Here is a 72,089-nt window from a genome sequence, read left to right as displayed (position 1 = left end):
CTCTATGCACTCGTCTCCTCTACGCACTCATCCCCTGCACGCACTCATCACCTGCAAGCACACATCCCCTCTACGCATTCATCCCCTCTACGCATTCATCCCCTCTATGCATTCATCCGCTCTACGCACTCAACCCCTCTACGCACTCAACCCCTCTACGCACTCAACCCCTCTACGCACTCATTGCCTCTACGTAGTTGTCCCCTCTATGCACTCATCCCCTCAACGCTCTCACCCCCTCAACGCTCTCACCCCCTGCACGCACTCATCTCCTGCATGCACTCATCCCCTCTAAGCACTCATCCCCTCTAAGCACTCATCCGCTCCCCGCACTCATCCGCTACCCTGCACTCATCCACTCGCCGCACTCATCCGCTCCCCGCACTCGTCCGCTCCCCGCACTCATCCGCTCCCCACACTCATATGCTCCCCGCACTCGTCTGCTCCCTGCACTCATCCGCTCCCTTCACACATCCGTTTTATGCACTCGTGCTTTTCATGTATTCAACAGCAATATCCTGTTCTATACCTTCATATTCTCTGTACACTATTCCTCTCTCTATATACTCACCTGCTTTTCACACATTCAACAGCAATATCCTGTTCTATACCTTCATATGCTCTGTACACTCATCCTCTCTCTATATACTCACCCACTCTATACATGAATCCGCTCTGTACACTCATCCGCTCTATAGGCTCATCCGCTCTATACATTCATCCGCTCTATAGGCTCATCCGCTCTATACACTCATCCGCTATATACACTCATCTGTTCTATACATTCGCCAGGTCTGTACATTCGTCTGCTGCAGCGATCTACACCCTCTCTGCACTTCCGTACTCATCCGCTATCCACACTCATGCGCTCTACATACTCATACTCATCCGCACTACATACTCATCCGGTTTACACTCATTGGTTCCGCATATTCATCTGTTTTACCCTCTCCTGCGTTCTACTCGCTTCTCTGTATTTACAAATTCATCCGCGTTACACGCTTGTCCACTTTACACACTCCTCCGCTCAACATGTTCATCCATTCAGATTACTTCCTCAACTACTCCAACTTACAATGGGAGACCAAAGATGGCATATATTTAGGTCTACAATCAACCCATAAGAGAAGCAAACATTGTGGAGGTCCTTTCTTCGGCAAGCAAGGAGACATTCTATAGCCACCTCAGGTATAGTTGATTTATCAAAGTGTGACACCATATATTTCAAAAATGTCCTAATCATGGAGCGGTTAAGCTTCCATTCGCTTAGATCATAGGAGCCTGCCAAGTATTAACGCTTCTATGTTAGTATTGCCTACTAAGGCCGACTCTTAACTGAGTCGTCCCCGACTGTTCACAAATAACTTGTGGCAAGTCAATAAATAACTGACCTCCTTTACCTTAAATGTACCCCAGAAACTCTTTAGTGCCTAGATGTATCACCTAGCGCACCAGCGTGCTGGCATCAATTGTACAGTCTCCATGCAGCAGATGTCATAAACCCTCTACGTAAAAGCTAGTCTCCCAACTGTACTCTGAGACAGTTTTCATTGACAGAGGCAGTGCGCTAGATGAGATTTGTATGCAGAATTATTTTACTTACTACTTGGGAGTAAAAGGGCATTTTACGGACTAAAGAAGTTTCCATTCTTAAGTAAAAATACATTTGTTATTTTAAAACCAATACTTCTGCTGTAATCCATACTTTCTTTGAATTTAGTGATTCCGGTAATTTAATAGATAGGTAGCTCATCACAATCCTTTTAATCAAACCCGAAACTCTTTGTTAGCCCATCCACGTTTAGAAAGAAATGGATCACTTAGCTGCTGCGGAACAGACCTAAAGATGTTTTGTAACCGATCCCTATCAGGATCAATAGAGAAAACAGATCCACATTTCCCACATTAGAAGGGGATTAACTTGTGGGCTCCAGGTGTATTAGGAGGGTGGAGCCTCACACAGAGGGAGTTTCCTGTTTGGGGAAAGCAACAAGCTGGCTAGAGGTGAGACGGAAGCACAAGAATCAGACGTCTGTTGAAGAGCTGGCCCAGAGAGTGCTGTCCGGAGGGGGTGCTTGACCTAACTAATATTGGACTAAGTTGGAGAACTGGACAAGAGAACCCAAGTTATGCCATTTGTACTCTGCACAGCTCTTGCAGTCACTTTAACAACAACATCTTTCTTGATATTTTGGATGTATATATGTGGTTGTCTACCTAGATTACATGGTGATCTATTCTTCAACTCTTGAAACACATGTGCTACACATAAAATCGGCCCTGCGCAGGGTATATAACAATTCTTGGTACAAACACTGGAGAAGTATGTTTTCCATGCATCCACTGTCAAGTTCTTGGGCTTTGTATTACAGCCAGATAGGTTATGAGTGGAACCAGGCGAAGAAGCGACAGTTCAAAATTGGCTAGAATTGAAAGACCTTAAGGCCCTGCACTGTTTCTTAGCCTGTGCCAATTTTTACAGACAGTTTATTTTGGGAATCAACCACAATTTCCTCTCTGTTAAACTGCCTAACCAGACAGTGGGGGTCATTACGAGTTTGGAGGTAGCCATGGCGCTCTTGGCTGCCTCCAAACCCGGGTCCTGGTCCGGTCTCACTGAATGGGGACCTACCGGGTCATTCCGACCTTGGAGGACCCAGTAAGTCTCCATTCAGTAAACCATTCCCCATTCCCATTGAGTCCCCATAGGGCTCAATGCGAATGGGGAAGGCGCTAATAACGGGCCCGCAAATTGCGGGCCCGTAATTAGCTCCAAGGTCCCTTAACGGTTCCCGTAAAGAACGGCTGGTCAGAGCAGCCGTTATTTTTTTTATTATTATTTATTTATTTGTTACTGCTGGTAAACCAACTTTTCAAATATTCCATTGATTTTCAACCTTGGCAGGGCGGTAAATCCCCATTTTCCCATTTTCCCTTCCCCATTCCCATTTTGCCCCATAGGGCATAATGGGAGTGGGGAAGGCGTTAATTACGCCACCGTAAATTACGGTGGCGTAATTAACATCAAGGTCCCTTAGCGCCATGGATTAAGCAGGTGTTAAAACATCCATGGCGCTAAGGGACCTCGGAATCAGGCGGTAAGGGTCGGCGCTGTTTACGCCGCCGTAAAACCCTTACCGCCTGAGTCGTAATGAGGCCCATAGTCTCTCTCAACTTGCATGTCAAATGTTGATTACTCTTCACATTTATCAAATTCGGGTTTCAGGAAATATTATATTTAAAAATTGCAAAATTGCAATCTGTATAGTTATTCTCGGGTTAGAAACAGAAGATTCCATATTTGAGCATGATCTAGATTACTCTGAACACACCATTTTTTCCCAAAACATTTAACTCTTGTGTCATTTAATGCAGTGCACTCAATTACAAGATGTTCCTGCTGGGACCCGCTAAGGTACCTCGGAATATGGCGGTAAGGGTTTACCGGCACCGGCATCCATACCGGTGCCGGTAAACCCTTACCGCCCAACTCGGAATGACCCCAGTGTGTGAATTGCCATTGTTCTACATAAGAGCAAAAGGTATTCAATATCCAGAAGACCATGGACTTAATTACAAATGTGTCAAAAAGGCAACAACATCGCGGGTAGTGCAACCGGCGCCGTTGTTACCTCTCCGCCACATTACGAGTTCTGCTTGCCAGTGTCGGACTGCACGCATGGTCTGACCAGGCATGCAGACCGGCACCCGCGAGCAGAACTCGTGATTGCACCGGCACCATTATTAATAAGGGCACGGCTACCGCCAAACATATAATGAGGCCCCATGTTCTGTACTGCTCCGATTCTCTGGCATGCCCACCAATGCCTTTGCTTCATTGTCAAAGCCAACACTTCAGCTGTTGTCGTGGGCACCTTTCTTTCACAGTGTCATCAAGACTCCATCGTCTCCACCTGGTTTCCTACTATTCCTGTTAAGTTTAACCAGCGCAATTGCAACCACACCCTCATTCAAACAGAGCTTTTATCTAACCAAGCACCCTTTCTGCAAGAGAGTCATTATGTGAAAGATGCCACAGACTTGTTAATAGTATATACCAATCATATAAATCTGTTAATACTTAGCTCTTTGAAATCTACCCATGCACAATAAGCCAGTTGACACCTATTCAGCATTTACATTTGAGGTGACTGTCTAATCTGGGTGATAAATATGAAAAACAATGGTGATATAGATCATGAGTGGCTTGGGGACACGAAAAGAATAACAGATTGAAAGTTGACCTCGGACTTGGAAAATCTGTTTTACCTAATCTCGGGATAAAAAATCTTCTGCTCCAGAACCAGATGGCCTGGCGATGTGTGTCCTTTAAAATAATCCCAAAATTTGGGTAGGGGTCTTAGACGCTATGTTTAGGACAATACCCAGGGAGAAAGCCATCCCAGAGTCTTGGTTAACAGCAATTTTAGTTCCTATATTTAAAAAGGGTTCGCGTCCAAGCACTTCTAACTACAGGCCGATTTCCCTTCTGGATTGCCCAGCTAAGACCTTCACAGGTCTTGTTTTAAGAGACCTGCGAAATTGGGCAAAACAGAATGGAATGATGGACGTTTTTCAAACAGGGTTCTGTCAAGGGGTTGGGACAGAGATGAATGGCTTCATGTTGGAACTGCTAAAGAAGGGGGCAATTAAAAATAACAAACCACTTCTCAATTACTTTTGACACCATCCCGAGGAACAAGCTATGGGCCAAACTGGAAAAGTCTGGTTATCCTCCTGCATTGCTGGTGATCCTGATTGCATTTCACACAGGCACTTCAATGAGTGTTTGATTGGATAGAAGGGGCAGATTATCGGCTCTGATAATTTCGGCTAGAGGCCTGAAACAAGGCTGCTTACTGGCTGGACGAAGCATTCTCAGATATCAAATTCTTTCCCCCAAAATTAAACGCTACAATGATCAACTATTTATTATATGCTGATGACCTACCGGGTTGCAGCATCCGTTGAAGGCCTTGGAGGTTTACTCCAAAAAGAATAATCTAATGATTAGCATTCCCAAATCCAAAATCCTGGTAATGCAAAAGGGCCGAGGTAAGGCAGGAGGACAATTCAATTGGGCCATCACTGAGAAACCGTTAGAGAAAGTGGACTACTTTGTATATTTGGGGTTTTCAATATTCCCAAAAGAAAATAGAGGCCAGCGGCTAGTAGTAAAGAAACAAAAGATTATTGCACTGGTCACACAGGCTGCTGTCCTGAACAATTTGGGCATTTTATTTTCGATAATCCCTGTAGGAGAAGGTGGTCCCTGTGGTGTCATTTGGTGCAGAGACGACATTCTTCTCCCTGGCTGGCCAATGGGGTAAACTTGAAGGAGCATTCTGGAGGAACATTTTAAAGGTACCAATTAGTGTTCCAGTACCGGTAATAAGGTATGAACTGGACCTAGTCTCTCTGAAAGCTCTGGTTAAGTGGAAAAATCTAAACTTCCTATGAAAAATCTACCTGACGGAAAGAAGGGTCAAGTTGGGTGCTGCTAAAGTGTGGGTTAGAAAGTAAGTCCACGGCTGCTCTTGCAGAATGGCACCTTCAGCGCCTAGAAATATTAAGCGCCATGGATTCCTCGGTGGGGTACTTGTTAATGAACCCGTTGAAAGTGAAAAGGGAGTCTGGGAGATTGACTGGATTGACACGATTGATTGTGTTAGGAAGTACCATCTATTCAAGGGAATACTGTTAGTTGTGAGATCCTATAATATATTACCTCACTATCTGAGGAAATGCCTGGGGGAATATTGGTGGGCACAATGTTTGCTATTTTGGCTGAACTTGTTCCCCACTAATGAAATCTTGGGAGGCGGTGTATGATGCAACTTGAGGAGTCGTAGATTTTGCAAAATGTAAAACTCGATAGAAACCATACAACATTTGACGGGTTACTGCACTGAACTGAGCATCCAACACCAGACTCCCTTTTCTCATCTTTTAAAGGACTATAAGGAGATTCAATCAGGGTGGCTATGGCAATGCATTTTTACAGATACATCTTTTAAATGGTCATTGGCTGCATTATGTTTCTTAAAAGATGTTTTAGACTGGCCACCAGGGGGCGCCCGGACGATGAGCACCCTCGGGTCCTAAAAGCGCTTTGAGCCCCCGCTTTTGACCCCCCCGTGGAGAGGCAACTGCTGCTCGTGCCACCCGAAGTGGCCCCCCACCCGCTGAGCGAAGTTTGGGTAAAAAACGGACGTCCCATCCCGGAGTAAAGTCCATCGAACAGCAAGGCCCCTCCCCGCCGCATACGCAGCACCCGGAAAGCAGGACGTGACTACGCGCCACATCGAGGAACCCGGCTCCCTCTACGAGCCGACTGCGAACGGCGCAGGCCCTGCTGCGAACCCTCGGCGGCCGCAGCCCCTCCGCCTGTCCCGCTTCGCCTGCGGAGCGAACGACCAACTGGGGCAGGCTAGTGTGTCCGCACTACCCGCGCAGCTACCCGAGCAGCTCCGGGCAACGGGCGAAAGGAAACTGTGGAGAGGGTAAGTGACCCCCCCCCTCGGAGCACGCAGCGGTGCTTCGCCTGGCTCGGGGCCCTCCCTATCCCCCCGGCACTCTCCTCATCAAGGGCCCGGGGCCAGAGATAGCATTTGGGGTGCAGACAGAAACCGCCCCCAACCATAACCGGGCCCCTGCGACAGGAAGCATGTGGCCTCAAGAGGGCCCCCACATCAAGGCCAGACACGCGGGCCACTATATATATTGAACGCGGCCTACGCCTTTGGCCCAGCTGCTCCGAAGGACAAGCGCAGTGCCCTGGGAGACTTAGACGCCACAGCCAGCCACGGAAATCGGGGCAAAGGACTTGCGCCCGAAGTGAGGACAGTGCAGAGGGGTGGGCCCACCATCTATGGGGTGTGTGCCCTCCTCTGCACAACCACCAGTCTTTTGCCCCCTCCGGGGCCTGCAACTCAATCTAAATCAAAGCTACTGGTCAGGAAATCTCCCCCACGCCATCTTGCCTGGGCCTACACCCAAGACCTCGCCGAAAGCGGAGCACCCCTCCCATTGGATAGGCTCCCCCGCACTGAGAGCTGGGCCCCCGTGCGCTGCAGGGCGTGTGCCCTTCTCAGAGCCAACGTCCATAACGATGCCCGCCTCCACTGGACCTCAACACGGTTAAACGGGTGCCCCCCAATGAACCAAGGAGCAGCACGCACCCTGCCCCACCTCAACTGCCCAGACTCCTCTACCAGAGGGTACCCTCCAACCTTGAACCATATTCAGTCGGGTGGCTGTGGAACCAGGGACAAGCCCCGATTTCCACTCTCTGGCTGTACCCTTAGTGGGATCTCCTGCCCAAACACCGCCAAACTCAACGTATGAACGCCAAGGAGAGACTGGCGGCATACCAGTTCTCACCTTCGCAACACAGCTATTGCGCACCCGGAGTCGCCACTATGTCAGCACCGGGCCCCGAGGCAGCCTCCACCAAAGCGGACGTCGCCGATATCCTCAACGAAATGCGGAGTATGAGAGCTGACATTGGCGGCAAAATCGATAAAATAACTCAAAGGATGGACAAGATGGAGGACAGGCTTGAAGAAGTTGAGCACAACCAGACCTCGCTGAACACCCTAGAGACCCAAATGGACTTGCAACTCGCCGGACTCGAAGCTAGGGAAGAGGAATTTCGCCTAAAAATCGATGACTTGGAAAACAGAGAGCGGCGCATTAACATACGCATCTTCGGAATTCCGAAGAATGAAGGCGAGACCGAGTCAGACCTGAAAAGAACATTGCATAGCATAATGAAGTCGCTTTTCAATGATGAATCAATTGATGAACCCAAAATTGAACGTGTGCACAGGGCTGGGGGAAAACCAGGAGGCCCGCGATCGGTGCCCGCCCGATTCCATTACTACGCAGACAAGGCCAGGGTCTTGGACAAGGCCAGAAACACTCCGCAAGTCGCCTTGGGCCCGGTACATGTCTCCATGTATCAAGACCTATCCTCCCTCACACTAGCAATGCGGAGAAAGTGCCACCCACTCACAAAAATGCTGAAAGAAAAAGGGGTCCGATACCGTTGGGGTTATCCCTTCTCGCTTTCCTGTGAATGGGAAAGCAATGCCATCAAACTAGTCTCAGAAAAGGATATTAGGTGCTGCATATTTGACCTACTGGGTACCCAAGAGGAGGAACCATCACAGAGCGGAAACAGGCCAGAGGCAAAGGAACAGCACACCAAAGGTCCACGGAGAAAGAAGATTCAGTGCGCCAGGAAATATAGACGGATGAACGCCTCCCCGGACACTGAACATTGAACCCACTTTGTTCTTTTACCTGTTTCTCTTTTCATGGGTGCGCCTGACGACGGACATTAGGCTAACTAGAGACCCCTGAGAATGTCAGATGGACACCCATTGGGTAGCAACGGGGGAGGGTGGAATCGTTGTCCTCACAGCGCCTCACCTGATGCGGAAGAGGTGCTCACAAAGCAACCTGGGATGAGGGTACACCTAGATGATGTGACCCGATGCGCTTTAGTGGGCCCTAAAGAAGATGGAGAAAGCCGAGGTCTGTGTGAGGCCCGTGAAAAGGGTAGCACGTAGGAGGTGGTGTGAACCAATATGAAAATGAAGGAGGGCCCTTACAAAGTTTTACCGGGAGCCGAATATCGGGCGCAAATGACTGAGATCCTATTGTTGAAATGCAGTTCAGTTCGTTAAAATGTTTACATATGCAGGGGGGGAGTTGTGGGCACATGGTTATGTTTTATAATTATGTGTTTGGGACCGTTTGAGGTGCGGTTCCCGTTGGTGGTCTGAAGACGATTGGGTGAACATAACCCAGCCGGATCGGACGCTATATGGTTTGGGGGGGAGGGGGTGGGCTAGTGCGACTCGAAAGGTCAGGTGGAACCGATGAATACGAAAATGAGAAGAAGAGAAAGGCACACTTAATACTGTTGAAGGCTGAGCGACAAGGATGTTCAGCGGCCCCCATAAGGCCACATAGGAACCGGCTTACTTGTGTAGGAATAGGCATATGGCAGGCGCTTAGAACAGAGACATTGAGGCAGGCGCACTTATTGGGCTACCTCACACATTGCAATGGCAGCAACACCTAGACATCACAAGCTACGCATATGCACACTCAATGTAAAAGGCTTGAATTCCCCCACTAAATGCTCGCTGGTAGCGAGGGAATTTAAGAGGTCGAACACTGATATTATGTTCTTACAAGAGACGAAATATCAGAAGGGTAGCGAGAAGGGGATCCCCAGTGGCCTGGTGGGGCATACATATTGGAGTTCGGTTGTCCTCAAAAAAGCTGGGGTGGGGATCCTGGTCTGGAAGAATCTCCACATGAAGATCCTAAATTCCTGGACTGACACGGAGGCTAGGGCCATTTTAATAGTGGGATCCATTCAAAACACACTCATAACCCTTGCCACAATTTATGCACCCAACCAAGGCCAAAAAAGATTCCTCCTTAAAACGACCAAATGGCTGTTTAATAAATCGCAAGGTCATACTATTCTTGGGGGCGACTTCAACACATGGATGAGCAGTGCCATGGATAGGCAAACCGCACACAATGTCTCCCAACCTCCCCGGTTGCAGGAACATGCAGAAATTAAAACGATGCTTGCCCTGTACTGCCTCTCGGACAGTTGGCGTCACTTACATCCAATGGACAAAGGATTTACCTTTCGATCCATCCCTCATGACACACTCACAAGAATAGACTAGCTGTTCCTCTCGGAAGACCCAATGAGAATACTCCACACCGCAGACATACATCCCATTGCATGGTCTGACCATGACATGGTTGTGGCGGAATTAGACTGGGATGGCCTTGCCCATCGCAACACTAAGTGGCGGTGCAACGAAACGTTGTGGTCGGATGTGGTTTTCAGGGAAGAATTGGAAAATGAAATCAAACAATTCTTCATGACCAATGATACGGGTGAAGTTTCGAAAGTGAATGTCTGGGAAGCGGCAAAGGCCACTTGGCGTGGGATCCTAATCAGGGAGGGGCGAGGAAAAAGAGGGAACGCACCTTGCTGGAGGCTAACGTTAGAAAGAAATTAAGCGAGGCAGAGAGTCTAGCCCAGACATCTCCTCAACATAGAGCTGCACACCTTGCGGAAGCTAAGGCATTACGGGAGGAGCTAAAAGCCCTTGAGATGAGCAAGGTGACCCAGACCTTACAATACCTGAAACAAAAGTACTATGAAAAAGGAGACAAGGCCGATGCCCTCCTTGCGGCAAGGCTCCGTGCGCAAATGGCAGAAAGATGGGTAGACGTGATAGAGAGGACAGATGGCACTCTCGTGGATACAACAGAATCCTCCCCAGAGGGCAGACGAGAGGCATTTGCCTTTTTTATGAAGATTTATATACCTTTGACCCTCCTCCCCCACCGGGGAGTGTAGATGCCTATCTCAAAGAGGCAGATCTCCCGGCGCTTACACGCCGGAGGCGGAAGCTCTTGACACTCCGGTCACTGAGGAGGAGGTGGATGATGCCATTAAACGTCTTAAGTCAGGAAAGGCGCCTGGGGACGACGGCTTCACCCCTGGCTTCTACAAAACGTTCACTTCGTTCCTTACCCCCTTCCTGGTGACCCTAGTCAACCACATCTTTGAAACAGGGCAGGCACCCCTGTCCTTTGCTCAGGCCCTCCTAACGGTCATCCCAAAAGAAGGCAGAGACCCCAAATACTGTGGGTCATATCGCCCCATATCACTCCTTAACATAGATGCCAAGATATATGCGAGAGTGATAGCGGCCAGATTAGAAACGCATTTACCGAAATTAATACATACGGACCAGGTCGGCTTTGTTATGGGGAGACAGGGAGCTGACATGATGAGGAAGACTTACACTTGATACAGGCGGCACAGGGTAGGATTGACGACCCCACCCTCCTGTCGCCTAATGCCGAAAAGGCCTTCGACAGAGTCGATTGGGAGTTCCTGGAAAGAGTTCTAGTCTGCATAGGTCTTGGCCCCAAACTATGCCGCGCCATTAAGGCAATATATTCAGCTCCCCAGACCTCTATAGCGGTGAACGGTGGCTACTCAAGGTGGTTCCCATTAGAGAGCGGCACCAGGCAAGGCTGCCCATTATCTGCTATACTGTTTGTGTTGTCTCTCGAACCACTGGCACAGAAGCTTAGACTTGACAAAAGGGTGGGAGGAATTAAAGTAGGGGATCAGGAATACAAGCTAGGCCTATATGCTGACGATATCCTCCTGCATACAATGAACCCCTTGAGCTCGATACCTGCGGCCATGGAAATAATTGAGGAATATGGTCAAATGGTGGGCCTGAAAATCAACACAGAGAAATCGGTCCTCCTCCCGCTAGACAAGAGTAGGGACTCAAGAGGTTGAGCGATTTGCACCCCTAGGGATGGAGGTTAGTATCACTACATTGCGATATCTGGGCATCAATGTGACTCGTAACCTGGGTGACCTATTTGAAGCCAACTTCCCCCCGATACTAAGCACAATACAAAAAGACATTGAACGGTGGACAAGGCTCACCATCTCGTGGATGGGCCGACTGAACACCATTAAAATGGTAATCCTACCAAAGTTACTTTACCTATTTCAGATGCTCCCCATCCAACTCCCCAGAGATTTCTTTGTAACCACCAAAAAAGTCCTACATACCTTCCTATGGCAAAACAAAAAACCCAGGGTCGCTGCTGCCTTACTTCACCTCCCGAAAGATGATGGCGGGGTGGGTCTCCCAGACATAGAGCAGCACAACTGCGAGTACTAATCCCAAAGGTCAGACAACAAAAAGACCCTCAATGGATAGTCTTACACAACTACTATCTCCGTCCTTTTATTGTGCGAGAATGGTTATGGTACCTGGGCCCCATTTACGAAGTAGCATCAAAACCCACCCCATCCTCGGGGCCATATGGAAGCCAAACAAAGTAATGAAAGGAGTCAGAACATGGCCCTCCCCCCTGGCGCATCTATGGGCCCCGGGCATCCGGGATGACATTCCCGATCCAGGCAGTTTTGAATCATGGTACGAGGCAGGGCTTGAAAGGGCAGGCCAATTACGGAGGAATAACGCCTTCATCACTATCCAAGAGCTGGAAGAAGCTCTCGGCATAGGTCAGCTCTCAGTTTTCCAATACCTAAGACTAAAAGGTGTTATGACCCGGGAGGTCTGGAGGGAGGCCCTACAGAGAGATCTCACACTGTTCGAAAAAATTCTAGACACATACATAGGCTCCAAGGGACTCATCAGTGCAATGTATGCAGCACTAGTTGGAGTCAACACAACCCCCTCAATCACTTTGAAACATAAGTGGGAAAAAGACTTTGGGAGACATCTCACCTCAGAAACATGGCTCAAGATTTGTAGAAGGACCTCGAAAACCTCTATCTCCTGTCAGTACAAATTGCATGGGATCAAGCTTTTGTATAGGTGGCAGTACGACCCACTCCGGCTAGCCAGGATGTATCAGGATGTGAGTCCTTTCTGCTGGCGGGGCTGTGGCCAGAAAGCGGACTACTGACACATGTGGTGGGGATGTAGGGTGGTCCAGGAATATTGGGACGAAGTGCTTAGTTGGATAAAAGACATTGAAGGAGAGGAAAGGGAGAAGCACCCACTCTTGATCCTATTTGGTTTGGCCGAAACAGAAGAACAAACAACCAAATTGCCCATAATGACACATGGACTCTTGGTTGCTGCGAGGGCCTGCCTTACAACTGTGTGGAAAATAATTAATTTACCAACTAAATCTGAGTGGATCAACGTCTCCCGTAATATCTTCAATATGGACAAGCTAACAGCAGCCATTCATGGTGACCGCACTTCCATTGACAATGAATGGTCCGAGTTCCGAGCCAAATATATTGCACAAAGTTGAGTGTGCAACATGATACAGCTAAAGCGCCATTGCAATGATCTGCCTACTGCTCTAATGTTAATTCTGAAATGTCTTATGCAAGTGCCACTTTTCAAAAAATTCTTTTGCCTATGAACTCCTTCGCCGGACTGTAAAATTTACTTTAGACCAGCTGTCACTTCAAGGGCTGCTGGATGGGGGGAGGGGGGAAGGGGTCAAGTTGTGGTTAGTCGTTAAATATGTGCAACTCTAAAGCAGCCGAGTTATTCTGTATTCTTTGTAATGAAAACTGCATTCTCTAGGTTTGAAAAACAATAAAACCAATTTTCAAAAAAAAAAAAAGATGTTTTATCTCCATTGACAAGAACGCTAAGTGAGGATTAGACCCTCAGATGCCAACCCAGGAGAAGATTAGAAGGAGCTATTGAGCTATGATAATTAATTGGTACACTCGTTTTTTTCATTTGTGTAATGTGAAATTAATTGTAATTTAAGCTTGAAATATGGTGTATTGTGAAGGTTGAGTTGAAGTCAAATTGTTTTAATATGCTTTTTATACTGATGTTTTATCGTGTGTTTATGTGAAAAGTTCCTTGTGAACTATAACACATTAAATGAAAAATAAAAAAATATGAAAAACAATGCTCTTTCCTACTTACATGCTCTGACATGACCTATTTCCCGACTGAGGGCTGATACCAACTCGTCAGTTCATTTGCTTTTGTACCTCTCTGCTCTCTGTGACAGAGTCCTCTGCCTCGCCCTGCCAACATCAAGTGGAGTGACCAAGGGGGCCAGGTACCTTCCTAAACTATAGCATAATGGGCTCTGGAATTGTAGGAGGGCTATCCTCTGGTCACCTCAATTTACTCCCTGTCTCTGGGCAGGGGACAGTCGCGTGAGGATACCTGGTGGTGGGGTCCCTTTGAAATGGGCAGTACCCACACCTGGTAAGTGGCCAGCATATGCGACAAGACATTTCAGGTTTTCCTCAACTCTGCTGCACAGCATTTGTACAGACATTGGGGCCTCTGTAGCCAGTCTTTCTTTAGTTTAAGGGAGTCACAGAATTGTGGTTCCGCAAAAACCAGCAGTGCCTGCATGCTTGGCTCCCTTTAAGTGGGTGCAGGAATCTCATCGGAACCTGTAAAAGGAAAGTGAGGGCCCTGAATTAGGAAAAGAAACTCAACTGTCAACCAATTATCCTTTGAATATGGTCTTTACTCTTATACACTTAGGAAAAGAAAGTCTCAGGGCATCCACCATGAGAGTATGATTAGGACATGAAAGCCAGAGAGAGGAACGTCTGACAGGAGGTACGTGTCAGCCCCAAATCCCACATCAGAACTGGAAACATCCTCAGGGGTGGGGCCCACCAGCCACTCCCTTTGCCAGCTGCCTTAGGAGACTAGCCTGAGTTCACTTCCTCCAGAGAGAGGCTTGCAGAGAGGGCCAGATTGTGTCAGGCGGAAAGAGAGAGGGTCATGCATGCGGCGCTAATCAAATGTTCTGTATCATGGCTGCAAGGTATGCCAGAGGGCAGATCGAGAAAGCCAATCTCAATCTCAACTAACACACCTGATTTTCCTTTCACCAGAGAGAGGCTAGGAGGTGGGGACAAAGCCCTCCAAAAGCATCCAAGCTCAGTGTGGCAGTGAGTGTGTTTGGGGAAGGAGATGGGGAGAGGAGCATAAGGATAGAGAGCACACACAGTGAAGACAGGAGTGTGAAGCCAGAGGGAGGACATGAGTCTTTTTGGGGAAAGGTAGAAAGGAGACCAGATGGGCTTGGACTCAGAGGAAGGTCCAGGAGGCTGTAGAAGAGGTCCACAAGGTGGGGCAACACTGGATCTTGGGGACTGCAGAAAAGTCAGAGGAGAGCATCAAGAGAAACAACCAACACCCACAGAGCTGCTGTGTGATGGCCAAAGAGAGTGAAATTAAACTGAAAGGATGTACTGACCCCATAAGAGTGAAGAAGGCAGTAGAGATTGAGAGGCAGTTAAGGGTGACATTAATGAGAAGGAGGTTTGGGCCCAGATGTGGAAGAAAGTTCCCAATGGGTGAAGTAGATGAGGGGTAAATAGAGCTGTTTGGAAATGAGAGCGGAGGGAAGGAAGATGAGTGCCAGATAAGTGGGTGAAGGAGGTACCCAGAGCGGTGAATAAGATGATAAAGATATAGAGCTGATTATCAGTGGGAATTGGAATAATAAAGGTGGGGCCTTAAGGTGTAGACGAGTCAAAAATGGGAGTGATGTGAGTGAAATGGGGGGCAAAAGGGGTAAAGACATTAAAAGAAACAGGAGTCAACACTATTGACAGTGAGGAGAGCAAGGCATGAAGGGGTAACAAAGATGAACTTCAGAGTGGCCAGAAAGAGGGAAGTAACTGAAAGGGTGACGAAGGTGAAAGACATAGCAAAAACCTTTAAAACACCGATGACGAGAAGTGTGGTGCCCGAAGGCGTGAAGAAGGCAGTAGTCAGGAGGTTGATGACACCCAAACAGGTGAAGGAAATGTTGCAGAAAACAATCGCGAAATGTAAGTTTCATATATGGTTAGTTTGGTAAATTCTGAATATCAGCACGGAAGGGTGAACACAGAAACAGAAAGTAAACACCCCATTCCCATTCAGTCCATGACTGTATTACCTTGCTCCTTCATCCACAACCTTTATAGGTTTTCAGTACATTGACTCCAAGAGAATGAGAGTAAGATTCCATGACTTCACTAAGGATTATTTCAGTCCTCCCAATTAGCACAATGGTCTTATATTTGGAGACAGGCAAGCCTAGCCTCCCAAGGTCACTTCGTCAGTCTTAAATAGATAACCAGGTCAGATGTGCACCCTAAATACAATTAAGATTTAAAAGCTTGATCATCATTTGTTTGATTTAACTTTTGGTTTTGCACCATGGTATACTTTTAGTAGTGTAAGCATATTTCTAATTAACTTTGCTAAATCAGCATAAGTCAGTAAATATGGAATTACTTGCCATGTTTCATCTCTCGATTCTGACTGCAAGAATGTAATTCAAAATGGAGTCTTTCTCTAAGCTTCACAAGGCCTACCGCTGAATATAAAGGTGGTCTTTCCCAAAACAGTATTCTTCCAATTAGATTCACTTATGATTACATTTCTAATCATCATTCTTTGACGCTTACATTTGGATATAGCTGCACCTTTCTTTTACATATTCCTATCTTTGAGGCCAATTACCACTAGCCTCACAACTTTAATCACTTAGAATAATCAATTCAAGAAAACCAGGTTCATTCTGAAACATCTCTCTAGTGCCTTCATCAACATAATCTGCTCTTCAACTCTCTAAGTATTCAAGGTATTTATTTATTAGCAAATGCAAGCAATATATTCCCAAAAGGATAGGCAAAGTGAATGGAATCCCATGGATTACAGAACCTCCTAGTCACCCAATGGAATTGGTTATCCAGGACGAAAGGGACCATCCTGTATATATATTCTCTCTATGTAATGTAGCCACAGGTTTTCTAATTTGAGGAACAATTACTTCATTATTGGAGAAAAATGTGCAGCATTTTGATCCAATTAAGGCACAGATGCCTCATTGCGAGGCCAGGATCATATTCAGGGCCATCCTATTTTGTAGTTTCATAGTATGCATAGTCACTTGCCCATGAGTTATAAGTGAGAGGGACACCTCCTCTAGGTGAAGGGACAAATTAAGAGTGTTATCATGTTTGAGCATAAATCCTATCCCAATCATGAAATAACCCATTCGGTAAAGGTTTTACATCCAGATTCTCTCTTATCTCTTGGAAGTGATGGCAAGTTGGGAAAGTACCTAATAGCAGTTAACACATACCACATGAAACAACTTCCATTCCAATCCATAGGTAACCAGCTAAAGGCTGAGACGCAACATATAAAGTAGGTCCCATGCTAGGTGGCATAACTGGTAAAAGAAAATCATTTATCAAAACAGAAGAAAACATTGTTTAGAATGACATTATTGTTGCTGGATAGAAAATATGTGCATTTACTAATCCCCACAAACAGAGAAGCATGATAAATGTAGTAGAGAAGTCCTGCAGCAGGAGAAGATAGCTGAATTGGAGCAGTTCCATGTGAAGCTGATCAAGAGGAGGAACATTTGGAAATCCTAAAAAAAAAAATCAATGTCTAATGACCAGAACAAGGCTTAAGGTTATAAGATCTGCTAACTAATCTCAAATCACTGCAGATATAACCCCTATTAAAAAGAACTGGCCTCATAGCAAAGCCAGACTCTATACAGTGCAGAAGATGGGTGCAGATCCAGCAGTTGGACAGATTCTGGAAGCAGACATATTGCAATGTGGCATGTCAAAAAACATGTTTTCTTTCAATCCAACGATGAGCATTAGGGTACTGTAATTCGTGACAAGTAGTATTAAAGGAGAGTTCCGGGACTTTTTTTTTATTGTCCCTACGGGTCGGCCATGTGTTTGTAAGCATAAATCGGTAGATCGTAGGAAACTTTCCTATGGACCTTACCCGACTTTTCGCCCATTATCGCACTCGAAATCAGCCTCCATTTTGTGATAATCCTATCATTCCGCCGCATCGACCTGGCTCACCTGCCTTTGCGGCACTAAATCAAATCCCCCGCCCCTGAAACAGACTTTATCAAAACATTCATATTCCCCGCCTATATCCGTGACGTGACTGAGCTGCGTAGGCAAACGCGCCCAGGCGTCTTCTACGCGACTCCACACAGACCCCGGAAATCAACACAGATCAGCTCACAATACAGCGCCACAATTCGGAATATGAAACTGTACTTTGAAATCAAACCGCAAGATTGTAAATGTGGTAAAGTACATTTATTTGACATCAAATGTTTAGAGAATATTCAGCGATTTACATTTTTATTTGCTCACGTTCCAAAAAGTTCGTATTGAGGAACGCGATGGTCCTTTGCTGTACACAGGGTCTTAGAGCATCTCACAATACAGCGCCACAATTCGGAATGTGAAACCGTGGTTTAAAAGCAAACGGCAAGATTGTACATTTGGCAAAGTACGTTTATTGGACATCAAATGTTTAGAGAATATTCAGCGATTTGCATTTTTCTTTGCTCTCGATCCAAATTAGTTCGTCTTGAGGGAAGCGATGTTCGTGTGCAGTACACAGGGTGTTGGTTTACGATAAAAATAAGCTCTTCGGTCGCACTGATAATCGCATGGCTGTTCCAACAACCAGGCACTAGGCCACCACAACGGTAGGTATGTTGCATCTAACCGTTAGTACCGCGTAAGGGCATACTTGTACTTGGCGATCGTCCCATAAAATGGTCAGGGTGGTAACGTTGTTCACGCGGAGAAGCAACTGGCGGCTGTAGAACCCGTCCGCAGGTGTCTGGTACTCGTGACACAGACAGTAGTGAATGATGTACCTAAAAACATAAAAAATGAAATTAGTCTCACCATCAGATCCTTATTAAAATTATTCATTTCATAGCGAGGACAGCGCTACTGGGTGTACACAAGTGTTTAAAGGCGTGGCGAGGCATGGAGGGGGGGGGAGTGGAGTACAAGGTAAGTAGCATAAAATAATAAATAAATAGGGCCAGCTGGTGGCAAGTGCAAGGTAAGTGCAGAACAAGTGCTGGGAAGGGGGGGCTGTAGGATACTGAGACAGTCCCCCAGTGCAGGGGTTGACAGGGAGGCAGTGCAGGTGGAGAGTGGAAGGGCCCAGGACCGAGGTCGCAGACAGTGGACCAGTTGTAGCAGGGGAGAGGGAGAGAGAAAGCAGAAGCAAAGAGGAAGGTTTTGAGGTGCTTCAGTAAAAGCAGATGTTTCTCCTCAAGATAGTGCGCGGTAGAAAACAATATGCCACATAGAACGAACAAGTACAACTGAACCCGTCTTTAAAGCCACTGTATAGTAATGAAATTGCGGTATAAACTCATCAAAAGTTACTTACATTATATTTGCATTTTCCATTGTGTCTCTGTGTAGGGCAGACCCGAAACACCACTCCTTCTTTGCCGACGTTACTTCTTCTAATTAACGTGGCTCATCGTTTCGTTTCTGAATTTTTATTCATTATCTTTTCTTAGTCTTTCAGGATGGTCCCGGCCTGTCAAGGTCAAATCACAATAGAACCTTATATTGGGTCGTGGGCCGTTCCGCCACCCGAGCAAAACATCAAAGCAGCTGACCTTCACTTTGAGCGAGCACACATTTCTAGTTAGCTGCAGTTAGTTTTAGGGACATCTTGTCTGCGTGCCTTTTTTTTTATTGTCCCTATGGGTCGGCCATGTTTTTGCAATACGGAAACATTCTATAATTTTTGTAAAAATGATTTATATTACTGTTTGGTTTAATTGCAATGGGCCTGCAACATGAGGAGACTCGAGAGAACAGACAATCAAATTACAATCATTTAAACCGTGATGTGTATTTCTCAATGAGCTCTGCTTTAGGTGGACATGGAACAGAGGCAATGTTGGGTGGCAATGCAGTTGTCCCCTGCATAGGTTCGTTCACCACTCCATGTATGTGCCTATCGAGGACATCTACGATAAGTCTCTCAATAAACTCATATTGCATATCCTCAAACACTGGTTTGATCACCCATTGTTTACTTCTTTTAGTGAAGGCCTTATTGTAGCGAAGCGTCCCTAAAGTTCCGGTCGTCCTACTTTGTTGACGGCCAACATTATGGTTATGTGCCAAGACCGCTAGAAGAGTCCGATTTTTCATGCCTTCCATGCCAAAATGCAATCTTTTGGGCCTGTACTTTAGGCACATATTGTGGAACACCTCCAAATCTCCTGTGTGGCAGAATTCCGTGAGTCCCCTCAAATCTCTTGTTATAGTTTTATCAAATACAATCTTTTCAATGGCCTTGTGAGTGGGTGATGAAGGAATCAACCACTTCTTCTTCCGTGCCTCCTCTGTGGACAAATGGCCATGTTCACATTTGTGGAAATGCTCATTTGTCGACCATCGATGTACGTTGCTACAGTGCAACATTACTGACCGCCATTTTTCCAGTAGAATTTCCAACGACCCTTCACATGTTTTTGAGCTCCACCAAAGATGGTTGCTGATTGACTTGGACCACTGTGAAATACCTTGCATATCTTTTTTTTTTCCTGCAGCCGACAATTTTTTATTGATTGTTTTTGCAAGATGCCATACGTCAAATTGGTGATTTATATTTTTGTACTCTTCTCTCATTGTCTTGGCAATTGAAACGTGTCTGTCCGTGGCTATCAGGTCGATCACCATTCCCCGCGATTGTAGTTCTTGCAATGATGCTACAAAGCCAACTTTCTCCATGGCCACTGAGGATGTACTTTGTGACACCTGCACGACCACCGAACTCACAATTTTCTTACTTTCCATGTCCTGAAAGTGGTAGGTGCAGTACTTGGCTGAAAATCCTGGGCTGTCGCACTGTCCATCACCGGCTAGCCTGAAGCGTTTGCCCGCGAATGTACTTTCCATTGACATTTTTTCCATTCTCCAAGCTTCGCTGATGGCTGGAAATAGATAATCGGTTTGGTATTTGTAGAACTGACTTTTCGCAATGAAATGGATTCCCACAAACTGAAAGAAATACTGTAACTTTTTAAAACTTGAACCACTAAAAAGTGCGGCCGCTGCACAAAGTAGATTGCCTGCTGGCAGTTGCCCCAGCATGGGTTGTGCAGACCATGCGAACGGATGATATTGTGTACAGGTGGCATGTATTTTAAGGTTAGTGCCTCGAATTGCACGAGTCACATTAATCAATGGCTCCCCACATACTTCCCCACCAACCCAATGCCCACATTTCATCATCATAATAATATCCATCAAACAGCTATCGAATACAATGAATTTGGCCTCTTTCCTTATACTGTCACTCTGCATCCCAGCTGGTTCGGCCTGTAACGTTGAGGACATGTCACTCGCATGAAAGGTACAATCTCTGATATCGTCTTCCGCTATGCTGAGTGATATTGATGGTGTTTCATTGTCGTCCACGTCATTCTCTTCCATTGCAACATCTGTTCCTTGTCCGGAGATGGGAGAAAAAAACAATGTCTTCAACTTTCGCGCGCTCTTATTTTTTGCGGGTGTGGATTCTGTGAATTGATCTCCGACTGCATCCAAACTACCAGGAGGACATTCACTATCAATGGCTGGTGGTGGTATAGCTCCGTTGTCAATCACTTCATATTCTTCCCATTGGCACGATGCATCTCCAGTCTCAAGTCCCTGCCAAAAGGTTTGACAAGCAACATCTCTCGTTCGCTTCACTGTCTGTGTAGATCTAGTTCTTACACCCACTCGCAACTAGAGGACAGATTAGAAAAGGGATGTTCAGTTTAAACACAACTTACAGTATTGAACTATTGACAGTGAAAGACAACATAATATAGTGAACAGGACACTAACCTTCTTTTGCTTTCTTTTCTTTGAAACTTTCTTGCCTCGAACTTCAACATCTGGACGCTGTTGCTCCGACTCGTGTGTGCATGTCTCCACTTCCTCTCGCGCTGCAACGACTATATTTTCATGATAAGCACATCCATCACTCACTGAGGCTCCATCGACTCCCTGAAACATAGAACTTTCATTAGTATGTATAATAATATTGAAAACACAAAATGTACTTGGGGACCAATACCCATACGTACATCTCAATAGCAAAACACGAATTAACGCATTGTGTAGAACATTCAAACGACAATAGTTCACGCATTGTTGATCTAGTTAGATTGAACTGTCAAGATCCATACCTCGGGCTCCGCATAGACTTCCATTGATGATATTATTGAAGATGACGCTTCAGCAACTCCCTGAAACACAGTAATTGCATTAGTATGCTTTTCTATTTTGTTAAAAAGAACATAAACTTTGAGCAGGCGTCAACGGCTCATCTAAATAGACCTGCACAAATGATCAGTTGTCTAAAATAAATAATGGATATGTAAATATGATTCGATTTGCTCGATCGTTGGAAGTGTCACCACCCAGAGATCTGCATCAACTACTAGGGGTGATGTTCTTGTAGAAGAAGCTCCGTCATCTCCCTGAAACATAGTACTTGCGTTAATAAAGAAGGAAGTATAGCGGATGTAATCACGTCATATGATTTCGCTTGATCGAACTGTCAGTATCCATACCTCGAAATGCATAAGAACATCAAGGGACGATGTAACTGCGGTGCACACTTCTGCAAGCTGTTGCGCCGACCCGTAACTGCATGCTCCCCCTTCTACTTGGACTAATGCTCCATCGACTCCCTGAAACATAGGACTTTCATTAGTAATGAACACAATATTGAAAAAAGAAGACAAATAGGAGGGCGACGACAGAAGGACATATCAATGGCTAAAAACGAAAGAAACATTGTGTGTAACAATCACGCTACAAGAATGCAAGATCTGATGATCTCCATCGATGGAACTGTCCGGAAACGTACCTCGAGCATCTGAGTGACATCTACGGTTGTCGTCAATGCGTTGGACTCCTCAGCATCTCCCTGAAAGACAGTACTTGCATTATTTTGGATAACAATAATTATAACTGAAAACAAAGACTAGAGGACGAGTACAAGGGTGTACCATTAGGTAAAATAATTACACGATCAATTAAAACTATTGATTTACATGCCTAAAACAAGTCAGTGTCAGAATAGCTAAGTAAGATTACCCGATAGGCGCTTGAAGTGGCTGATGACTGCAATAACGACACGGATGGAGAATCTTCCGCCTTCATATTGAGTGGATACATAAATGGGGAAATTATTGTTAGCTAATGCTACACACTACCGCAAGGCCGAGAGATAAATACGTAAACTTGACTCACCAGTGGAGGGATGTGGACGAATAGAGTGGGAATAGCGGATGAGAGCAATTTTCGCCTCGCTCGCGGTGTTTTCTTCTTTATTAGCAATGATGTGGAGTACATGTCTGGGCTAAAGTGCCTGCTGCAGATGCGGTATCGATCACCCCTCTTGTCCGCAAAGACTTCTAGGACTCTACTTTCTAGCTCAGAGGCTGGATATCCGCAATATCGGACCCATTCTCTTATCTGATCTATTGTCTTAGGGAAAACATGCATTATAGTACCTTCAGATTTGTTATGGGTCTTCGAAGGGCAACCGCCAATGGAACAGGCAGGCATTATGGAAAGTTCTGAAAAGTAAAGATCAACAATTCTCTATGAATACCAATGTGTTAAAACAGTAAATGACACATAAAAGGTTCAATGCAAGGTCCGTTTGGGTTCTTGGAACTATACACGTTATTCACATGCGGATAAGTATTTCAATAACTTTCAAAAAATAGAAAAAGTAATTTGACTAAACTCAGAACATGTGACTAGTTCCTTGCATGTACTGTCGTGAACGAAAAGAAAACATGGATGCAATTTGATGACTACTAGCAAATAGATATAAATTAAAAAATTGGACGCAAAATGATTATGGTACATGGACTTACCTTGACGAACAAACAGTTAGATGCAGGGATCAGAGTAGTTTCTTGTCGTAGAACAGGGAGCAGTTCACAGGTTGCAAACTGAGGAGTTTCCTCGAAGTGGTCACGGAAGTTCACAGAGACGAAGAGCAGATAACCAGCACCTTCACGGGTTGACTAGCAAAGCGCAAAGAAGTGCTCATTAGAAATATGAAGTGGGTTATAAAGAATTCGAAACAGGGGTGTGTTTGTGAATGAATGACGTGTATATGTCGTGGCATTATGCGGTTTGCAGGGGGCCGTCCAGCGTGAGGGGGGATGCTTGGCAGGAGACACGGGGTCTGGAGGTAGACATGGGAACAACAAACCCATGCTCTATAGACCACTTTGAAGTGTACATGGTCTTTGGCACCTCTTGGCCTTTATCGCTCCCTGACAGCTCCACTTGCCAGCAGCGCAAGTACCCCGGTGCAAACTGCCTTTGATAGGGCGGGGGGTGGATCGGGGCGGTGGTCGTGCAGACAAGACACAGGAAGACTCGTGAATGGAGACACACTTATGTGGATTGCAGGGGGCCGTCCAGCGTGAGGGGGATGCTTGGCAGGAGACACGGGGTCTGGAGGTAGACATGGGAACAACAAACCCATGCTCTATAGACCACTTTGAAGTGTACATGGTCTTTGGCACCTCTTGGCCTTTATCGCTCCCTGACAGCTCCACTTGCCAGCAGCGCAAGTACCCCGGTGCAAACTGCCTTTGATAGGGCGGGGGGTGGATCGGGGCGGTGGTCGTGCAGACAAGACACAGGAAGACTCGTGAATGGAGACACACTTATGTGGATTGCAGGGGGCCGTCCAGCGTGAGGGGGATGCTTGGCAGGAGACACGGGGTCTGGAGGTAGACATGGGAACAACAAACCCATGCTCTATAGACCACTTTGAAGTGTACATGGTCTTTGGCACCTCTTGGCCTTTATCGCTCCCTGACAGCTCCACTTGCCAGCAGCTCAAGTACCCCGGTGCGAACTGCCTTTGATAAGGCGGGGGGTGGATCGGGGCGGTGGTCGTGCAGACAAGACCCGTTTGCCGCAGGGCCTCACCAAGGAGAGGCCATCTAACTGAATGTAAGAGGATGGCTGCAGGATCTACTACATGGAAGGCAGGGGGGTGAGTTTATAAATACCTCACCCTCCCAGGAGAATATACACTAGATTCATTTAAAAAATCAAAACAACCATTGTTAAAATATATGTTGGGCTTTATTTTAGATTTTAATTAAACATAAATAATAAACATTACACATTGTAAAGTTGAGGTTGCAGCACATCGAGGGAAAATCCGCGGTATTGTCCACTGTCACTGGGGAAATGTTGTCTAATGGCAAGTACCGCACAGGCAGGTATTACTCTCCGAACGCGGTGTCCGAGCCTCCCGTGAAGCCACCAAGTGAAGCAACGATAGGCCACCAGCCTGTACCACCTGTGAAAAAAAAAGATGCAAACTGTATTAAACTGACCAAACTTTCTTATCAATGTCGATTCAGGTAACACATGTCATTTTCCTTAGAAAAAAATTATATCTAGAAAATGCACTATATGGAACCAATTTACATGCGTTCCAATGATATGTAAATGTAATTTTATATGTGGGAGACGACCATGAAATAGTGGTGGCATCACTGACATCACAAACAGAGTATACTTACTCGTTACTCGGATTACGCGGACGAACAGTGCCACGAAGTTCGTGCATAAGCACCATCATCATCCTCAACACTGTCCGTGAGAGGCAGGCTTCCCTGAACTCTGGCAGCTCGGTGATGCATTGCGGACTTTGCTCGCCTTCCTGCTGACTTTGCTCGCTTTCCGAAATGTAGGCCAAGCACCCGGAATTTTCACGGCAGCAGCAGTTCTCCTCCTCAGTTGGCATTAGCTCGCACCGATTGCACGTGCACCAGGTGGAGACGCCGTCCATGCGACATGGTCCAGGCTCTTCATCCGTTGACTGGTCCTCCCAACTGCCGTCCGAATCCCCATCGTTTTCGCGTGCTTGCCTTTCCAGTAGTTCTTCCTCGGTGTACTCGGGCTCGTACATATACGGCATTATTGTGGCCATTGTGCGGTAAAGATAGTAAAATAATTTATAGCGGTGGTACTGGTATCTGTTCACACGGGCTATAAGCGGCGAAGGTAGCTGACCAGAGCACTGAAACGAGTCACAGAATACTCAAAGTAACACAGAGAGAGGAATGGAATCGAAAATCTGCTGCTGTATGTTGTGAAACGGTCTGTTTATACTTATTGGGGAAAGAGGCGTCCTGCCATTTCCATGGCAACACGTCAATAGCTGAGGCGCAGCGATTGTTGACACGAGACGTGCTTGAAATGGGCAGTACGCGTCTGCTGATGTCAGGCTCAGGGGCGGGGGATTTGATTTAGTGCCGCAAAGGCAGGTGAGCCAGGTCGATGCGGCGGAATGATAGGATTATCACAAAATGGAGGCTGATTTCGAGTGCGATAAGGGGCGAAAAGTCGGGTAAGGTCCATAGGAAAGTTTCCTACGATCTACCGATTTATGCTTACAAACACATGGCCGACCCGTAGGGACAATAAAAAAAAAGTCCCGGAACTCTCCTTTAAATGCTTCAACAGTTAAGGCAAATATCAGACTCAGAAAAATATGGAAGATCCATATTGCTAAACAGTTAACAATTTTGTTTGGTCTGCAATGTTCTTGATGGAGGATACCAAGTACAGTTCAAAAATCTGTTCAGTCTGTACAGGCTATCAAGAGGTCGATAAGCAGCATACAAGCCTAGAAGCAAAAGGAACTCTGTGCCTCATTCCGAGTCGGGCGGTCCGGTAAAAAAGTGCAGGTATCCGTGGATACCGAATTCTACCGGACCGCCCGACTATGGGTTGCTGTGGGGCACCTGGCTTACCTCGAGCTAACTGCTGGAGGGAAGCCAGGTGCCCTACCAGCCAAAAAGCCCTCTACCACCACTGCCATTGCTGGTGGCGGTAATGATGGAAAAACCCCTCATGGAGTCCTATCGACATCCATGAATTGGGATTTACACCATCCGTCCAGGACTCGTAATCTGGCGGCAATGTCGCCAAACCGAGTGCCGGTAAAGGTAAGTACCAAATCCTGGTCAGGAATGAGAAGCGAACACAGAGCACTCATGTTTTGGTTATAAACGTTTATTAAGACAAAAATGGGTTCGGAAAATGCCTCTCTGTCCCTACTCTAGGGGGTATTTTTCCTACCTCCACCAAAACTAAGGGTCTGTCCTATGTCAAGATGTCCAAAAAGAAAGCGTCATGTGTCCTATTCTAGCCCTCACATTCTACAGTAACTCAAGTGGTAAGGGTAATGTCCTTTGCCTTGAAAAGTGCACAAATGTTAAAAGAAAGATGTAATTCCAACACAAAAGTTCCAAATGGATAAAGTTCACAGTTGCAGGGAATGGCTCCCCTCCCCATGTCTGTCTTCACCAACACAACAGTTCAACAAAACTAAGGTTCTTTATAGCCCCAGAGGATATCTCCCTCCTCTTGGCATTGCAGTTCACATTTGGGGAAATGTTCTCCCTTACCCAGGTCTGTTCAAGAAACCTCCAAACTCCTAAGAGCATGAATCTTCCTTGTGATTCTTTGGTCAAGAAACAATTTACATATAACACAACTTGGATGCAAGTCCCAGCGTTATGGGATATCTGGTGAACACTCCTGTCAGGTTCTTCTCCACACTCACTATGACTTAATTCAAATCAAAGTCTTGGCTTGGCCTGGTGTACTTTCTTGCTAGAGTTTTTTCTTGTATAGTTCACTTTATTCACTTAATTCACAAACCTGACATTGCCTGGTATACTCTCCTGCCAGGACTTCTTCGTACAATGTTCACTAAAACACTTAGTGGTGGGTTCAAAATGTAACATTTGCCTATTTCTTATACAACGACTTGGCTCCCAAACCTAGGTGTGCTTTATTTCGTTTGATTTCTCCCCTTGGGTCCCTTGACCCATTACTCTGATTTGCTCAGGGGTTCCTGTGACCTCTCGGAACCTCAGCATCCATCTCTCTGCCCGCATACCTATTTCTATTGTGTGCGGTACTCAGGGAGAAGTGCTTCCTCATGTCTGGTCACTGGCATGTGGGTGCCTTCTGCAGTCAGCGACTTCTCCACCACTTGCTTCTCGCCAGGCTCTCTGCACCCATGTCTTGGTTTTCGGGGGTGCGGTTGTCTCTGCCGCCTGCTTCTCGCTCAACTTTCCACCCACGTCTGAGTTCTCGGGCCCATCAGTCTCTGCCGCTTGCTTCTCGCTCGGTTCTCCACCCGTGCCTGGGTTCTTGGGCCCAGCTGCCTCTTTTCTCGGTCAGATATCGTTCCCAAGCCACAGTCAAGCCATAGGTTGGCCGAAAGGTTGCTTCGGGCAGCGTGTCCAGGAGGTCTCCTCCTCTGATCTCCCTCTCACTTTCCTTCCTTCTCGATGTTCTCGGTTTCACAGGACTCCCCCAGGCAGTATCTCTCCCAGCCATTCTGGATTGGGTTTTTAAATGCCCTGGTGCCTATCAAATGTTCATAATGATGAGAGTGTGTCTTGTGCTTTTTGCATTCATGGATCTTCATTGCTCCATTCAGCCTCCTTGTCCCAGTGTTTCCATACATATAGGAAGAACATGGAGTTTCTGGTTTTCTGGTCACATGATATTTAGTAGGTGTTGTGGGTAGTGGAAGGGAACAGTCACAATAAGCCATAATGGCTTGAGATATGATGGGAATATACCTAAAGGGGAAAGGGTGATATGTGTTCCTATCTGAAGTTGCCATGTCACAACCCCCCCCGCCCTAGGGTCGCCTCCCACCATGTGGTCCTCCCTCATAAAGTCACCCCCAGGGTCAGGATCAAGTAGCGGCTGCTGTCCCCTGGCCACATGGGGAGAGTCTACCTCTGGGAAATGAGTGATGACATTGTCAGAGTCCTCACAAGTAGCAGTATGTTTAATTTATAGTACATACCATTTTTAAATTAAAATTAATAATACAGTCACAAATGTGTCAAAACACCAAATGTATACAACATGTAGAATATTAAGTGGTATACGAAAACCAACTAAAAATGTCCACATAAAACTGTACAGATTTACAAATATCACATCAAATATATTCATGGATCCATTCCTTTTGGATTCAAAGCTTACAATTAATCGTTCCAAAATGCCTCCAGGCTTGCTAACAAAATCTCTAGATCACCTTCCCTTTTCGACAAAATCACTTTTTCATAATCGCAAACTGTATTTGGGTAATATTGTGCCTGCGCTCTTCAAATTGCATTCCTACTGATGATTTAAAAGTATGCCTTCTGATACTCGATTTATGTTCTGTGCATTTTATCTTTGCCTTCCCTGTAGTCATTCTGGCGTAGTAAATTCCACACAGACATCTTGTGCCCTACACTACACTATTTGTGTTACATGTTGACTAATGATTCAGTTTCATACATTTGACAGTACATGCATTAGTTATTGGATTCTATGTTAAAACATTCCAAAATTAAAACTAATGGTAAAAACAAAGAAGCAGAAATAGCAATAATAAACACAATGTAAAACAGAGGTGAAAAGGTCGGATTTTGTGTGCAGTGAGAAAAAATAGTATCAACCGTTTAAAAGGTAATGGTCAAATAGGAAAACAGTAATGTTCCTGTAAGTTTGAAGAGAAGCTTTAACCAGGGATTGTTTGATTTGCAGTTTACTTAAGTGCACACGCTTCTTACTCAGCCATACAAATCTCTTTTAGTGAGGGGTGACTGTGGAATGTTTGTTTATACAACTGCACTACACGTCAAGTGCTATCAATCAGCAGAGAGTGATTACACTTTGGGTGAAGGCAAAAACACGAAATTCCTGTCAACTGAAGAGTCCTGATACAAGCGGTGGCGGAGCGAGATCAAAAGAAAACATGTAGGATTCATTGTATATCGTTTCTCTTTTGCCATTAGCCATGCTGCACATTGTCTTTGAGTTGCCTCACGCTGCTGAGCGTGCCATACACTGGTTTCCTTCTTCTTTTACTTTCTACTAATGAATGCTACCGTGTCAGTAATTAATCATCTTCCCGGATTTAAATGTGCAGCTTCCGAATGTTAAAACCCCACAATTGAATTAACGTTAAAGGAAGCCTGTAGCCATGTGCATGAGGATTTCCTGTGGTGCAACAAAGCCAACAGTAGGGCTTCTGGCCATTTAAGGCCAGTTTCTTGTCATACTTTAGACAGTGTCATACTTTAGACAGTGGGCTCATTACGAGTTTGGTGGTATCTCGGCGGTAACACCACAGAGATATATATCACAAAACGGTATAACTGTTATGGCCACTTGGTATGGCGATATTACCGCTGGCAGTATTACCTCTGGCAGTAATACTGCTGGATTACAAGTGGCGGTTTGGCAGTGAAAATCCCCATTTTATGGAGTTCAGAAACTTGAGGTAACTCCTCCACTTAACCTCCAAAAATCAGCGGTATTACCATCAGGTAATTCCATCTGAGGTAATACCAGCAAACTTGTCGTTTGCCAGTGCAGGAACAATTGACGTAAAAGGAATCACCTCCGCTTTTTTACTGCACCGCCAAACTCGTAATGAGCCCAACCACAGTACTCAACTGCTCCTCCAGGTTGGGGATGATAAGCACAATGCAAACACCAGGAGAAGTTTAAGGCTTGCAAATATCTCTAATCACCTGGCCACTGAAATTCATTGCTCTGTCATTGTATACATCTGCAGCCTGAATAGAATTATAAACTCTGTGAGGACCTTTTGTGCAACAGTGACAATCTTTTGACATGGATAAACTTCCACTCCCCTGGTAAATTTATGTACCACTAGACAAAATCAAGACATTTACGCAACTGCATAAGGTCTATATGTACATTTGAGAATGGGCCTTCCAACACATCAAACTATTATTGCAACTGCCCTGGGTCAAAATAAGGTGCAAACCAGCCTCGATTACTTACAGCAATCATAGCAGATTTACGGGCCACCAAATGAGCTGTTATTACGAGATAAGGAAGACGTTATCTAGACACAATCAGGCCTCCATCTGGTGTAGCTTACAGTTTTTGCTTGGCCAGATTTCTGTTTCTTCTTCTAGAGCTCGGCCATGCAGAGCAGCCACACTAGAATGATTCTCAATCAGTGATTGTTTTGCTGAAACACACATAAGGACATCATTCAGAGTAATTGGGGCTTCTAGGGCCCTTGTACCTCACTATGCCCAATGCACAGGTAACAATAGGGCTTCCAATAATGCAGAAACATAATGTTTATTACATATAAGAGTATCAGCCAATGTCAGGTAGCCATATTGCTTACAGGATATGACAACTTCATGAACAACACCATGCTCGTAGCAGGAATAAGTGTAAAGTGTGGCAAATATGCTAGCAGGAGTGAGAGCAGGCAGTTCAGCATCCTCACCTGAATGAACACTGGGTAGTTTATAAGCTTCCATAACCTCAAATTGTGTTCAAACTGCGTGACCCAAAGAAACCCTTCCCAGAGTATTTGTAAACAAGACCAATCAACAAACAGAATAATCCCCGTGCTATGAAGTGGTACATCCTTTTAAACAATTCCGGGAGTAAAGAGGTTTTCCGTTATCAATATAAAATCATGCAGCTCCTCATCAGAGGGTGTTGGGATTTAAGAAGCAGGATACAAAATAGAGATGGAGAGTTGATCTGCAGTCTGCAGTGTGGAGAGTCTTTTTGCCGTGCTGACTATTTGTAGGAGGAGCTCTTACTTAATCCCCATTCTCCCACGGAGCAGCCGCAGAGTTGGGCGCAGAGTTGATCTGCAGTCTGCGCAGTCCGCAAAGGAAGCGAAGGAAAAGAACGTTCTTTTCTGCTAGAACCGAACATTGTCTAACTTTATCCCCGCTTACTGCATTAGGCTCATGCCTATCTGATACTGCACAGTGAGTGGTTCGCTTGTGTGTTTATACTCGGTGTGCTTTGTAAAGAACTCATGGTGGCACCAGTAAAGACAGACACAAGTGATCACAGTTCAAGGTTGTTTATTAAACTGTATATGCGTGTTGGAAAAACACCTAATATAAACCTAAATCTAAGATGGAAGCAAGCTACGACCATCAAATAATAAGGCAGTCCTAGTGGCATCTTGTCAAATTAAAAGGCCTATACTGAGAAAACCTATTGCCAATCCTTACAACTAATACAAAAGGGTGTGGGATAAGATTCACAAGAAAGAAAGAAGTGTTCACAAATGATAAGTCAGGATATGGTAGCCGGGAGTCTCCCTTCCCCGCATTTTGAATACGGGACAAGGCGGGACTCCTGAGCACAGCACATGCTCGAGCTTTCCCAGCACGAGACAACAGTTCCGCTCTCAGCTATCAGGACCTTCGGCGGTGAAGTCTCTTTTCTACAAAAAGTCTCTTGCCTCCGAGGAACTGATGAGTTCAAAATAACAAACAAAAAGTTCCTTTCCAAATGTACTTTGGGTGATGACTTTTCACCCCCTGGATCCCCCTCCCCCGAGCTCTAGTCAGGGAGACACCTTCGGGTTTCTCACAGCTTCCAGACACATATACCTGGCTGAAAGCTTTTATCTCTGAGAGAGTGAGCGAGAGTGACTGCAGGCTTTCTGTAGCCTTTGAGCTCTTGTGATCTACAACTCTCTCCTTTGCTTCTTGACCATACTGCGACTTTAGAGAGTGTTTGTGGGTTCGCCTTTGAACTCTCGAATCCCAGCCTTGTGTCGTCCAGATTGTACTATGACTTGGGGCATTGGTGGAATAAAGCTGTCTTTTGGCTGCCTTGATGCGGGGGCTCAGGCGACGTGACAGTGACACCTAGAGACAAAGGCTTCATTTAGCGAAGGGAGATTGACATCTTATGGCAGCAGAGAGTGGCAAGCTTCGATTCTTCCCGATGCCTAGAACGGGGCAACAGACAAAAATACAGACGACTGGTCCTATATCAAAGCTGTCTCTTACCTCGAAACCCCCTTCTCTCTCCTCTTCAAGGAGAGACCTTCTCCAAGCGTCATTCGTTGGGGGTCTGAGGGACGCCAAACATGGCTGCAAGACTCACAAGGAGGCATTGAATGCCAGGGGCTGACTAAAGTCTTGAAGGGAAAAATGCTGGAAAAGTCACCTAAAGTCATTGATCCAACTCTCAATCTGGCATCGTTTAAAGACTCGAGAAAAGAGATGAAGGATCTGATGATCCCTCCGATGGCATCCTTGGATTTGACAGATGCAGAAATTTTTCAATCTGAAACTACCCTTGATTTCCCCCATGCTAGTCGCCAAGATATTGACATACCTAGTTCGCCTTCGTTGTTGCCAGAGAACTCTATAATTGAACCTAAGGAGCCACCCCAAATGAGCTACACTGACCCGTCAAGGTCCCCTACCCATCAGTTGCTGGTGGTAGGAGAGAACCTTCTTATTCATCAAGTTCAGGGTCCACAACTTCATCCAGCAGAGGCTCTTACTGTCTAGCTTTCTGCAACGGCTCAGGAGCATGACTTTATTCCAACAGTCCAGGCGTTTGTGGCTACACAAACAGCGACCCTTGATCACTATGAAGAGGGTGAGGTATCTTTGGCAAATGTTCCTCTCTCGCTGTCACTTCTGGAGAGAAGCTACTTGCTTGAGCCCTCAAATTGGCACTCGTACCTTCATTCTAAGGATCTTCCATCTCATCAATTGGTCTGACAGCACTCATCTCTTTCTCAGTGGGGACAGACGACAGACGGACCTCTTTACAAAATTAAGCGCTTCCTTCACCACCAACACCATTGAATGATTCTGTCTTCTCACCTAAACCCCAAGAGGACTTACCCAACGAGTCCAGAACTTCTGCCTTGGCACTCTTGCTTAAATTATAGGAGACAGCTAACGAAATCGCTAAAGACCAGGCCACTTTATTGGCCCTAATTCACTCCAAGGTAATCTACCTTGAATCTTTTATAACTTCCCTCCAAACACGCGCAGACCAGGAACTTGAATGTGCCAATACAATTAGGAGACAATTACAAGCAGCCCTTGAGGTGGAAAGATCCGACAAGAAATATTTACTTAATTCAGTGCTGGAGATTTTGCATCTGAAACCATTCATGCCTACTAGGAGCAAGGGTGCCATCCCTACACCTTGTATGAACTCATCCACGAAGGGGCCAGGAGAATCGGTAGAGGAATCTATTATTCCCCCTAGAGCAAAAGAAGCTTCATCTAAAGACATGCCAAATGTTCTAGTTAGACCATCGTTACCGGGAAAGATAAGTATTCCCGCTCCCGGCTATTTGCCAATTCATAACTCTGCACTGTCACTACAGCCAGTAGTACTAACAATGAAAGAAGACCAGGGGCCATCTGAGACTGCCCCCCCGGCCCCTTGGCTACTGATAATCTTTCAAATATACCTGACCCGACCTCGCTACAGCCCTTTTTGATGTTTCAAAGGGAAAATAAAAAACGACCATGGAAAGAAAATCCCAAAACTTACCTATGCCTAAAAATCGCACCACAAATAAGCCTTGCTCATTTATAAAGAACCTTCCTTTTCCCCGCAATACTTCGCATTCTGATGTCCATGAAAAGGTAAGGATTCATTCAAACGTGGCTCTGCCTTCTCACCAGCCTGAATTGTTAGTGAAAGATGTTTTTTACGGCAACAATGGGTCAGAGATGAACGTATCTTTTGAGACCGATCTACTAAATCTGTCCACCTATACAGTTGAAGACGGAGACTGGATGTTGGAGGCTCCAGCTCCAGATACAATTCCTTCCTCCCAACCTGATATTTGGGCGATGCCTTCAGATTTTACAAAAATGATGCCTAATACAGCTATGAGAGACCAGGTTGAAAGACCAAGATAAGCTTTGAATCTTACTATCAAACATAGTAATTCTTCAACACAAAAGTCATCTGGTCCCTTTTTGACACTCACAGAAAAAAAGGCTGATGATTCAACTGCTAGTCTGTACCTTCAGATGGAGAGATCCCAAAAACACTGGATTTGTACCAGTCTTCAAGAGCCATGGACATTATCTGCCTCTGAGAAACTTGACTCTCTTGTGAGCCAATTTTACACGGATATACTACCCTCCTTAACCCTGCTCACAAAGGCCTGCGAGGAAGGCCAAAATCTGGATTGCTGACATTTGTAAGAAATGGGAAGGGACTTTCAGTTAGTCTGACTAGCAACCCCAGTCCATATTTGCAAGTTATTGGTATTAACAGGATGTTCCATTAGGATCGCCAATCACAAAGAGGATTGATCCTCAACGTATACTGGAACCCGGAAGGAACTTCCACCCAAGCTTTTATTAATCTTGTGAAACAAGCCTTTGATGATGCCATCTACCAGCATAACCCACACTTCATAATTGTGGGAGGTGATATGAACTGCTCCTGTGCCAAAATTAAGAATGCAGACCTACCACAATCAAATGAGGTGATTTCTAATCGAGAGCAAAGAGCGGCAGCATGATTAGAAATGATGACCTCATACGATCGTCACATGCTAAATAGACAAAGAAGCAAAGACTGTCCTCCCAGATCTACTTGGTCCAATGGCAAAATAATGAGTATTCTTATCATGACGTTTTGACGTTTGATATAATTCCTAAGTCCTCGAATGATGATTCGCTCCTACAACTTATTTTGAAGGGCTATGCCGACCACCATCCAAGCATTGGCCCAATTCATATTGAACCTACCACACGTTCTAATCGCATACAATTGAACATCGAGACCTTAAAAAGCTGTCTGCAGGTCTTTCAGATCAATTATCCCAGAGTGGCGAGGTGAACTGTATTCCTTTACTATTGGAATTTAAGATTCCTACCCCTAAAGAACATGGACATTCGATTGCATGCATAAACATGTAATCGACACACAGCTTAATCAAGAAAAGAAACCTATGCAACGGGAACTAAGACATACAGATGGTCTACCTGAGCTGGAGCACACCAAGCTAAGGAAAAAATCTAACAAAAATACAAGAACTGGCTGAAGTGCCAAAAAGCGGAGATGATATAATATGATGCGGAGCGCATTCTGCATGCACTAAAAAACAAAGACGCTAGAGCCACTTTGCTAATGCTCAATCAAACCGAGGCTTTTTGCCCTTTTTCGATAGCTAACGCTGTGGCCGAACAGTCATGATCGAACTTCTACAGAAATCTATTTGGTCTTAGACGCCTAATAACATCTACTCACCTCCCCAACTCTAACACCAACTGGAACTTCCTTCTGGACCTGGAAGATATTCTACTCCTTATCAAGAAATCCAGTCAGTCCAGAGCCCCGGGTCCAGATACAATATCAAACTGTATGATTATGTATTTTTCTGAGTTATGTGCGCCGCTGGTGCTTGACTTATTCAAGTGAATAATGAAGAGACGTGAAATTCCGCCCTCTGGGAAATCTGCAATAATTGTGCCTATCTTTAAACAAGATAAAAGATCTGACCCGGCGACTTATCAGCCGATTGCTTTGCTGGACTCTTTGGGGCAACTATTCGGGGCTTTTCTCTTGAAACAACTCAAAATTTGGATCACCCAGATTGGAAAGGAAGACACCAGACAGATGAGATTCACTGCAGGTGTCAAGACTGACCTAAAGTACTACTTCTAAACCTACTGAAAGGCATCACTTTCAATGACAATAACTGGATCTACTTGGCTTTTGTGGATTTATGCAAAGCTTTCAACAGCATTGTTCACCACCTTTTGTGGTACAAAATGGAGGCTTGGAACTGTCCCAGCAACCTGCGGGCTGCAATAAAGTCTCTATATGAAGACACTATGACGCAAATCCGATTCAACGCTCAGGGCCACTTGACCAGTCCAATCAAAACATTAGGTGACCTGAAACAAGGGTGCCCCTTGGCGCTGACCCTATTCAACCTTTCTCTCTCTGATGTGGGAAAACACTTGGCCAAAACTAGATCTTTTCCCACCAAGATCAGCGATCAATCTTTGTCAAGACTTCTTTTTGCTGATGATCTAGTCTTGATTGACAAGACGCTTATTGGTCTTCAGAGAAGTCTGAAGGCACTAAATGAATACATGGCAGAGAACGGGATGAAAGTGAATACTTTGAAAACCAACATTATGATCGTCGGGCCAAAGCCCACGCATAACATTTCAGCTGTCAACTGGTTTCTGAATGGTATTCCGCTAAAGAAACCAAGTGAGGTGACTTACCTGGGGACATTGATCAAAAACAGCAGGATTGATTTGCCATGCAAAGTGGCGCTAAAAACAAAAATGAGAATCCTAGTAAGTCATGCGAGACTGATACAAAAAAAGTTTGGAAATGTTTCTTTAAAGCCAATAATCGCTTTCTATAATCAAAAGGTGACCCCAATACTGACCTATGGAGCGGAAGGTTTTCTTGCCACCACTAGGGAGCTATGGTTGACTTTAGAGGGATCTTTCTGAAGGAAGTTACCAAGACTACCTAATCTCGCCTCTACTGCGATTACCAGGTATGAGTTTGGTCTGTTTTCTTTTCAGGCACGTACGGTATGGGAAACCTTGGCTCTGCAAGTGTATTCTGCGTGATCCTGCCAAACCCTTTCAGATTTTGAATGGAGACTTACAAAGAGGAAACTATCCTTTATTGGCCCAATGAAAGAGCGCTGTAATGCGCATATGGAATTTCTAGGAAATCTTATTGATAATCTGAATAAGATAAAAAAGAAAATTTGGCAAATGGACTGGATTAAGATCCAAGCAGACAAGATTGACTATAAATCACCCACAGCGCTGAAATGGGAAAGCAAACCACTGGGCTCCTTACCAAAATATCTGACAAAAATGTCCCAATTTAGATTATGGGCCTCACTACAACCCTGGTGGTAGCAGTGCCTGTAAAACAGGCACGGCTGCCGCCGGAGTTGCATTTTTTTTACGGTGCCACATAAATGGGCAATTACCGGGCCATTACGGCCTTGCTAGACCCAGTATTTGCCCATTCCTGGGCACCGGAAAAAAATTTGTCCCCATTCCCATTTGAGCCCCATAGGGGTTATCAACGGTGCCTGTGTATCCGAAATGCTGTGCTCGCGGGTGCCTTTCATTCCGCCAGGTCAGTCCTGGTGGAATGAAAGGCACCCGCGAGCACAACTCGGAGTTTGCCGGTCCGGATACAACGGTACCGGCAAGCTTACCAGTACCGTTGTATCCGGACCGGCAAGCTCGTAATGAGGCCATATGTCTGTCTACAAACAATCTACAGACGTAGAATGGTGATTTTGTGCTGAAAGGGGGAAGTGTGAGACACTCAAACATATCACTGTCTTCTGCACTGGCTTGACTGATCTAAGAACTCGACATTTGGGGAAATGAATTGCTAATATTTTTTCGAAAGAGGCTGATGACTTTTGGTGTTTACTTCTTCGTGGAGAAGACAATTCAGCGATATTCTGTGTGGTGAAATTTCTGACAGAAGTTTTCGAAATACACAAGAAGTAAATTGTTAACTGAACGGCACCATGGATGGTTCTTTTTATTTTTAGATATTGTTGCTACGATGAGCAACGGACATTGATTGTTTTAATTGCGTTTCTCTATAGACTAAAGGTTTGTAATAAACCTAAAGTCTTAAATAAAAATGTTGAAACAAAATAGAACTGCGGGTTGCAGTTACATTCGCAATACTGATGAACAGCTCCTTATATTTGGTTAAACATGGGTTAGAATGTGTTGAGTTTTCCCAATTGTTTGGATGCAGGTTTAATACCTTGTCTCTGCGCAGTGGAAGTAATGAGTGGTCGCCATGGTGCCTCATGCTATCCTTGCGCTAAGCAGCACTAGGATATCATGAGGCACTATTACAGTAACCGGATGCCCCTGAACATAAGTATTTATTTTTTCTGCTAACAGTGCACTTGCAGCCACTGCGCAGATACAAACGGTTAAACCTACAGCCAAAAAATCTAATGCAGCACTGTAATATGTAATAGGGTGGTATGTATGTGTCACCGTGTTTTTAAGTCAAATCACCATAAGAAAATCCTCCACATTCATCACAATACAGAGTGCACGATTCCTGATAATTGGGTAGATTTACAGCCGGAGCCTTTGATAATTCTTGCTTGATTTCAATAAATGCCTCGTCAGCTTCAGGGAACCATGGAAGGTGCTCAGGAGTTGAATCAAGTATGACATTCTGAAGGCATATTATAATTGAAGCACAGCCTGTAATCCACTTGCAGCAGTAGGCAGCTATTCTGAGAAATTGTCTCATTTGCTTTTGAGTTTGGGTACTGGCAAATTCGCCTTTTCTCAATTTCTGGACCGGTGTCTCTCCCACGCTGAGATATTATGATCAAGATAATGGACTTGCATTTAACATAACTGATATTTTTGTTTGGAGGCTTTTTGTTCTTTCAAGGTAGGAGCTGTCAAAAAAATAAACAGAATAGCGTTTGCAAGACTCCAATGAGGGGCACCCCAATAACATGTCATCAACATACTAGATCAAAACTTTCCCCACCCCTTTTTCCTAAGTCATTTTTTTAATGGTTAGTTAAGTCTTTTTTTTCAATAAACTGAATGGGGGTAATTACGACCCTGGCGCTAAGGGGTTAACAGCGCCGTAAAAGGCTGCAGCGCCGTTAACCCCTTAGCACCTAATTACGAGGTCCCTTTGCGGGACCCGACCTTAACGACTGGTCTGGACCAGCCGTTAAAGTAGGGACCCGCAAAGGGACTCTCGAGGTAATTACGCTACCGCAATTTGCGGTACCGTAATTACTGCCTTCCCCAGTCCCATTGAGCCCTATGGGGCAAAAATGGGAATGGGGAAGGGCCAATGTTCAATGGGGAATTACGGCCCCGCCAACCTTGGAATGGGGTGGTGATTCCCCATTGAACATTGGCGGACTCGTTACAATACCGGCAGCACCCATGGTGCTAATAGCGCCATGGGTTACCGCCAGTATTGTAATGATAGCCATTTGTGTCAGGGGGGTCTGAAGTTCTTAACAACTGATTGAGCTTTGGGCCATGAAATGGAATCTGCCAATTTGGTGAAGATGGTGGAGCAGATGCAGCTGTTTTGGGTTGATCTGCTGACTGATTGGGTACAAGTTTCAATACAGCAGGCTATGAAAATAAAACATCTTTTGGAGTTTCTTTCGGTGGGATTACTCCTTGGACTGCTGATTACAGATGTCTGTAACGTTTTCTGTTTTTAGGGAACGACACATTTGCTTGCTCGGCTTTAAGTTCTTTTAACTGCTCTTGGAGTTTCCATTGGGCCTCTTTCAGAGCTCTGGTCTTTAATTTAGTGGACCTTTTAGGGGCCTCTGCAGCATACCAGTCGAAGAAGGAATCACGTTGCTTTGGTAAACCTTTGATCCGAGGGTCCCTAGAGATCCTCTTAGATAAACACTTTTACCATTCCACTGTAAATTGCTGTGACATCACCTTGCATAAAATAGTGCTATTTATACAGAAATTAACAAGTCTTGGGCAGGTAAATTGCGTACATGAAATAAGCTGGATTTCACTTAGGGGAAAGTGGCACTTACTTCGACTGACCTGCTCCTGTTCTCACAGAGGTAAGATTGGTGTTTGAGGATGTCTGTGCTGCTTTTTGCAATGCCCTCTGCTATAGTGCTGGGATGCCATTAAAACCGTCACAGCTCGTAGCTGCCACTCAGTTACCATGCCCTGTACTGCAGCATCAAGACATAGCTTATATTAAGATAGAGGTTCAGCTTTAGGGTAGGGAAGGAGATAAGGGTAACACACAGACACACATGCACATAAGTGTGAAGATAGATACGTCAAATCAGATCCTGTTAATAGGATAGAAAGAACATGCATGTAGAACTAGTAGAAGGATTAGTCAAGTGTCTCTGTCACTAGTGTCTACGATGGTGAACACAGGAACTGCAGCGACTCAATTGAAAGAAACAAAGTCTTCATTAAAGCCACACTTGATGAAGGATCGGGTCTCTGGCTGTATAAATGAGTCGGTTTCAGGAGGGGTGGACAGAAAAGCAACAAACTCTTTCAGATTATCACTTTAAAAAAAATGTATTTACTTGTGTGTAATTGTTTTTACGATTTTTACAAGTTAAGAGCTGTTCGTTGAACTGTTCATTGAACTGTGAGCTGTGGACTGTGAACTGTGGACTATGGCCGCAAGATCCACAGGCAGCCACCAAATAAAAACTTGCGTTAGCCGAGAATTATCAGATCAGCAGGCTTGAAGATAGGTTTATCTTTTTAAAAGCGATGTCAAATAATTTTGCCGAGGCGATGGTCCATTTGATGTTTTCTCCGGCCGTCAGTCTGTTCCACCAGACAGGTTCTTTGGGGACAGGAAGGTCTCGCAGAGCGGGGACAGGTATGCTGCTCTTTCCTGTCTCAGCTCAGGACAGTGCATAAGAAGGTGCCTTAGGGTTTCAATTTGGTTTGGCAGAGCGCACAATCTGCACTCCTTGTTGTCTGTCTGCAGTCTGATAGCTAGGATTTCACGGGTAGGGAGCAGGTTCAAGCTGCTCTCTTGAAGATTTTCATTAAACGTTTGTCCGGAAATTTTGCACAGTAGGTCAACAGAGTTTTAAGTTTGTTGAAGTTTGGAGGCAGATGTTTTACGAGTTTGTTGGCTTGTGCTTTATCAGATGTAACAACCCAGTCCTGACATTCCATTTTAAACTTGACTCTTAATGGATTTCTTATTAGATCCTCTCCGTCCACACTAGCTCATTCAGCTTGTTTTTTTTAGTTTCTGCCCAAGCGTTTAGAATATTTGAGTGCCTACTTGCTATTTCCGTGGCGATGATCTTATATATCTGGAGTGTATCAGGGAGCAGAGTTCTCCTAAATAGTTGCATAGAACTTTGCTCTACTGATGATTCCAAGGACAACAGACCCAGGTCACGACTGATAGTCGCTATTGAGGCCGAGTTGGGCAGGCCAAGGACTGATTTCCATAAGTGCCCTTCGAGTTTGGGCGAAATTTTTATAGGCATGTTGAGAGTTGCTCCCATTCCATAAGTTAGGGTCGGCACCACTTTACCCGTCGGCACCACCTTACCCTTGTAGAATTGGATGACTGGTGTTAATGAGAATTTGAGACATTGTCCAGATGCCATTTTCGATAGCGTTTATTTTTTTAATAGTGTTTTTCGAAAATCATAACCTTCGTCTTTGATTTATTGATTTCCAAATTGTTTATTTCCATGTAATGTGCAAGGTTGGTAAGTTGCCACTGAAGCCCAATTTGGGTCTGATCTAACAGGATCAGGTCATCTGCGGATAGGATGCGTGACACGCGGACATTGCGTACTTTAAGCGGAAAGGCCCTGATGGCAGATTCAGTGTCCATTGTAGTCGCCCAAGAAAGTGACAAAAAGTGTTGGAGCAAGGGGGCCACCCTGATTTACCCCGCGTTCTGATAGAATTTCTTTTGAAAGTAAACCTTGACGGTTTAGTCAAACTCGCAGTTTGGTGTGCGTGTGTAAAGCCAGCACAGGATCTAATATTTTACTCGGGCACTTCCATCTTTTGAGTTTGGTCCAGAGGATACTTCTGTCCACCTTGTCGAAGGCCTGCGAGGAACGGGTCATTGGCGGTGATGTTCTGGCCCAGGACTGGAAGTGTTTGAGTAGCAAGGTGCCAAAGATTTTTCAGATTATATCTAGTAACACGATAGGGCGATAGCTAGCTCTTCTCTGTTTCCTGGCTTGAATAAGGGCACCACCACTGAGTGAGTCCACGAAATCGGGATTGATTTTGTTGTTCTACAGTGGGAAAATAGGATAATAATAATAATAATAATAATAATAATAATAATAATAATAATAATAATAATAATAATAATAATAATAATTTAGCATTTATATAGCGCTACGAACCCTCAGGTATCTGAGCGCTGCTTATTATCACCCACGATGTGTGGTGCTCAAAATCATACTGATGAAAGTTGTCCGTTCCTCCAGATTTTGTTTGAGGTTAATGTTTGTTAAGCCGTCGGGACCCGGCGCTCTTGAAGTTTTCAGTTTTTTTATGGTGCTTCTTGTGTCATCTTGGGAGGATGAATTAATCCATGGTCCATCCATCGCGGGTAGAGCAGTTGGATTTTGGGCCGGTGGTGCTGCAAACAGGATTTCAAAAAATTTGACCCACTTGTCTTCTGAGACTGAGTTGGTAAATTGGTTGTCCTGTGTCCTGTCTCATTTTTTAATGAAGGACCAGAAGTCGCTAGATTTTTTGTTTTTGGTGCTAAGGGTCCTGAGCATGGCCTCTGCGTCATTTTGGTACATGGTGTGTCTGCGCTTTTGTAGCCATGATTTATAGCTCTTGACTTCTGTTTGCAACTTTAGCCACGCCATTTCTGTGTTGTAATTGATAGCTGATCTTTTCAGTTGTCTCACGCGTCTTCTTTTTTCAACCAAAGTTCTAACGTATTCGTGGTTGGTCTTAATGGCGGTTGTTTTCCCTCCTTTCGGCTCCACCTTGTATTTTAGCAGGAAGGGTAACTAGTCAGGTCGTTCCTTTTTTTCCGATTCAGAATTGTTTAGTATGTCTCTTTTGTATTTGTCCGTGATATTTTTTATGTTGGCAGCGGTCAGTCATAGCCTGGTTTGTTGACTGTTTGCCACCATGGATGGAGTGTACGTTTTACCCCGTGGACGGACCGTTGAGCATGACATAGAGTGGAGATTGTGATCGCTCTCTTTGGTTCGCGTGACTTTGAAAGATTCAATGTATGAAAGTAGGCTGTGGCATACAAAGAAATAGTCGAAAGTTGCTCTGGAATTTTCATGTTCCCATGTCAGGATAATGTGCTCCCAAGATTTCAGCCAAGCCACATTGTGAAAATTACGAGAGTTCATTAAAGACAGCCATGCGTTTCCTCTTTCTTCAGCTGAACTTTGGGTGCACTGGATGTTTGTCTTGCTCCCGGAGGGAAAGCATTTTGCATTCAAGTCACCACATATGATTATGTGTGTCATTTTCTGGTCGACGCAGATGTTGTCAATGACGTCTGCTACTCGATTACAAAAGTTTGTTGTAGATGTTCTTAGGGGATTCCATTATAAGTTTATAATTGCTAGCTGAGACGTAGAACAAACTCTGGAGCTGGGATCTTGGTGGCTCCATGCGGTTAAGTCAGCTATAATTCCCTATGCCTCTGTTCATTTTTTAATGATCTTGATTCCTGATCCAAGTTGAGTTGCTAGTAGGAGACCCGACGAAGGACGACAAAACATTCCTTTTGAAGCCGGAGATAATTCAATCGAGTAGCCGTCAAGGGATGGTTTCACCATTAACCAGGTTTCTTGGAGGCATAAAAGGACAAAAGCCCCCAAGTCCTGGTTGCTTGGGTTGGTTAGGTGGGCATGTCCTCTGGTATTCCATGAGGCCATTGTCAGGACTATTAAGGCCGTGTCTTCTTGGTCCGACTGTGTTGTTGACCCTTCTGTGCTTGAATCAAGTTGTGATTGCTATCTGCCAGAGTTTACATTTAGTGCTGCTTTTAGCCATTTCCATGGACACCTCAAGGCTTTATTTTCGGTGTGCTCCGATGGTTTCTCTGCAGATCCAGAGGGGTTTTTAGGTGCCTTTGCTGCTCTTGTAGGTTCCACAGAGGCCTCGCCGTGGGGTGGGATTTCTTGAGATCTTGTGTCGTGGTTGTAATCGTAAGCTTTGTCTGGTCTTCGTCTTGCTTTTTTTTTTGTTTCGCTCCTGTTTTTGTCGCTACCATTGGTAGAGGCCCATCTTTCTTGATGATATCTGTGTGATCCTTGGTGATAGGTCTCATGGGCGGAATCCCTTATGTCATATCTCTTTTTATTGTAAAGTTCTTGGGTTCTTGATATATAATTAGATTTTGGTTCCGGCTATTGTTCTGTGTAGTTTTTCGGGATTCTTTGTGGAGCCTTTCGATTTCAGTCAGCAGAAAGCCAGCACACTTGAGGTCGTTAAAGACCTCCACGGGAACGTCTTGAAGAGCCTGCGATTTGATGTGTAGATATGCTTTTGCTTTTTGGTCTTTATGATACGGCTCAATCAAGGTGAAGTCATCCATTCTCAGAGACTGTAATGGGTCTATTTTGCTCAGCGTTTTTAATACCGTTTTCCTGTTTAAGATCATTTAGGTGCTTCAACTGGATACTTGCTCTAGTTTAAATACGCGAGTCCCCCTTGAGGGTTTTTCTGCATTAGCTGTTTGTCCAGCGCGTTGCATGTTTGGTGATCTTGAGTCCGGTTGGCGATATGTTCGCCTTTTCGGTGAGGTGGACAAGTTCCTACTGAAGACGCGTGGGGCTGATGAATCTGTTAGTTGAGCCGTTTCACTTTGGACGGATTTTTGATCATGGCGATGCTGGTCGACACTTTCCAATGTAGACTGGAGATTAACCCTCGTGGAGGATTTCAGTGCCTTCTGTGGTCGGTCGTTACTTGGTGCTGTCAAAGTTTTCGGTCTGCTTTGCACCCCGAGATTTTACTGGTGATGGATCTGGGTTTAGGTGCTGTGATAGATCCATTAGGGTACTTGATGCAAGGAATTCCTCAGGTGTCCTTGGCGATTTGGTAAGGTCTAGAGGCGCTTGTGCCTCCTTTGGCTTTTTTGTTGAGGGCTAATTGGAGTTACAATCTGTACCCTTTGGTCTTCAACCTGTTTGTGACCTATGGTCGGTTCATTTGTGGTATGTGATTGGTTCGGTCCTGCCAGCTGTAGGGCTACGCTGTGTTTTTTCATGTGAACAGGTGGCAGGCTCTTTTTAGAAGATTTAGAGCCCTGGGTGAGTACTGTGTGTGTTTCTCATGTCTCTATCATGGCAGGTTTGTTGAAGATTGAGGCAAGTCCCCCTCGTGTGTTGTCGGTACCAGTTTGAGTTGCTTTTTCTAATCCCGTATCCCAGGCCAGATCGATTAATCTTGATTCCTTCAGTTTGAGTTCAAGGCGTGCCAATTTTGGTTCCCATGTGGCTTGGTATTCGGCATTTTTTGCCTCTACAGCCGTTATGTAGCCCTCAATGAACGTGAGTTTTGTCTGGATCATGGCCAGCATCATTGTGTTATCCTTTTTTGAATCATTAATGGCTTCATATAGTTTGCCAAATGGGGCCACCGCTATAGTTATAGCTGACATGATTGTCGACATGTCTGTCTTTTTGTTAGGCGAGGCCTTGTGAGAGTCAGCCAAGAGTTCGCTCTGTCTTCTGTTTTTAACAGGTGTATGTCTAGGTTCTGGGCATTCAGTGACTTGGTTAGGAACAGATGGTGACTGTGACGGCGTACCACCCTAAGATACTGCCCTTACTCTTGAAGGCATGGGATACACGATGCCACTGCTCGAGTTCAGGGTTGCGGCTCCCGAATGCGAGTTTGTCGCTCGGCTTCCCCGATCTATTCGTTGAAGATGTACTTTTGCCCATCTTCATTGCACTGCCCATAGGTTGATTGGTTTGACTCGCTAATGGATTGGTTATTGTACTCCAAAGTAGCCATGGTAGGAACCCGCTTGACCATTTGGTCGGACGTCTTTATGTGAGTGATTCGCCCGGGTTTTGGTTGTCTGGTTTGGAGCCGGGCACTGTCAGACGTCTGTTCAGGACAGGAAGGGGTGCCCGATGGCAGAGGTCTTGGGGGTGACGGTATTTGAGGGCTGAACAGCCGACGGTTCATATTGCATATTATTCTGGGTATCTGTTTTTCTCGACTTGTTTGCCGGTAAAGTGCCGTCTGATACCTCCAGGATTTCTGCATCCAAGAATTTCATTACTGAATTTAATTTACGCTTGCATTGTTGTTTTTTGAAGAAATTGAAAAGGGCGCTCGAGATCAGTGGATTTGGTAGGGTGTATTTCCCTGGATCATTTTTCTTGTTTGCAGTTGAGTTGGTTTTCTTGAGATCCTGCAAAGGTGCATTTTTTCCTTTTTTTTTACTGATAATATCCACTCTATGTACTGGCCTTTCACTGATCCCGGCTCCTTGTATCTTTCCTTTTCTTCTTTTGTTGTTCGTAGTTCCTTTCGTGACTGGAGGTGGAGCCTTTTTTTTGGGTGAGATGGCCTCCATGGAGGTTCCCGTCAGATTGATGTGTACAGGATCGATGCTGGACTCGTTTTGTACATCCTTGTTTGTATGGTTATCCGGTTGGGGACTAATACTTCCCCACCTAGGTATAATATTGGTGAGTGAGGATTGACTTCCCTGTTCTCCGGGCGCTCTGTTTGCGACAGTCATGCCACCAAAGACGTTGGTCTTGGCCTCAGCGTGTATCAAGGCCATTGCCCGGATGGGTGTCGCGCCGATGTTTCCCAATCGATTTTCAATTTGTAGGGAGTCTTTTGCAAGGGCCCTCGTTTGGGGCATAGGTGGCGTATTTGTGGTTGCCAAGTGAAACGGCTGTTCAGTGCGCCCTGACTCCATGAGCATTGTTTGGAGGTCTGATGCATCGTTGGAGCTTTGTTTATTCTCTTAGTTGTTATTCGGGGTGTTATTTTGGAGATTTCCATCCAGTCTGCTGCCGTAGCTGTTGGGCTGCGGAAGGATTCCGCTGTCGCGGCCTGCGATGTCGCGTGCGGCCGGAGAAAGGACCCACCCAGGTCGCCCTACGACGGCCTCGGCGGGCATACCTCTCGCCAAAGCGGGACTCCGGCCTGCACTAGGCCAGACTGGTGAAGCCGGGGACCCGTCAACCAGGGCGGTGGAATCAGGTAGGTCCTGAGGATTATGACGGTTCGCCTCCCCGAGTTTGATGTGTCTGTCACCGACTGCTTGAGGGGCTTGAGGGGCTTGCCGAATGTCTGTTCCCTCGGGGATTGCAAGTGCATCGGGGTTTGTGAGGGCATCTAGGTTTTCAGAGGTCCTTATTGTGGCCCCCGATGCTCCAGGGGGGACAGATATATAAAGAGGATGTGTGGTCAGCATATGTGTTGGAGAGACCCCTCTAGAGGTGGACAAGTTCTTACCTCGCTTTACGGGGAGATTCTATTCAGTTGAAGTGGAAGAGTCGAGTTACTCCGGAGGCAACGTCTAGGTTCGATGTCCGACAGAGACGTGCTTGGATCCGGTGCATCTTCCATGACTCTTCCTGCCTCTGCCTACAGAGGACTACAGGACTGCTTGACTCTGTGCTCAACTCCGCGTTCCGCTCTGTGGAAACCAACAACGTCTTGTAGATCCGCCCTCAGTAAAGGCAATGAATGAAAGACTGTAGAGCAGGGAAGCAGGGAAGCAGGGACTGGGACTGCAGGACTGCTTTACTCGGCGCTCGACTCCGCGGAAACCAACAACATCTTGTAGATCCGCCCTCAGTAAAGGCAATGAATGAAAGACTGTAGAGCAGGGAAGCAGGGACTAGGACTGCAGGACTGCTTGACTCTGCGCTCGACTCTGCGTTCCGCACGGCGGAAACCAACAACATCTTGTAGATCCACCCTCAGTAAAGGCAATGAATGAAAGACTGTAGAGCAGGGAAGCAGGGACTGGGACTGCAGGACTGCTTGACTCTGCGCTCGACTCTGCCACTATATAATGAATAGTCTCATTAAATGACCTGCTGGCAAAGCTGTTCTGCTGTGATTCCCTCACCACCTCCCCCTAACACTGGGCCTCCACATTGGGGCATGGAGGGCCAATGTCCAGCAGAGTGTATGAGGAATAGGGTGGAAAAAGGGTGCTGAGTGAACCTCTCAGGGAGAGCAAGTATTGGATGAGGCAAGATACCAGAGCCAAGCCTCCTCTCTTGAGCCTATTTGTCAATGTATTGTTTACGATTCTTTCCAGCAGCTGTGCCTGAATGCTGTCTCTCCTTCACGTCTGTTGTTTCAGCACCCATACAGTACTCTATGTCACCAGCGCTGTGCAACAACATATTCACAGTAATAATATCTTGTCAGACTCAAGGGCTAGGTAGGGCTGTTGTTCATTGATTTTGAATTGTATACACACCTTTTTTTCATTCATTCAAGAGCCATTCATACAAGAATACTGACTCCCTATGCCTATGTTAGCCGCCTCTCAAACATAGGGTATGGATGCAAATACTTTTACTATTGACAGCCGGCTGGCCTCCGACCAGAATTTAAGAGCACTCCTTCTGAAAGCCCCAGAAGAATAATTACCAAAAACGAAACACAATAAATAAATACACCCAACACACAACTGAATGAAACTGGCTCTTTCTTCAGTTAGCCAAAGGTTCCCTGCCTCCTTGGCACTTCCCTCAGTGAGATCACTCTCTTCCCTCTTCTTACTTGAAGCTCTCATTTCCTTTAGCAACAGCACACCCTGCGCCGCCGATCACCTTCCAGGTTGTCCCACACATGAAAAGAGTGTCAGTGGCTGCCTTTGCTTCCACCCACTCTGCTCCTTCTACTCCTGCGGCTGACTACCACCCTGTCACAGCCCTCGCTAACTTTCACCTTTCCAGCTCCAATATTCAACATTCTTGCCCCTGTCATGAGGGTCTGACTGAAGCCTCCCAAAAAGTGCAACTCTTGGTACGACTCCGATCTGGCTGCCCTTAAACGCAAGTGCAGATCAGCGGAATGGAAATGGGGATCTTCGGGTACTTCCTCTGACAAACTGGCTTGCAACCTGCTCCAAAGGCAATATAGACTCTGCATCCGCTCCAAGAAAAGAGTCTATATTCAAGCCTGCATCTCCGTGGCATCTAACAACATTTCAAAGTCTGCAAGGAACTGGCCAATCCTACATCAGACTCATCCTCCACAGCACCCACCCAGGCCCTTTGCTCAGCCCTGGCTGCACACTTCGCTGCCAAAGCACTTGACATCCTGTTTTCTCTAAACATCTCTTGGGTCCCTCTCGGCCTCCCTCACCCTCCTCCCTCTTCTCTCCTCCCACTCCTCTGTCGCACCTGAGGACGTCTCTAGACAAGTCCAGTCTATGAAAGCCTCTTCCAAACAAGTGGATCCTTGCCCCTCCAAAGCCATCAAGGACAACATTGACTCTTTCGCTCCAGTCTTGACTGACCTCTGCAACCTCTCCTTCGCCACAGGAGTTTTTCCCACCTCCCTCAAGCATTCTATTGTGCACCCTCTGCTCAAAAAACCCTCTGCCAACCCCTCTGTTCCGGCTAACTATCGTCCAATCTCTATTACTCCTTTCCTTGGCAAACTCCTGGAGAAGTTGGCTATCTCTGAGCTCACCCTCCACACTGAATCTGTTGGTTGTCTCCATGACCATCAGTCTGGCTTTAGAGCATCCAAAGGCATGGAAACTGCTCTTCTGAACTCCTGTGAAGCCCAGCTCTCAAATCTTGATTCAGACTCTCCTTCTGTCCTCATTCTTCTTGATGTCTCTTCTACTTTCGATACTGTAAACAGCTACATCTTCATCTCCCATCTCCATGATACCTGGGCATCACCGATCAGGCCCTGGCGTGGCTCACCTCCTTTCTCTCTGAACGCCCTTCCCAGGTGGAACTTAAGTCCTTTCTCTCCACTATAACTCTCGCTACTTGTCGTGTCCCCCAGGGATCTAACCTATCCCCCTGGTTCTTCAATGCCTACAAGGCCCCCTTGGCCCATAGGATCTCTACCTTCGCCCTCAAACTTTCAGTGTTATGCAGATGACACGCAGCTCTCCCTCAGGCTACCCTCGGCCTCCTTCTCCTCCTCGCTCACTCCGGACTGTCTGTCCGCAATTAAGTCTTGGTGTGCTGCTAATGATCTCGGCATCAATGCCAGTAAGACAGAGATTGTCCTCATTGGGACACCTGCTACTGCTTTCCCTCTTTAACTTTGGCTGGCCTTCCTTGGCCCTGTGCCCCTACCTGCTAGTGAGGCATGAAATCTCTGGGTCTTCTTCGACTCCACTCTCTCCTTCTCTTCTCACATCTCGGACATCTCTAAAAAGTCCCACTACCAGCTGCACGTCCTCAGAGGTATTCTACCTTTTCTCACTTTCCCCCAAAAGCTCACCATCTCCAGAACCCTGGTTCTCGCTAGGCTCGACTACTGCAACAGCCTCTTTCTCAATCTTCCTACTTCTACTCTTCGTCCTCTACAACTCATCCAGAACAGAACCACGAGACTTATCCTTGGCCTCAAGCCGAAGCACTGAAATCCCTCCACTGGCTCCCCGTGGCTGCAAGGATCTAGTTCAAGACCCTCTGCATAGTCCACAATGCTTTCTGGGGCCAGGGCCTGCACTATCACAATGCTCTCTTCCTAAATACTCTCCTTCTAGAGCCCCCCGCCCGTCCTCCTCCAACCCTCTCAGGGTGAGCCTTTTTCCATACAGAGATTTGGGGGTAGATCTTAATTCTTTGCAGGTGTCACCCTCTGGAACAACCTCCCTGCCTATCTCCATCTTGAGCCAGATCTCCTTAAGTTCCAGAAACTCCTCAAGACCTTCCTCTTCTCTTCCTCTTTCTCTTGCCCTCTCCCTTGCTAACCCTCTTTCTCTTCTAGCCTACTTCCCTCCTCCTTCCTTCCCTAACTCTGCTCAGTGTTGCCTACTGGTCCCAAGCTCCCCCAGCAGTCTTTGAACTTGCCTCCTGGCTTCTGCACTCTGCTCAGCACTACTGCACTTCGGAGTACATTCCATAAGAAGGGTAACCTCTCTGCACTTAACCCAGGGCCCTGCTGGACTGGGCGCTCTTGTTCCCCTCTGCCTCCCTTGCACTCCTATCTGCGCACTTATATGACCTGAATGTACTAGGCCTAGTTCACCAGGCCCAGTACGATAGTTTTTTGTTTGTTCTGTATGTTCTTTTTCCTCCCCCCCATCACCTCACTCTTTGTCATGCACTTGCACTATCTGAAACATCATTGGCCTAGTACGGTAGTTTATGAATTGTTCTCCATCTCCCCCCCCCTCCTCTCCTTCCTTCTTGTCTTGCACTTGCACTCGTAGTAATGCCGTCAGGCCTAATATGCTAGTCACTTTTTGTTAGATCATTCGGAAACTTCAGGGCCTAAGAATGTCTTCTGCATTCCCTTGTTCTCTTCCCGCCTTGAAGCGCTTTGAAGCAGTTCACTTGTGTATAAGCGCTTTACAAATAAACAATTACAATTACAATCCCCATTGCGAAAAAAACATCTCAACTTCTTTGGTTTTCCCAGAGCATCACTGAGAGGCTTGTGAGCAACTCCTCTGGGGTGCCCTTCAGCCAATGAATCCAGGGCTAAAGGAACAGGAACAAAAATGGTCACAGAAAACAGACACAGGACTTGAATCTCGGACTAGGTTAATTCAGTAACTCTTTAATAGCAGAATTGTAGGGTGAACACAAAAATAGACAGCACTCCATCGCCAAGCTTACCAAGATTGTGTTAACCCACCCCTTTAAACATACATTTTATAGGGTTTCAGTACATTGACTTCAAAATGAGTGGAAGACTGTATGACTTCACAAAAGAGGATTTCAGTTCTCCCTATTAGCAGCATTATCTTATATGCAAAGGCTGGCAAACCTAGACTCCCAAGGTCATTTCACAAGTCTCCAAGAGATAGCCAGCACAGATGTGCACCCTTAATACAACAAAAGACTCAAACCCTTTCTCATTATTCGTTTGAAAAACCTCTGTTTGTACAACATGCTTATAATGTTGACAGTGTAAGCATATTTCAAATTAACTTTGCTAAGACAGCAGAATACAAAACGTGTCAGGAATTGCCGAATTAGTTGGCAAGTGTTATCTCTCCATATTGACTGCAAGCATGTCATTACAAATAGAGTCTTTCTCTAAGCTACTTAAGGCCTACTACTGAATTTGGAGGATTAATGTTTCCCATATCTGTATACTTCTTCCGCTTACATTTAGATTCACTTGCAATTACATTTTTCATCAACATTCTTTGAGGTATAAATGTGTATATATAGCTGCATGTTTCTTCTACATATTTGATACAGTGAGCAGTGAGGGGGAGGAGGATTACCAAGACCTGAGGTGGCTACAGAGGGACAGAAGAACTGGATGAGAGGGATGAAGAGTTGATACCTGAGTTGATAAAGGAAGCAGCGGAGTGGATAGCCACAATTCCTTAACTGGAATGTGTACATGGTTGGAAGAAGAAATAGGGGGCGGGGGTCTGAGAAAGGAATTTAATAAGGAGGACAGTCCAGAGACAGCAACCTGATGGATTAAGGTGCAAGCATTGAGGCAAGATAGGGGAGTCAGAATACTTGGCCAACCCCACATCCTGCTCACTTTGCATTGCTCACATCAAGGTCTTGCTTCCAATGCCACAGGTTTCAGAGTACTTCATGATAGCTCTCCTCTTTGAGAAGTAGAATGCTGCAGACTATGAAAGGGCAAATAGACAGAGGACTGGGAAGACCGAGTCTGGGAGATGGAGAGGGAAGAAAGGGAAGACGTCCCCTTAATTCACATGCAGGGATATGATCTGCAAGAACCCAGAGGGAGACAAGAATCAGGTTTTGGAAGCCTGAGCAATTTAAGACACCAAAGAAGGGAAACCTTGAAAATAAAACTTGTTAATATAGCCTGATAGGTTGTGGCAGCGGTCATTATCACGGGATAATGGCCCACCACCAAGTTATAAATTGGGGAAGATTATTATCCCAATAGACCACTCCCAAGGTTTACCAGGCTTTTAGCACATAGTGATAGTAGCAATACCTGTGTTGAAAACATGAGTTTTCATGGTGAAGGAAAAAACATGACTTAATTAGTGAGTAAAGAAAATAGGAAATCTGAGTTAGTAAATTAATGTTTTATTTTGTAGTATTTAAACAACAAGGTTGTCTTCATAAACTAAGCATTTTAATTACGAACTTGGTTAAACCGGATCAGGTTTAAGATGAGCAGCGTTAGGTGCCATTTAAATGGTTTCTCTATAAGATAACATTAGTCTCTCTTTCATAAGTTAAATTGGATATTGCAGTGAAAGAAAAGGTCCTCCCTGTTAGAAAGTGTTTTCATGAAAGAAATCATGCCTGGAAATTGCATTATTGTTTCCCACACTGCTTTTGAAGTCGGAATTTTTCTGAATGAAATCAATCCCAGTAGTTATTGACTGCCCTCTGAACATTGTGATTGGCTGATAGAAGGTCAAAAACAATCTCCATGTTCTGAGATAAGGGAGACCACCAAGTTATTCAGATTCCAGAGACTTGTGCACAATTTGTCTAAGGGTTCAGTGCAGGAAGGTTCCTGTAGACAGCCCAGAGTGAGGACAAGTCAACCTGGATTTTGGGTTTATTTTGGACTTTGAGTTGGCTTTGAAGTTTCTGTTAGCTTGGACCACAAAGCTGTTCCTGCCATTCTAGTTGCACTTTACTGGCTTTGACCTATACTGTAGAAAACCCCTAATAAAACAATTGAACTTGAGTTGGGTTGTTTTGTATTCTGCTTTGATTACTGTCACCTCAAGATTTACAGATGTCTGATGATGGGACTAGCAAGGAGCTCAGCACCCCCCGCCCCCAACCCATAGACCCGGCTTTCTAGCTTGAACTTTTAAGAGAATGTTTTGTTTGTCTCATGCCAGGATACTCAGGCTCAGACTTAGAGTTGATGCCGATGCAAGGCAAGGAAAGACTCTTCTTGCTGTATAGACGTGTCGGTGGACGTGTATGTGGCATGGTGACATTTCCCATGTCAACGCATGTACTGTTTTCATTCAGAGCAAGCCACTGAAAGGGAGATCAATGGGATACCTGCAATCCACGCCTCTTTTGGCGCACCTTTGGCACCTGCCTCCAGACAATGAGTCTGATCACAGCAAACTCATTTACTAAAATTGCCATTTCGGTTTGACTTCTAAACTGATTTCCAATGTGAGATTTGAGTTCACCTCCTATTTCTGGACAGTGTTCACCGACCTTTTGAGAATTGAGGTCCATTTGTCATCCAGCTATCAACCACCAGCTGATGGTCAAACTGAACAGGTAAGCTAAACGGGCGAATTCCATCAGTTTTTGTCGACAATCTCAGAGAACTTGGCAGGCCTTACTCCCCTCTGTGGAATACTCGTTGAATAACAGTGACCCAGCTTCCACAGCAGCCTCCCCCTTATTTGCACCAAAAGTTTGGCACCCTCACATGATGTGAGTGGGCCTACCTCACACGAGCACTGCTCTGCTTTCATATTCAATGGTAAATGATTTTCAACATATACACCAATTGATCCAAGATCTTCCCCGGTCATCCCAAACATGCATGAAAAACAAACATCATAGCGGTGCCTCCACATACACTGTTAGTGACTGCACTTGGCTATCCTCATAGTACCAGAAAACCTTTTCCCTATTAGGTTGGACCAAAAGATTTTTAATCCCATGACTCACCAGTTAGACTTTTTAGAATTCTCGTAGATGCATTCCATCTCCCACACAGCTTACTTCCAGTACCACCAGATACCCGCGTACAAACGTAACTGCTGTTCTAGGGGCAGAGACATGATGAACATTGAGTTCATGCCATATTAGATATCTGGGTTTTCAGAGCAACCCTTGCGATACCTTTTCAATTAGAAGGAATATTGGCCCAACGATTACTCTTGGTAGCCTCCAGGTCTACATGTCCCCAGTCTATTAGACAATTTCACCACCTGCATGATAACCACACGTGTGTATCCAGGGCATTGAGGAGCAGTGTTGCAGGGTACTGTTATTCTCCCCATGGTACTGCGTCCTCACTCATTGTATCAGACATGTCTACGCACTACATATGACTCCATGGACTGAAAGCTCGGGGAGCAGGGGCTGGAGTGCTGTGGCATGGCATGAGTGGGGCAAGCTCGGGGTAACCTCTCAAGCGATGTTTAGATTCCTCTTGGAGGGGCTTTGTCTTCGGGATACTGGGGTAGACTGTGATTAGTCTCCATCCTTTGGTAAGTCACAGTATTGCTGTTCACCTGCAAGACATCGGGGTCACTGCAGGAGGGAGTGGCGTCACTGGTTATGAGCTTCATCCTGGCTTTGCTTAACAGTCCTCATGTTGGTGGCATTGACAAGCAAATGTCTGCAAGTCTCAGCAGCAGAACTGGAAAAGTCCTGTTGATACCACTGTTGTGCCTCAACAGTTTCAGTGTAGCCAGGTACTTGGTGTTCCAGGGTATTTCCAAGAGATGGGTAAAGTGCAACATATGGAAAATAACCCCCCTTGGTTTCAATCTGCCATAACTTTCTTTCCTCTCCCCCAGTCTGTGTGTGCATTGAATGTTCATTGAGTGCTGTTGAGGATAGACACAGTATATGACGGTGGGACAAATTCAGAAATACCACCATCTGTGATGCTCCAGAGCACCATAGGTGCAGCATTCACGTCTGCTTTCCATATTCTGAACCCCTTTGCAAAGTGTGGGTTCGAGGAGCCTGGAGGGTCAGGCAGATGACATCCAGCAGATGGACAGGCGGCATGGAAGCCTGGATCGACGGGGACCCTCAGCAGGGATAATAGTGGTAAAGAGAGTGGCGGGAGCCTCGGATGGGAGCGAGAACATGAGACGGTGGATGGTGGTGGGCCAAGATGCCAAACCCTCCACAGGGTGAAGCATCACCGAACCCCACAACACGGACAGCGCTCAGCAACGCAACACTGAAAAGGAACTCTTACCTGCCTCGGTGCTGGTGGCTGACGGCATCCTCCTGCCCAAAAAACACCCTTTTCCTGCCTTGAACTGAAAGAACAGAGCTGGAACCAGGTACAGATCACCCGCAGGAGAGCTTCAATTGAAGAAAGAGGCAACACACAGCTCACTGGCCCATTTCCAGGGGAGGAGAAAGGGGAGGCGTCTGCTCTTATAGGAAACCAAATGGGACTGAGAAACATCAAATAAGAACCAGGAGACGAGAAAGGGAGCCAACAAGGAAGGGGTGCAGGATATATAAGGCCTAGTCAAAATGGAGTCACTGTTCAACGTTTCCCATGGCTGGAACAAGGAGAAGATGAATCAGACCACCAGCAGTTGTGATATTGCTGTTAAAGTATGGCTTCTTCACTAAGCGGGCGCTCTTAATGTAATGCCCCCTTGTGTAGAGTCCCGCCCCGAAATTCCGGGCAAAAACACAGGCGGTTTGATCAATAGTCAGATGTATTTAAATAAATGAATTAAAGGGGGACCTCAAGCCTTATGTAGGGGAAGTCACCACACTATTACACAATCACAAGAATACAAAAAAGGTAGCAGGCGCCCCTCTCTCGAAAGAACAAGGCATGATAACCTGTTCAGTGGTTATTAACCACATTGAGAGTTCGCAGCCATTGCTTTTTGCTCACTGTACCTTCACAGATGGGAAATATCCATTTGCATATCAGTCTTTGTCCCGCCCAGAAGGGCAGTCCAGCACCGAAATGCTATGGCAATTCCTCTCTGAACAAGAGTACCATCAGCAACCCCATACACGTGTTTCAGCCTTGTTGGGCATCATCAGTGAGGTGAAGCTGAGCCTCTCTAAGCACAGTGAGCAGGGAGTCCACGTCTGGTTGCCCCCATGTAACCTAGGGTGACCAACCCCAAGTTCCTTTCATAAATACAAAAAAGGTAGCAGGCGCCCCTCTCTCGAAAGAACAAGGCATGATAACCTGTTCAGTGGTTATTAACCACATTGAGAGTTTGCAGCCATTGCTTTTTGCTCACTGTACCTTCACAGATGGGAAATATCCATTTGCATATCAGTCTTTGTCCCGCCCACAAGGGCAGTCCAGCAGCGAAATGCTATCACAGGAAGCCTGGCCACAAAAAACTAAATTAAACTGCTTTCTTGAATCTCACTATTTCTCCCACATACATTTCCGTTTACATTTTTCGAATTTCCATCTAGCTCATTTTTGAAGAGCCCCTAATGGAAACATAATGCTGGCATAAGGCTTTTACGCACTAGATTACGATCGCTGCTCCTTTTCATTAAATTATCTGCTTTAGAGGAGGTGTGAATCCTAATTTAGGATACCAGCGCCCCCTTCCTCTCCACCATACAAATACTAAAGCATTTGCTACGGCATGGATTTTCATGCCGGCGCAAATGCTGTGGATTCCTATAGCATCTGCCTGCATTTTACACCAGTGAATTGGGAAATGAGCCACTGAAATGCAGTATGAGAGAATTAAATACAAGGTTGAAAAATAATGCATGGCACGTCAGTTAGGTTAATGGAAAGAGTTGCATTAGGGATAACACTCTATGATGACAACTGTCCATTACAAAGCCTGCTTGCACAGGCCGCCTGGGCCCTTAAGCACAGTCTTTGAGGCCTTCTTGCACTGTCTATGTGTATTCCAGCAATGCCCAAAGAAGCCAGGGAGCATACACCCTTCCACTTACATCCTAGGCCCCAAACGAAATGCCCACAATTTCCTGTCCAGGCTCCATGGACAGGAAAGGTGGGAGGAACTATGGCCTCGCTAAAATGAAATGAGGTTGGGTTTTGGTCTGTGGCTCCACTGGGACCAATACCCTGGTTCCAGCTGCCTGGAAGTTCTTGAGGCCTGCTAGGAGCTTTATGGGGGTGGAACTGGTGGTGGTGCGAGAGGTTTTATTTCTCTTGGCCCGAGGATGGGCTCTTCTGGGGGTTAATCTGGATAATCCAGTCTTGTCTACCCTTCTCAACCTGGGATGCAGTTACATTGTCCTGTTAGTGGAGGGCAGCAGGGTAACCTTAGGTACAGAAGAGGTGTTGGTCTGCTTTTGTAGGTCTACATTCGGTGATGTGGCCCTTTTCCTGAAGTGAGTGGCACTAACATACATGATTTAAATAATTTGGGGCTGGCGTCGAGCATGTCACTTTGGCACTGCTTCAAAGCCCTTATTGGCCTTACAAAAACTATAATGACATTGCAAATACAAAAGAGCAACACATGAAATAATATATGGCATGACACAACACAACATATTATAAAGTGCTCGTATTACAAAACCGTGAGTCCAAAAATTGATGGGATGGATAAGTAAATATACAAATGGATTAAAACGACACATGATCGCCCATCAAAGCAGCATAAGTTGCCCATTAAAAGACAATGGGGATCAAAGAAATGAGGGGTCTCACTCCATTACAAACGTATAACTCACTACAAGCAGCTTGGGTGGCATTAAAACCTGTCAAAACACAAATACATTTCCTTCAAATCAGACTCCAAGGCCTGGGGACTTTGACCGCAACAGATTACAATGAAAACCTATGGAAACCCACATTCATTTGCGCCAAAACTGACCCTCAGAATAGGCATATTTTGAGCACCATGGTGAACTGCATTTTAGTTAATTGTATCAACATATTTCCAAATACCTCTTTCCTTTAAGTGGGATTGCTGAGGCAGCCTGGGTGAGCATGCAGCCTTCTATGGGGGTCATTACAAGTTTGGCGGTGCAGTAAAAGTGCTGGTAAAAATGCTGGTAAATCCATAACCAGCACTTTTAGTGTACTGCCAAAATACAGGTTTGCCGGTGGAGGTTACCTGATTTACCTCCATCTAAGAGCTAGAGGTAAATCAGGCCCCAACCAGCAAAAAACGGCCTGCATTACCAGCACCGTTAATACTGCTGCCGGTAATACCGGCATTCTCCTCCATGGAGTCCTATACGAGTCAGGGGAATCAGGAAAGACCACCCTTTCTGCAACCTGTAATATCGCAGAAACTCAGGGATATCAGGCGGCGGAAACGGTAGATCAGTTTGCCGGTATCCTGACGGTATTACCAGCGGGATACCAGCAAACTTGTAATGAGGGCCTTATGGTTGTCATCGCATGTTTTATGGTATCCCGCCGGTAATACCTGTGGGATACCGGCAAAAGGAATTAGCATATCCTCAGTCTGATACCCCAGTATGTCCGGGATATCACAGGTGGCGGTAATACCGGTAATTCCTCATCCCATGGAGTCCCATAGGACTCAATGGCAGGAATTACCGGAATTACCGCCACCAGCATTACTGGTGCCTGTAATTCTGACAGGTCTTTGCTGGTGAGGGCCTGATTTGCACCCAGCTCTTGGCTGGAGATAAAACAGGAAGCCCCCCCCCCGCAAACCTGTAGTTTGATGGGGTGGTAAAAGTGCTGGTAAGAGATTTACCAGAATTTCTACCAGCACTTTTACCGCTCCGTCAAAGCTGTAATGACCCCCATATGTGTTTGGTGGATGGAGAAAGCATACAGAGGTTTAAACACCCCCTCGCCTATACACACAACACTCCCTACCCAGCAGCAGAGACTAACCATTTCATTCTAAGGAGCTATATGTCCTGTTCTTAAGTGCAACAATTTAGAAGTCAATGGGTCTCATTATAATGTTGGCGGATACGATATGAACGGTGCAGGTAAGGCACCGTTGCTACCGTACTGCCGAATTATGAATTCCCGCGAGCATAACTCGTAATTGCACCGGCACCGTTATCAATGGTGCCGGTACAACTATGCTCCCCACCCCCATTCTGCCCTATGGGGCAGAATGGGGATCAGGAACCCGGCAATACCGCCACCCGCGAATGGGCAATTACCGGCCCATTCAACTCATAATGGGCCGGTTATGTAAAACAGATACGGTTACCGCGAAACCTGGAATGAGGCCCAATGTTCACTACTGAGGAGCAGATGGCTACCTGGCGTGTCCAACATTCTGAGGAGAGGAGGAGAAGACATTGGCCCTCATTACGACCCAGGCGGTAAGTTACAGCCTGGGTCGTACCCTTACCACCATGGCGTAAACTACGTTTACGCCATGGTGGTTGGCGGATTTACCGCCCCATTCCAAGGTGAGTGGGGCGGTAAATCCCCATTTCCCATTTTACCCTTCCCCATTCCCATTTTCGCCCCATAGGGCATAATGGGAATGGGGAAAGGCGATAATTACGGCACCGTAAATTACGGTGCCGTAATTATCACCAAGGTCCCTTTGTGGCATACGGCTGCAAAAAAGCAGCCAGTTAAAAGCCATCCCGCAAAGAGAACCTTGTAATCAGGCGTTAAGGGTCGGCGCCGTTTACGGCGCCGTAAACCCCTTAACGCCTGAGTCCGAATTGCATGTCCCATAAAGTCTCTGCGTCTGCATCAAAGCACTGGGGGGTCAGAAGGGGAGGGTGAATAAGAGAACAGAATAAGTTTGCATCAGTAGTTCCGTGCGTTATTTATTTTATACGGTACTGTTCTCTATCATTGTTGTTATCTTGGCCAGTTTGGCTTCATATTTGCTTACTCGGGTTTCCAGAGCAGAGACGTGTAATTGTGTTAGGCAACACGCTCTTTAAATTGTATTCGGTGCCAAATTGCGTGTCTGTGATTTTTTTGACAGAGAGGTCCCAGCACTGATTCCAGTAGTCTTGGTAATTGATGACGAGTCTGATATGTGTTTATACTACGAGACCGATACTGCAGAGACGTCTTTTGTGGCAGACTTGGTGTCTGTCGTGTACTGCTGCAGAACAGTGAATGGCTGTTATTTTTTTTTAGCATTCAGCAAGAATTCTGCTGTGTTGGAGGTTTTCCCTGTTTCTTCATGCCAGCAAGCAAATAATGTATTCATTTTATGTTTCATTTCTAGTATGCAACCTAAATCATTTAAAGGGCGGGAGCGGAGCATGAAATAGAACCATAAAATCGCGTTTACGCTTTCCTTTTCCACTGCAGCTCATTTTCCTGCCATACAGGAGGCCAGCTAGCATCTCCGCTTTGCTTTCCTTCTATGGAAGGGACGCTCAGAGGTTGCCGCCTCAAAAAGGCGCCCCCATGGCACAGCGCGCCTTGCCTCCAGCTCAGTGTCATCATGTAAACAGCAGGGCTGGCCCTAGGATTTGTGGGGCCAAGTGTGACAAATTAAGTGTGGGCCCCTTAATTTACAGGAAGTGACATCACAGGATGATGACCACTACATTTGTAGGCAGCAGCGAAATAAGTGTGTGTGTGTGTGTGTGTGTTGTGTGTGTGTGTGTGTGTGTGTGTGTGTATATATATATATATATATCTCTATATATATCTATCACCTATTGTCAAGTTTCAATAATGTAAATGGTGCTGCAAGTAACTTCTATTCGTTTTCCCCTGTCGGGGATTATGGGATTGGAGGGTGAATGCCTTCCTGGGTTGCCCACATTGGCAAAAGCATGTTATCCTGAAGGGTTTGGGGGGGGGACAGGCCTGCATTGTTGGGTGGAGCCGATGATCACCCCAACATGTGCTGGGCCTAGTTAGGGTGCTGTCACAGTCTATTTATATTCTATTAGTACTCAGCGCGGGCCGAAAAATAAAAAAGATACTTACCCATTGGTCCTTGTCCCAGCCTTACCTGCTGGTAATCCCGCTCACGTCGCACCGCATCCCTCACGCCGGTCCTCGCCTTTCTTCAGTGTTTCTTCAGGCCGCCATGGAATGGGAGAAGGGACACAGTACCTTCTCCCTGTTTCATGACGGCCATTTATTTATTTACCTTTTTGTTTACATGCGAGTCAGTGGCCGCCATGGAAAGGGAGAAGGGATTACATGTAATCCCTTCTCCCTTTCCATGGCAGCCATTTTCTTTGTTTACAGTGGCCACCACAGAAAGAGAAAATGGACTACGTGTTTCTGCCTGTGGCGGGCATTTATTTTTACATGGTTTTTTTTCGGCTGTGAAATGCAATGGCCCTCATTACGACCCTGGCGGAATACGAAAAACGATGGCGGAAATGTAATACCGCCATCGAATACCGCCCGTTGCGATCATGACCCGTCACCGTAAAGTACGATGCCATTAGCGACACCGTAGCGAACGGCAACGCTAACTGCACCAAGTACGCGCACGCGCGCCCTGCAAAACCGCAATATCCGCCATGGCGCAACGGTACGCGAATGCTGACCCCAGCGGACATTCCCCTAACGCCATCAAGCATGGCGGAAAGTACCATTCCGCCATGGCGAGAACTACGGCATCGCGAACCAACCGTAATGGCCCTACTGAGTGCCTGTACTCCACTCCCTGGCCACATTGCACAACTTCTCGTAGGCGCAATGCAGTCACACCATGCAACCAGTGAAATGTACAAGTCACCCATGCATGCCAACGAACAAATGCATGCAGGGGCCCCAAGTGCCCTGTGAGTGGCCATCCCCAATTGGCAACACACCATTGCCGTACTGATGCAGCACAGGCATCTGAAGGTGCAAGTACATCAAAATGAACTGAAAATTCCATGACACAAAACAACTACAGTCCCCCATCGCTTGCCACCAGTGCAAATCAACATCCAAAGCAGTAACCTGAGGGAGACTGCACCAGCCCTGTACACATGCCAGTAGTCAAACCAACCATCAGCATAAGGACGTACCACACAACTGTACCCAGAAGCCGGAACCCAATGCAGAACACCTCACAATACATCGCGCCACAAATCGGAATATGCCACATTACTAGCAAAGAATAACGCTACACGGTAAATATCTGAATATAAATTTAATGCACATCAAAATCACCAAGCCCATACAGCCATTAGAACATAAAATCACAAATGATCAGCATTACTGTGGGCTGCATCCGCAATAAATGACCAGCTTCCCCATGTGTGACGCCCTGTACCTTAATGGCACACAGGGGCTACATCAACGTCCAAAAAGGCGACATGGAAGCGCCTAGGACCGCAGGGCCGTCCCATGAAGTAGGCACTAGTCCAGCTGGAAGCTAGGTATGCTGCACCTAGCCACTAGTACTGCGTAAGGGCATGTGGGCCATTGGCGATCGTCCCATAAGATCGTAATGGTGCTCCACTGATTAACTCGAAGCTGCAGGTGTCGACTGTAGAAGCCATCTGCAGGAGTGGCGTACAGATGGCAGCGGCAGAAGGGGAGGAGATACCTGTCACCCAAATGAAAAAATGAAAGTATGGGCATCCGAACTCCATATGCATTACTCACTTCATTCAACACACCAAACCTACAACCATATGCATGCTAGCCCACTCATAAGGATCAATTGCACCCAAAAATCACTTGCGAATCATTACGACACAAATCGAGGTGAATACACTATTCCAAACGAGTGTCTGTGTGCATGCGCCTGTCAGAACAGGATCCACCAGATGGGATCATCAACGTGCATAGACACAAGTGATTGAAGGCGCGTCGAGACAGGGAGGGTTCAACAAGGGCAGACAGACGATGGTCCCACTATGGCAGCCTTGCATCACATAGCCCAGGGGAAGGGGACAGATTCCAAATAGCCATGTACATGGCAGACTCCCAATTAAATCATCTTTCCATGCATCCATTCATCATTCCCTCATCCCGTAATGAAAACGCCTGAATATTCACTCACATAACATTCGAAATTTCCATAGAGTCTGTGCGTAATGCAGCCTTCAAAATCCACTGTGCTCCTGCCCGGATTCCTTGTGTAGTGAAGTCACATGTATTTGGGAACGTCCTGCCTTATCGTCCACCACGCCATGGCGCATCCCATTCAGACCATATCAATCATTGCATTCCCGTCATGGGCCCTGTCCCAAGGACATTCAACAATAGAACGTTACATTTCCAGTCAGACCTGTGGGCGTCTCCACGCCGCTAGTTGAAAACCGAAAGCGCTGTCCTTCGAATTCCTCATTTGCAACATCACGTTGAAAAGGCATCTGTGAACGCTTGTATTCACAAATACATGTATGCAGTGCGGCTGTGTGTGAAAATGGTAACTGGCCTCAATCACTGATGGGACTCCCCACCGTCGGAGGACGTCGGTACAGTGCTGCATGAGGGTCCACCGTTGATCGAGCACTACATTCCACTGACCCTTCACAAGTCTGCTCGCGAATGCAAATATAGTATGTGCAACAATGGGACCATAGCAGAATGAACATATGAACCAATATTCCACAGCCATCGGGATTAAGAACATGATTGCAAATGCAAGATGCCATGCGTCGAATTGCAGCGTCGTGTGCGGGACGTGCTCGCACGAAAGGCATTGCAGCTGACACAGGTGGAATGAATCACCACAGGTGAAGGCTATACAGCCTGAAAACACATAAATTGCATACCCAAACCCCTCCCACAACCACACCCACTCCAGAATGCTACCGGCAGGACTAGCGATGTTGGGCCTGGGGGACCTGATTGCACTGCAAGTACTCCAACTTCAAGAGGAAGACGAACGCCAACGACTGCAACAACCGGCCGCACAGAGGAGACGCAGGAGGAGGAGGGCAAGGCATGGCCAGCAAGCCCCACCAGCACAGCCACTACCACCACGCAGGCAGCCCGCAATCCCACGCCTCCGAGCTAATCCGTTCAACCTCACAGCTGAGCAGATCCACACCCTCTACCGTTTGGACCGGGACACCATAACCGCCATTGTCGACATGACACACGCTGACCTTGTCAGCATGATAGATAGCCCAACCGCCATCCCACCCCTACTGAAGGTGGTGTCTGTACTCCACTTCCTGGCCACAGGCACCTACCAGCACCCTACCAGCACACAGTCGGACAGTTGCATGGCATTTCACAGCCACTATTCTCACGGACACTATTCCAAGTGCTTGATGCCCTCTTGAAGCACTCAGACGACTACATCACTTTACCACGCTCGGAGCAGGAGCTAACAAACACAAAAGTGGGATTCCATGCACTTGGCGGCATACCGGGTTGCATTGGTGCCATCGACTGCACCCATGTGGAATTGGTTGTCCCACATGCCATGGAGGCCCAGTACCGCAACCGGAAACAATATCATTCTATCAATGTGCAAATGGTGTGTGACTCCAACAGGATCTTTACACATTGTTCTGCCCGATTTCCGGGATCAACACATGATTCTATGGTCTTGCGGAACTCTAGAATACCACGCTACATGGAGCGACACGCAGGGCGCCGATCCTGGCTACTCGGTGAGTCTCATTTAATGCATGAGTATGTGGGGTAGGTGATGCGTGAATGACCTGGCAGGAAGGGGGGGGTGCGTACGTAGCTATGACATTCCACAAACATCCTTTCTTGTCCACATACAGGTGATTGCGGGTATCCACTGAAGAAATGGCTCCTTACACCAATCCGGAACCCACAGGACCAGCATGAGGAGGACTACAACCATGCCCACTCACGTACCCGTGTGGTCATAGAACAGGCATTCGGCCTACTGAAGGCTCGTTTCCGCTGCCTCAGCAGGTCTGGCGGGGCACTCCTGTACCGCCATGAGAGGGTGGCAAAGATGGTCATGGCATGTGTCATGCTACACAACATGTGCGTACGTAGGAATGTGGCCATGCCCCCCGACGCAGAACTGCTAGCACCTGAAGATGGTCATGATGAGGGTGGGGATGTGGCAGCACCTCAAGGGGTCCGCGAGGCACAGGAGGCCCGTGAATTACGGCAGAATCTCATAGATGCATGCTTCTAGCACTCACGCCTGGTGGCTGTTACATGGACACGGGACTTGTGGCACTGTGTGTGTCTGGGACATGCACAATATGGACTGTACGCCAGGATAGGCCTCGTACACAGAGATCAATGTCCACACATCTCATAGGATGAATAAGAAGATTTGTATTGCAGATGTGAGAAGACATTACACACCCAATCGACCCGCCACCCAAAGAAGCCCAACACACCCCCTCCACCCTCCTACCTCCCCCCCGAACACCAGTGTCCAATGACGCTCATTGTCAGTGGGCAGACGCTATTGCAAGCCCCCTCTCCGGGTATCAGGGGCACCCCTGCCTGTGGAGCGCCGGGTCCTCCCAGATCTACGTTGGGGGCTGCCCTGGACGGAACTTGCAACGGATGATGTCTCTGCCTGCTCACGTCCATGCATGTCCCTAAGGGTTTGTGAGAGCTCAGTGAGCACACGGCGCACAGCGGCAAGTTCACCACACACGTCTTTGGACGTCGCATGCAGTTCACCCCTCAGGCTCTCGGTACTTCTCTCCATTTGTGCCCTTAGTGTCTCTGTACTTCGCTCGATTTCTGCCCTAAGTGTCTCAGTAGATGTTTCAATGGCTGCCTTAGAACCCCCGCATTCATCAGCATGCTCCTTGAGGAGCGTGGCCATTTGCTGCTGTTGCACTATCATCTGCTCGAGGGACTGTTGCCTCTGCTGGGCCATGCCCATTTGCGGTGGTGTCACAGAGGGGCTGGACGCCTCATGTTGCCTTGCAACAGGCCTTGTTGGGGTTGGCCAGTCGTCGTCTTGTGGGTGCCCCTGTGTGGTGTCCTCATGGTGTACGGGATGAAACATACAGGGGGATTGGGACAGGTCATGGATGGATCCTACATCTACAGCACCGTTTTCTGTGTCGGAGCATGCTGGCATGAAAGCAGTTTCACCTATGGTGCTGCTGCCACCAGAAGCAGTGCCTTCTGTGGCATCCATTGGGGGGACCTGTGGTGCTGCTGTTGTGGACATGCTGGCTGCTGGGGTGCCTGTTGATGTCCCCTCCAGTGTGCTGCCACTCGATTTGTGCAGCTGCCGTGCCTTGATACGTGCAGCTGAGGTGGAGGGTCTTTGGCCGTTGGTCTTGGCCCTCTTTGCAGGTGTGCTGGTAGGGGTGTCCTGAAGCTCGTCGTTGGAATCGGACCCTGTGGTGGAGTAAAGGAGGGCGAGCGTTATTCATGGGTCTGTGGTGATTGTAATGGCAATTGTATCACATGCATTGGGGTGGTACCTGGGGGTGATTTGGGTCAGGGCCTTGGAGGTGGTCTCATTTTTGTGTGCATTGGGGATGCAGTTATTTTGCAGTCTGCAGTTAGGGTGTGCATGCTGCACATGTAGGGTGTGTTTTTTGGTTTTTTGAATATTTAGTTGTTTGATCTGACTTTTAAGGGGCGCTGTCATGGCATTGTATGTGGTCGTTCTCCTGAACATGTGTTTCTATTGCACTATGGGGACACATGGTACTTCACATGGTTGGTAATTGGGGATTTGCCATAGTTTTATTTGGGCCACCTACCTGATTCTTCTGATGTCTGCACTCCTTTCTCCATCCCTCCGACTCCCTCTATGCTCTCCATTCCGATGGTGGAGGCACAGATTTCTTCCCAGGGGGTCAACTTGATGGGTGATTCCGATCCTCCCCCGGTAGCTGTGGCAATGTTCCGGTTGGCAGAGAGTATGCTCCGGACGCGTATCCGTAGGTCGTCCCATCGCTTTCTGCATTGCTGTGGGTTGCGGGGTGCGGTCCCCACCGCACTTACCCGCTGTGCCACCAGCGCCCATATGGCCTTCTTGTTCGCAAGTGCCGTCCTGGTCATTTGCGTGGAGAAGACGACGGCAGCGTTCTCCTGGAGGGTCTCTGTGAGCACGGTGAGTTCCTCGTGGGAGAAGTGGACCTGCCGCTTGCGGTCGCACGCTTTTTTAGCAACTTTTCCCATATTTATTTTTTTAACTGGGGTGGCTAACGGGTTGGGATGTGTCTCAGGGTCGGATTTTAATGGTTGTGTTGGGATTCTGGTTTTATAGGTGTACGGCGTGCTGTTTCCCGTTCCGGCCCCATGTTTTTACTTCCGTTTCCGTATATTTACGGTGACCGTATTTTGCGCTGACCGCTCATTACGGTGACCGGTAAGATGGGTGGCGGAATTGCACCTAGGGCGACGTACGACGGCGGTAAGGGGCGTTTTGAGGTCATTTCCGCCATCGCGGACTTTGCACTTCCGCCATGGCGTAATGCTCGTGCCCGATGGGTCAGAATTAGCCGCACTTTCCTCCATCGTGCAGTGGCGGAAACGCTATTTACGCTATGGCGGTCATGTCAGTTGATTTCCGCCAGGGTCGTAATGAGGGCCAATGTGTTTTACAGCCGGAAAAAAACACCAATAGTACCCTGGTCTAACGGGCCGGGGTACTAATGGCAATAAGCCCCTCGACTGTGGGCCTTTACCGCCTACGGAAATGCACCTGGGGTCTTCGTTAAGGCCCTTGCTACGCTTGGACCTGTAACTATGGGCCCCAGGGGCATTATCTTAAGCGGTAATGGCCCGGAGTCTCTAGGTTTATTGCCAAATTATATTCTAGTGAAGCTTCAGTAGTGTTACAGGCAGTCAACTCTCTTCTTCACGTTTGAAGCCACGCACTTAAGGACTGCTGTGAGAATGCGCTGTCTCCTGCCGCTCCCTCCCACCTTCCAGTCACTCCCCTGGCATGAAAGTACTAACCCCACATCACAATTTCAATTGCCTAAAAATGTATGCCTATGAACGCAGGTGCTAACAAATAAAATGACATTACATTCCCTATTTTGAAGACATTTGGTGTTCTTAAAGCTTTTGGGAGTCACCACTGATTAAAACAACTCAGAAAGAAACATGTGCTGGAGGAGGGCACAGATTTTAGGCAGCTAACTGGTGCTTTGCATGTGCTTTCAAAATAAATAAAAAATATGTTGTCCAAAACAATGGTCTCTTAAAAAAAGCCATCACTTGTAAATCGCACCCGCTTTAAATGCTCTGCTTCAAGAAAGAAAGTGATCAGCAGGGCTTAAAAAGCCAGCAACGCCTATTGGGCTGCCGGGAGGGGGATATTTGTCCCTCCAGGGTCGCGGCAGGAGGTTGAGATGTGACACGTTGCCTCACAGGACAAACAAAGAGGGAGCGCAGCCTCGACGTAGAAAAGCCGCATTTGAAAAGAGCCGGGGTCCACAACACAGGCAAACTTCCCATCATGCATCCTGAAGTGTGGGCCGCCGTGTGCTCAGAGTGCAATGAAGCACGTTTAGCTACTTGAGCAAACGACCCATCCTGCAGCCTGCAAAAGAAGGGAGTCCAGGGCATGCTTGCTGCAGGGTCCCATCAGCGCTGGGCCATGTGCAGCCGCACATGCTGCACCCACCTTACACCAGCCCTGATAAACAGCGCCTATTAAAGAATCACGGCATGACTATTACATGGCATGCCTCTTTGATAGGCGCTGTTTGGATGACACTGTACTGGAGGAAAGGCGCCCTTAAATTCACTTTACAAGAACAGCAGAGGGCTCAGTTCTGTTGTTCGGCTGATTCTTGGTCTAGTACCAGCCGAACAACATAAGTGGGCCCCCTGCGTTCTGCATTTGTGGCGGGGGTTGGTGGACGTAGGGGAGGTGCACATCTTGCACAGGGTGCTGGCAGAACAGTGTCCAGCATTTCTCTTATGTCTCAGGAAAGCACTTTGTTTTACGCCTACATGACATTTTAACACAAGTGTAAAACTAATGGATTCCAATGGAATATGACTCACAATAGCACCTGCTAATGAGTTGGTAGATTCCATTGGAATTAGGGCTGTACCGAATAGCATATTTAGTATTCGGCCGAATACCGAATAGTTTGTCAACTATTTGGCCGAAGTCGAATATGAAGCCGAATAGTTGCTTTATTTAATAAATCATGTTCCAAACTTTAAAAAACACATTTATTAAAAAAACAAATAAAGCACCATTTTAAATGCATTCTATACTTTTATTTCTCTTCATTGTAATTAATCTTGCATCTTTATTTAAAGTATAAAAGCCAGAAATAAAGCAGATTTAACCAAATTGAAGGGTCCAAATGTACAGAAGATTGTTGCATATTCAGTGCCAGTTAAAGTAGGAGGCTTCACAAATGCAAAAGGACTGCCTTTGTGAATCAGATGCGTTGCATTCTCTATCCAGTTGCAAAGTCGATATGGTCGAGTTTTGAAACTTCTTTGCAGCTCACATACAAATGTATAAAATGGTTCACGTTGGCTCATGCAGCACACAAGTCAAGAGGGAATCTGAAATGCGTTAACTGCATCTCACAACTATTCACCCCACCCAAACAAATGCTGCTCACTTTTCACTTATCCTAGCCACTCTTTCTTGTCAATACACAAACATATGCAACTTATAATGTCCTGATAAAATATCAGATAATGTTAAACTCAGGACTCATGTCCTTAAAAAAAGAAAAGGGGGGACTATGATGTACGCACTAGGAAGTGACATGACAGGAACTGAAAATATCTATGCACATTTCTTTCAGTTTGTTTTTTCCAACTGAAAAAAGTGCACATTGCATATAAACATTTGCCAAAAGAAAAGATGTTCCGGCATTGTTGCAGGCTAAGTATAAAAGACAAGCACCTTTTTTGTCTAAGAATCTGTAACAAAACATGCCCTAAAGAGCAGATTACAATATAAGATATTTTTCAGTTGTGTGATAGCAGTTTGTCTGGTCTAATTCTATTCAGTTTTGCAAACTGAAGTCTATATTTGCCTCTGAGTTCATGTTGCATTGTATTGAAATGAGAATGTCAAAGTATTGGGAGAGACCGAATAGTTAGAAACTATTCTGCCGGAGCCAAATTGCTTTTTTTCAGCCGGAATTTGGCCGAATACTTACTCGAAGCCAAAGTTCAGTACACCCCTAATCGGAATCCATTATAAAACATCATAATGGATAAGGGTATTTGCAGGGAGTGTGTTTAAGCAGAGAGCAAAAGTGAAGAGTAAAGGACATTTTGCCTTGTTTTACTCTTCCCAATTACACTCCGTTTTGAGAGTGTTTAAAATTGACTGCAGGGGACCAGCAATATGCAAGTGTAAGTGTAAGTGGTCCCCTGCATACAATTAGTATATGCTATAAAAATTACCCCTTATGTGTCTTTATGTGAGACATATTTCATGTTTATTTCCTGACTAGATGCAGTTTGCTTTTATAAAAGGTTGTTTGCTATTAGTATCTGCATGCATTATGCAGTCCAGTCACATCTTCCTTTTGGTTACAAATGTTGCATGTAAGAGATTTCAGCCAGGTGAAGACTGGCGTTCATTTCCGCGTCCTCCCTCAATGTTAAAACAAGACAGGTGTAAATGTTTTACTCCTGTCTTAACACCCTTTAAAATGCTCTGGGGGTTCTACGTTGGAAGAAGCGTGTGGGCACAGAATGGCATGCATTTGGTTTCATGCCAGTATGACATTTCATGCTGTCATCAAACAAAGAGTTTCCTATGGAATTCACCTATTTCAGCACCTACTATGAGCAGGTGGGTTCCTTAATAATCCTTAATAATCAATTTCAGCTGCCAACAAGGTACTTACACATTTTCAAAATGTGGAGAAAAATAATAGTTTCAATGCAATTTTACCTGTTTGATCACTTTTTTACCACTTTGTCCTGGAAATGATGAAAAGTACATGGGAGTCGGGCGATTTGCATGGACTTCCCTGCAAACGTAGACCATCCACTCTGTGCAATTAGTATTTACTTGACACTGAGGCCATGCACATGTATCTATATATTAGAGCTACAGCCAGATGTAAAGGTGTCTTAATACACCTGTCTTAATACCTTTTTAAATGGTCTATGGGATTTTCATTGTTTGTGTAGGCAGTGTGAAGGCACAGAATGGGATATGCATTCCCGCCTTGCATTTGTTTGCAAAAGCATTTGGTTGCATGCACGTATGACATTTTCATACTGGCCTTAAACCAATGGATTCCTATGCAATCTAACTGTTTTCAGGACCTGCTAATTCCCAGTGGATTCAAAAGGAATCCATTGAAGATTCTTGCTGCAATTGTAAATTGCAGGAGGCATTTATGCATTTTACAAAATGTTGTGGAAAATAATGAGGTAAAGATGCTTTCACCTGTTTAATCACTTCCTTACCAAAACATCTTAAAAATGATGGAAATTGCATGGAAGGGAATGGTTTTCAGAGAAGTTGCACATCTAGGCCATCCCGTCCATACCATAATGTGTTTTCTTGGAAATGAAGCCTTCTACATACATTTTATACTTATACTGGATGAAAGTGATAGCATCCAAATGGCTGATGCTTTGGCCATCATTATATCATCATACTATATAATAAAAGGCCAGATGTATGTTTGTCCGAAGCCGGCATGTGCCCGCTTTACCTGTTACCACCACTAGAG

Source organism: Ambystoma mexicanum, chromosome 1p, assembly GCF_040938575.1.
Source record: "Ambystoma mexicanum isolate Mex_15411 chromosome 1p, UKY_AmexF1_1, whole genome shotgun sequence".
NCBI lineage: Eukaryota > Metazoa > Chordata > Amphibia > Caudata > Ambystomatidae > Ambystoma > Ambystoma mexicanum.
This window is presented reverse-complemented; position numbering follows the sequence as displayed.